The sequence below is a fragment of the Elgaria multicarinata genome, chromosome 13, assembly GCF_023053635.1.
Source record: "Elgaria multicarinata webbii isolate HBS135686 ecotype San Diego chromosome 13, rElgMul1.1.pri, whole genome shotgun sequence".
Taxonomy (NCBI): domain Eukaryota; kingdom Metazoa; phylum Chordata; class Lepidosauria; order Squamata; family Anguidae; genus Elgaria; species Elgaria multicarinata.
This window is the reverse complement of record NC_086183.1, coordinates 7,597,280-7,669,368: the sequence shown is the minus strand read 5'-3', so window position 1 is coordinate 7,669,368 and position 72,089 is coordinate 7,597,280. Positions and strand designations below refer to the sequence as shown.

Below are 72,089 nucleotides of genomic sequence, written 5' to 3'. Positions count from 1 at the left end.
GGGGGGGCCTTAATTTTTTTAAAAAAGGCGCTTACCTTGTCCGGCGGCTCCAGGGCGCACATGGCCCCTTTAAAATAAAAAGAAAAATGGCCAATGCTACAGGGCTTCCGGAGTCCCTGCGTGTCGGCTGTCTAGGAGGCGGGGCGGCGCGCGCTAAAGTTAGCGCGCCGTCGCCCCACCTCCCTGCCGGCTTATTCGGCATGGTCTAGCAGGGCCCTAGGTCTGTCTACTCTCCATACAACTACATTTGGATCCAGCCTAGTATAGAGAAGGTTCTTCAATACGCATAGAGAATGCCCCAGTGAAATGCCCTGAAGATCTTCATAAGGAGGTCAGAGATAGTGCTCCGACCTCAGAAGGGAGAGTCAGAATTCCGGGGGGGGGGGTAAATCCCTGCTCCCTCATAGCCAGTGCAGAAAGAACGGCGCCAGCTGCCCTCCAAGGTCGGGAAAGCGACATCGGGTGAGGAGGGACTGGGTTGTTCCTGTGGGCAGGAGAGGAGGAGACCAAAGAGGCCTCATTCAGCCTCCTTTCCTCCCCCTCCGAAGCGCCCTCGCTAGGCAGGCTAAAAAGTCCATGTAGTGAAATGTGCAGGGTAGAAGAGGGGATTTCACCAGGTGCTGCATTCATACAATTGACACCTGCTGAAATTCCCTTTTCTATACAATTGTTAAAAATACAGGAGCCCTGTCCTCTTTTCCATAGGGTCACCCTAACCTAACTCTTTCAACTATTCCTGATAGGACTTGGTTTGCAGATTCCCTCCCTCACCATCCTGGCCAACCTCTTCTGGACACGCTTCAGTTCGTTCGTGTCCTTCTTAAAATAGTGGAGCCCAGAACTGGCCACAGTCCTCGAGTGGCGGTGGGCTTATTATCGCTTTGTATGCCTGGAAACAGTGTTATTCACTCTGATCTTAAAATGTAGATTTAATTGTCGCTTTGCTGGATGCAGCACTCTTCTGGCCTTCATTTATTTGTACTGGCACAAGAGAAGTGTAAGATTTAACGCTTTGTGGATCTTTCTATTGGCAGATATATATATATATTTGGTTAATTGTGTTTTCCAGCAGAATTTGATGCTCTCTATGTTCACCAGATTTTGCTTCCTCTGCCTCCTCTTGTTCAGAAGGTACTTAAGAACATCAGAAGAGCCCTGCTGGATCAGACCAAGGGTCCATCTAGTCCAGCCTTCTGTTCACACAGTGGCCAACCAGCTGCCCACAGGAAACCCACAAGCAGGGCATGAGTGCAACAGCACCACCCACCCACCCATGCTCCCCAGCAACTGGTGTACATAGGCATACTGCCTCTTATAGTACAGGTAGTGTCATGTAAATTTGGTTAATTTCCAATTATCCCTTTCGCCCATTTCCCCCCTCCCCTTCTTTTCCCCCTGTCATCCTCCACTTCCCTATCCCCAACCACCAGCTTTTGGTTTTAGATGAGTAGAGTAGACCCTCTACTCCTAGGTAGGGAAGAAAAGCCCCATTTACCTATTTGGGTAAGGTCGCTTACTCAAGTGTGAGGGACGAGCCCTAGCCGCTGGTTAAATTGCCAGGCACTTGCTTGCGCAGACACACACCTTTTTCCTTTCCCCACGGCTTGGCGGGAAACCAGGGAGGGAATGGTGGACTGGGATTAGTTAAGAACAATGGGAGCGGGAAACCTTCTCCAGACGATGGAATACATGGCAGGAATGTTCCAGGATGCATTGCTAAGGGAATCATGTGATAATGGCGTATTTGCAAGGTCAACTGGAGCAGGATCTACACTACAGTTTATAACGGTTTATAATGGTTATGACAACTGTTCAGGCCCAGGACACATTACATATACAGTTTTCATACCGTTTTAAAAGTGTTATATCCTGCTTGGTGTAGATCTGCCCGGGGACTCTCCCCATCTGGGCATGTCAGGAAATTGGGGAGAAGGATCAGCTGTGACGGTTTGGGCTATTAGCCAATTGTGTGTGTGTAATGTTTCCTCCCTGTATAAGACTGGAAGCTAATTTCCGCTCAGGGCCCTTTTCCTCTAGATTGGCAAGGGGGAGGGGACCTTTGCGCAAAGAGATTTCTTGGTACCTGAAGGGTGGAAATAAATCTTTTTCAAAACTACATCTGGATGTCTTTTTATTGGATTTAATTGGTTCATATTCCACAGTTTTATAACAGTAGCAAATAGCAATCAAAACCAGTAGCCACTGATAGCCTTCTCCTCCAGGAATTGGTCTAACCCCCTTTTAAAGCCATCCAAGTTGGTGGCCATCAGTGTGGCTTGTAGTAGTAGAGAATTCCATAGATTAATGATGCACTGTGTGAAGACGTCCTTCCATAGATAGATAGATAGATAGATAGATAGATAGATAAATAGAATGAAAAACAAGCCTAGCAGCAGTGCAAAGATTTAAAATACAATAACAGATTTAAAACAACAGAAACCGAAAGACTAATGCCTTGGAAAGGCATATATAATATTTCTTTCCTTTTAATTATATGTTTGCAGCATCAGAATTGGGAGAGTGAGGTGAGTAGAACAAAGAGAGAGACATTCCCAAAGCAAATCTATGTTTGTAGCTAAACTGTTTTTTTATATTATGCATAATATTGCATTTTTAATCTTTGTAAGATGCTCAAAGAGCTTTGCTATTGGGCGATGCAGAAATATAATAAACGAAATGGGGGGAAATCTCCCGCAGTTCCCAGCCTTATCTATTTATTTATTATTTTATTTACAATATTTATATACCGCTCCCCATTCAAGAATCTCGAAGCGGCAAACAAATACAATAAAAGAATAAAAACAGAATAAAAACACATTAAAATGTGTTTTTAAAGAAACAAAGTGCAAAGAAAACTGCAGTGGGTCATTAAGGGAAGGCACAAGTGGGGCATGTTGGTAGCTGTGGGCCTTTTGCAAAGGAGTCCGCCCTACAAAACTGTGCCTTTCAAGGAAGTTGTCCCACTAATGCTCTTCTAACTGAGGAACCTGTGATAAGATTGTGAGGTACCTCTCAAGGCTCCCCAGAAAAACACAGCTTGGGGGGATCTACACTACTGCTTTAAAGTGCTTTAAAGCACTTTGAAAACGTTTTGAAAACTTTATATGCAGTGTGTCCTGGGCCCCAACAGTTGTCAAAACTGTTATAAAGCGCTTTAAAGCAGTTGGAGACCACAGGATGAAGGGCCAAACTACGTGTGATGCAGGAGTTCCAAGCTCAGATCTCCTGATGTTTTTTATAATTTGAAAACAGCTCCGGGGGGCTGAATTTGGTCAGAGAAACAGCAGCACCAGAGGAGGAAGGAGGGGAAATTGGCTGTTTAACCCTTTCTCCCCCATACCATTTGCTGGATCTAATTCCCCTTCCTCGAGGGATATTTGAGGAATTTGTTCTTTGCAAATTCTGGGGCAAACTGACCTGATCCATATCTCTGAAGCTAATGTGGAAATTGGAATGCAGTAATCCTTTGGAAGTCACACTTCTCCGAATTTTGTAATCCGAATTCGCACCAACAAAAAAACTTCCAAAATTAAGGATACATGGATCTGTCAATTTTGCTTTCTTCTATATTCTTTTTTTAAAAAAAAACTCAAGTTCTTTCCATCCTGTTTATGAAAAGAATTGTGAGTTTTGCTAAGTTCTTATATATATATAATAAACAAAGGAAGTTTGGTTAGGACCCATCATCCACTAACCAAAATATTTATTTTAGAATAAAATACATTTAGAAATGTGTGTCTTGTGAAAGTAGGGGGAAACCCCTTTGATAATACATTTGTATTTCAATATGGATGCTTGTATCTGTTTATTTTTTAAATTGCAGATTAAAGCAGAAATAGAAACTGGCTTAAGAAAGAAAGTATGCGAAATACAGATGGGCAATAGATTTAAACACCTTTCATCGGTACCTGTGTTCCCCAACCCTGACTTCACAGCTTCGGGGGGATAATCTAGATTAGGGGAACCCTGGGGGGGGGACAAATTTGGTGCAGGGCTTTTTAAAAGTAAATAAAGCCCATCAGGAGATTCCCGTCAGAGAACGTCTGGATCACTTGTGGGTTTCGCCCTAAGAGACTGTGGGTTGTCTGGAAAGACTCTTTACCATTTTAAAGATGTCGCGCTTTCTCTCATCTTCCCTCAAGCCTTTCACAGGCCCTGTCATGGAGGCTGTTCTATTGGCTTGAGCTACATAAAGAAACACATCTTTTTGCACTGAACTTGGTGGAGCTAAGCTGTTTGCATCCTTGTCCGTGTTCATTCCCCGCCCCCCAACCGGTTGGCAGCTGGTTGAGTGGGACATAATCACTTCTTCTGTTCAGACGGAGGTCCTTCTGGAATGGAGGGAAATGGCCCTCGAGTATCAAGGCAACAATCGCTGCTTTTTCTATGCCGTCCATTGAATCTCCGAAATCGTTCTTTGGTGATTACAATGTAAATATAGCTTTTCATGGACTTAAAGACCTTTTTTTCTGCTGTGGCACTGCACACACACAAACACACACACACACACTTAACCACTTAACCCCGGCAACAAAAAGAGCAGTGAATTAGGTGTTTTCAGGCCCGCTCGTGCAAGAAAGCCATCCTCAATAGGATTTGGGGAACTGGGTGTATATAAATTTCCACGCCCCACAGCTTGTCAATGGGGGATTCGGAGTTGAAGCATGTGCGACAGAAAGGTTGTATAGATACTAAAGGGGGTGTTCCACATCTTAAAAAGCAGCTGCTTCCCTTTAAGAGAACAATGATTTATTCATACCAATTCAGAGAGGGTGGAATATATTGAAAAGCATCCTTTTAGGGGGGGCGAGGATTTAAGACCATTGGAGTCCCTTTCTCTACACACACTTTTGTCCTTTGGATCCTGAGTGACAATATGATCCAGTCATTGTTTCCCCAACAAGGGACTCTAATAGAGACCTACGGAGATGGTCTGAGAGTGAAATGAAGGAGCTGGGTTTACACAACTTGTTGGGCCTCCAAAAGCGATGTTTTAGGAGAAAGTTGACTTCCCCAAGCCACTCTGACAGGGAGGCACATGAAGCTTGGAGCCCATCTGAGGTCTTCACAAGCGGGTGGTCTTTACTGCGAAATGTGCAAACACCCCATAGGCCAAAGCAGCCGCCATGCGAAGTGCACACACATGTAGATGCTACGGGTCAGAGAAACTGTCAGTTTAGGTTTCTCTTGGTTTTTCTCCTTTTTTCAAAGTTTAAGTTCAGTTTGAACTTGAGATGAACATTTGCATCAAAACGTGTACGCTGTTCTCTCAATACATGCATTTTCTACACAATTTTGTGTGATATACACATCTTTGAACACTGTTTTCAGTAATATAGCCATGTTTGTGCGCACGTTTCCCTAATTCACAATGTTGGAAGCATTTTTTTAATGGGAGAACTCCACTGCAAAATGTGGCGAAGTGCAAATTTTGTAGGATAACTAAGTACTGGTTTGCTTGTTGGTTTAGAAATGTGAAATTAGGTAATATAAGGTCATATTAGAGTATGAGCCAACGAACAATCGACTGAAAATGCTAACTTGGGCTCTAGTTTTCCAACAGTCTTCTGGGGTTTCCTCTGGTGCTTATCGATTTTGGTGGGGCTGCAAATCTATTCTAGGTTTCAGTCAGAAGCCCAAAGGGTTCAGCACCTTGGATACCTCCTTTTGAGTTCTGGCTGGTTTTTGACTAGGGGAGATGCAGTGGACTTTGTTTACTTGGCCTTCCAAAAGGATTTCGATAAAATCCCTCACCAAAGCCTCCTGAGCAAACTTAGCAGTCATAGAATAAGAGGAGAGGTCCTCTTACGGATCAGCAACTGCTTAAAGACCAGAAAGCAGAGAGTAGGAATAAATGGTCAATTCTCCCAATGGAGGGAAGTAAATAGTGGGGTCCCACAGGGATCGGTATTGGGACCAATTCTTTTCAACTTGTTCATAAATGTCTGGAATTAGGAGTGAGCAGTGAATTTATTTATTTATTTATTTATTTAATTTATTTATTACATTTCTATACCGCCCAATAGCCGGAGCTCTCTGGGCGGTTCACAAAAATTAAAACCATTCAAAGTATAAAACAACAGTATAAAACCATAATATAGAATACAATATGAAAGCTCAACCAGATAAAAACAGCAGCAATGCAAAATTACAAATTTAAAACACCAAGTTAAAATTTCTTTATAGACTGTTAAAATGCTGGGAGAATAAAAAGGTCTTCACCTGGCATCTAAAAGCATATAATGTAGGTGCCAAGTGAACCTCCGTAGGGAGCTCATTCCACAGCCGGGGTGAATTGGCCATGTTTGCCAATAACACCAAATTACAAGGTCATGTTATTATCTTTAAAAAGCCCTAAACAACTTGGAACCAGGATACCTAGCCGACTGCCTTCCCTTATATACACCAGGACAACATTTATGATCTTCCGAGGAGGCCGAACATGAACAGAATGCTATGATGAAGAACCTTGATGGTGCGCCTTCTCTGTAGTAGCACCCCACCCTCTGGAAAAGCCTCCCTCATGTGGTTCAGGAGGTGGAAGATATAATATTCTTCAAACACCTAACAAGCTTTCCCTGGACTGTAATTTATTCTGGTTCTATATGACATTTTTAAAGTTTTAAATTGGATTGTTATATTATGGTTTTAGTGGTAAACCACCCAGAGAGCCTAGGCTGTTAGGCAGTATATGAAATAAATAAATAAATATTTTTTAAGCTGGTTAAAACAAAAAGGGATTGCCAATTTTACGCAAATCAATAAACTTTGGCCTCTTTTTTGGTGATTCTTAAGTGGCCACTCTAGCTATGCAGGGTATGACAGCTCTGCCCAGGCTCCTGAGATTTAATCATCCGTCGCCCACCTCCTTCAAAGCCTCTCTTTGCAACTTTACATGGAAACAAACTGAAATGATTTTTTTCAGTACCAAATTTGTGTCCCGTACCAAATTCTGCACTTGAGCAGAATCACAGAACCCCCAAGAACTACTCATAGTATTGTATCTTTATTCAGCACATATATGATTCCTCTAAGGAGTAAGTAACTTTGGGGCCTTTCTTCACATTCTACTTATAGCTGTACTCCTAAAAATACAATGTGTGAATGAAACAAGCCCATATTCTTTTTTTCCTTTGGAAACAAGTGTATTATACAAGTATGCTCATGTTTTAACAATGTATATTATCTTTTAATTCAGTTTTATGTATTTTATATTTACTGTTGTTCCCCGCCTCGATCAAAATGGAGAGGCGGGTAAGAAATATTGTTGTTGTTGTTGTTGTTATTGGGTCAGAACTGCCCACATCTCCTTGGCAGCTACCGTATTTAGGGCTGCCCTTGAAGATTGTTCCAGAAACTACACCTGCAGTATTTTTGAACTGGAATGGGGCACTGGGAACATATTTCACCAATATTAAAAGCATTTCACTGGCTTTCAATTTGTTTCCATGTCCAATTCAAGGTGCTGGTGATGCCATTTAAGACTTTAAGAGCACAATCGTATGCATGTTTAGACAGAAACTCCTACAAGTCCCAGCATGCTGGGAGTTGCAGGACTTTTTTCTGTCTAAACATGCATAGGATTCCGCTTTAAGCCAGAATGGGGGTACTTCTGGCCCTCGTCATGTTGTGGGAATAAACTCCCATCCAGGGCCGGTGCTGCCATAGAAGCAGCTAAGGCAGCGGCCTAGAGCACCAACCAAAGGAGGGCGCCGAATGGCGCGCCCAGAAGCCGCTCTCCTAGAGCGCCTTACGGGCGCGCTGTTCTGAAGCCGCTGCCCCACCCCCCAACCCCAGCGTCCTGGCTTCGAAGCCAGAGGCCGCTCCTGGCTTCAAAGCCAGGACGCTGGGGTTGGGGGGCGGGGCGGCAGCTTCAGAACGGCGCGCCCAGAAGCCACTTCCGGGTGCGCTGCTTCGAAGCTGCCACCCCACCCCCCAACCCTAGCATCCTGGCTTCAAAGCCAGCGCCCACTCCTGGCTTCAAAGCCAGGACGCTGGGGATGGGGGGCAGGGGGGGGCAGCTTCAGAATGGTGCACCTGCCTAGGGCGCAAAATAGTCTGGCACCGGCCCTGCTCCCATCAGCCCTGGACATTGGCCAGACTGGTTGGGCTGGTGCGCGTTGGAGTCCAACGACATCTGTAGGGTTGAAGTTTCCCCATATGTGCTCGAAAGCACTTTGGGGGGGGTGTCTTCCAGATAGAGGGCTTCTAGCGCCATCAATGAAAAGGTGTTGTGCAGCCATTCTATCTTTTCCTCAACAGATTTTTCAGTTGCAAATTGAAGATAATGACGTCTGCAATGTGCTCTATGTGGGGCTATCCTTATAGCTGCTCCGGAAGCTGGAGCGTGTACAGAACGCATCAGCTCAGCTGATGTCAGGAGCTGCCTCTTTTCAGCCTGCAACTCCTTTGCTGAGGAAACTGCACTGGCTGCCTATTCGTTACCAGGCCAGGTTTAAAGTGTTGGTACTTAGTGAATAAAGCCCTAAACAACTTGGGACCAGGAGATCTGAGAAAGCACCTTCTCCCCTATCAACCTGCCCAGTTACTGAGGTCATCAAAGGGCAGGCTTCTGGAGGTTTCACATGAACCTGTGGCCCAGCTGGAGTCCGCCCAGAGAAGAGCCTTCAGTGTGGTGGCTCCCTTCCGATGGAATTCCCTGCCTTTGGAGGTTAGGCAACATTTGTTCCAGGGAGCCTTCCTCAACTGACCAGCCATGCTTTTTATTGCTTCCTGTTTTGTAAAATAACAGGGTTTAATATAGAGTTTTATTTCCTTTATCTTTGTATCATTTTATGTTTTATTGTTCACTACTCTGGAATCTGTTCAGATGTAGAGCAGTATATAAAAACTGTAAATAAATATTCATCCCCCCACCCATAAAATTCCATGAATAAGGCTGGGTGATTGCACAATAAAAGCCTAGCATAGAAGGAACCCACGTTCCAGGTATCTATATTTATTTATTATATTTATATTCCAATTTACCTCCAAGAAGCTCAAGGCAGCATTCATGGAGTCTCTCCCCACAACTCCATGAGGTAGATTAAGCTGAGCCAAGGTAACTGTTCTAAGATCACCCAGTGAGCTTCATCACTGAGTGGGATTTGAACCTCGGTCTCCCTGTCCAGCATGCTCTAGCCACTACATCACACTGCCCGTGTTCCTTCCTAAAAGCACACCTATCTCCATTTCAACCTGTCCAGATATTAAGGTCATCTGCTGATGTTCTCCTTCTGCTGTGGGCAGCTAAGGCAGCTAAGGAGAGGACATTTCTAGCTGTGGTGCCCTACATCTCAAACTCTCTCCCCAAAGAGACCCGACAGACACCTACTGCGTTATCCTTCCAGTATCAAATCAGGCAAAACGATTTCTATATTCTCACGATCTTTTAGGGATTGTAGATCACCACCTGCATCTTTAATCCATGTTTTGTTTTGTGCTGATTATAGTTTACGTCCTTACTGACATTTTGATGTAAAACCGCCCTGCGATCTTTTCGGATGAAGAGCAGTATATAAATCTCCCAAACCAACCAACCAACTGTTCAATCAGTGATACATTTGTGTGGAATGGACCTTAATCTCCATCTGTCTCTCACTACTCTAGACCAGCTGCATGATGCCCAGGGGTTACTGACGCTGAGCAGGTATGCGGCAGGTTCTAAAATAAAACTTGGCTAACTCTTGTACACCTTTCAGGGTCAGGGATTTAAAGAAAAGCAGTTGTTGGCTCTTGCTGATCCATGTTGCAGCTAATTCCTTGGGGAATCTTAATTCCTCCTAACTCTGGGGCATTTGGAAACTATAAGAGATTGTGGCTCTTGTGGCTAAAACAGCTGAACGCTTTCAAGGCAACATGGAAGCAACACTGGCTTATGCTGCTTATTTCTTTCCAAATGAGCTATAACTATTTTAAAATACATGTAAGCCATTGCATAGAGTGCAAAAGTGAGGCAGTCCAAGTTCACCATCTGAGGTAAATAGGACAAGAGTTACAAGAGTTGGTATCGTTTGATAAACGGGTAAGCTAGTACAGGGAGGGAAAGAGGAAACTTCACAGTTAGCACAAAGTCCAGAATGCAGATGAGGGGACACCAGATGCTTGAGTGTTCTCCCAGCCGACAACAAATTCTGCAAAGCTAGCTCATCAGGGTGCAGGCTGCCCCAATGAGCTAGCTTTTTCAATGCACTCAAATACCGTCCATCAATGGATCAACCATGACCACTGGCCAGTTGCCTATCGCCAAACGAGAAAATGAATGAGCAAAAAAGATGTTATAGGCTGCTTTCAGCATGTCGTAACAGGTGGAGCATATTCTGCTGCAGTTATTTCGTTGCAAAATGGTGGGGTGTCTTCAGTCCCATCCAGGCCAGCTCGGGTGTTCCGCTGCCTCAGCCAAGCGCATCAGCCTATCCAACACATTGCATAAGGAAGACACATGTCGATTTGATGAGGTGGCGGCGGCACTCGCTTTTTCTCTGTGTGGAGTTTCGCCATCATCACCCCCCGCCGAAGGCCGGAAAAGGAAGCCCTTCTTCGCAGATGTATTATCATACTTCTTGGCTCGTGTAATACACTTCCCCAGACATGTGCAAAGGGAGCGAGTGAGATGAGAGAACTGAGGCTATCATAACAAGGCCAGATAAAACTTTGATATCCTTTCCCCAGGAGAACAACTCTCAGGGAGGGCTATTCCAAGACCCCCCTGGCCCTCAATGCAAGCACAATCAAGAACACATGTCAGGCTGAGTCTCCTCTTGCTTTAATTAACTTTGGCCCAATTGTTATTTTCAAATGATTGCCTTTGTTCATGCATTGTTGCTAATTTGGTCTCCGTTACTCTTGGTCCATAAAGTGCTTTTCTTCATCCAACATAGGCCTTGGCTACCATGACTATTTCAGCCCTCCAGATGTGTTGAACTACAACTCCCATCATTCCCAGCCAGCACAGCACAGCCATTGGTGCTTGTAGTATTTACACACACACACCCCAACTGCCAAATTAATTGGCCAGTCTTGGGTCCTTTGTCTTGAGAGGTTGTGGTGGTAATACCAGCATTAGAACCCTCACTGCTATACAGTGAGCCATAATACTGGTGACCCTAGAAAGGGCCCTGCAGTCCATAGGAAAGGAATGTGCTCCTTTTTCAAACTGAAACATTATTTATATCATTTTAATAATTACCAACTATAGGAGCCCACTAGATCCAAAACACATCTAACCATTGGGTCTCCTGAGATACATCAGTTAAGAGAGGGACACTCATTTATTTATTTATTTATTTATTTTATATACCGCCCCATAGCCGAAGCTCTCTGGACAGTTTACAAAAGTTAAAAACATTATTTATATGTTTGTTTACTTACATACTTACTTATTCACTGTATTTATATAGCTGTCCCAGAAGTTCTCACAAAACAAATGAAACATTAAATTATGTCATAAAACAATTTTAAAAACCTGTTTAAAACACAGTTAGAACTTAGATTTTAAGCTTAAGAGCCTTTCTACATGAGGCTTTTATTGTCAGCTTGTGATTGCCCACTCATGGTAGTTTGTGGGCTCTTTACATGACATCATCATCTTCCAGGGCTTCTCCCATGCTTTGCAACCGTTATCACACATTTTTTCCCTAATGAGGAAAGCCTGGCATTCTTTAGCAATGGCAGAATGAGCGTTGTAATTGCCCAGTTCTGCTATACCACAGCACCATCTAGTGGTTGTATAATGAAACATATAGAAAGGACGAGAAATAAACCCTTCTGGGGGAAAAGCACATGTAAAGGAGCCAAGCTTAACCCCACAAAGAATCTGAAAGCAGAAGCTTTGGTAAAGGTGCAGGATAAAATCCTCAGGTAGAAATGCCTTAAAAGCCCAAGCTATGAGAGTGGTACTTCCAGACAGAGGACTCCTAGTGACAGCAATCAGAAGGCACTGTGAAGCTGTTTCATCTATTTTCTCCTTAACAGATTTTCTGCATTACGGAAAGAGACAGGAGAAGCAGTAAAAAAGCACAGGAGAGCTACAAGTAGAAGACAATGCTGTCTGGACCCCCAGCACACTGTGCATGAAGAAGGACAGTGGCACCATAAAAGTCACATCTGGAAGAACCCACATACTTCAATTAAAAGGTCTGGCTGAATAAGATGCCAAAAAGGCCCTTGAAAGGTGCCAGGTGAAGCTTTCTGGGCAGGATGCTCCAGAAGCAGGATGCCACCACCCAAAAGCCCCTGTCTTGAGTCTAGAGGTGACCTGCCTCACTTGATTTGGCGGGGGGACCCTGAGCAGGGCCTCTGAAGAAGATCTTAAGGTTTTGGTTGTACATGTGGGGGAAGGTGGCCTTTCCGGTAACCTCCCTGGCAACAGGGAGGTAAGAGAGACCAGGATCAGGCTGATGAAGGACACAGGTGTCTAAGATCAGCTTTTACATTCCATCTGAAGGCAATGTAGAATCATAGAATTGTGGAGTTGGAAGGGACCACAAGGATCATCTAGTCCAACCCTCTGCAATGTGCAGGAAAAACAATTAAACCCTCCATGAGAGACGGCTGTCCAGCCTCTCCTTAAAGACCTCCAGAGATGGAGAACCCACAACCTCCTTAGGTAGACTGTTCTACTGCTGTACAGATCTTACCGTCAGGAAGTTTTTCCTTATATTTAATCGAAATATAAGTAGCTGTAACTTATACCCATTATTTTGGGTCCTAATGTGGTGCCCAGAATCATAGACAATACTCCAGATGTGGTCTTACTAGTGCTGAGAAGAGAGGAATAAGGACTTCATGCACCTTTGATACAATGCTTCTTGTAATGCAGCCCAGAACTGCATTAGTTCTTCTAGTGGCTATCTCACACCGTTGATTCATGCTCTCCTTAATTTTACCATATTTTCCCTACAATCATATACAACGAAGCAGTACTACCACTGGTCCCAGAAAACAAACACAGCATCTGCAAATTACAGATCACGTAAGAGGTCTATTCATGTAGGAAGCAGAACTTAGGAGCATACAGTGCACACCAAAGCAGCCATTCCATTGCAACCAACAGTAATCAGAAGACCAGTGGAAATTAATGCTGCATATCCCATGGTTATGCGTTAATTTTTCTATGTGAGACACACACTTATAAGAACAAATAAACACAGAAGAATTACAGATGGTTTATATTGAAAACGAAGGACATGATCCAGCTAAAAGGAAGCACATAGAATCATAGAGTAGTAGAGTTGGAAGGGGTCTTTAAGGCCATCAAGTCCAACCCCCTGCTCAATGCAGGAATCCACCTTAAAGCATCCCTGATAGATGGCTGCCCAGCTGTATCTTGAATGCCTTTAGTATAGGAGAGCCCATGACCTCCCTTGGTGATTGGTTACACTGTCATACTACTCTAACAGTCGGGAAGTTTTTCCTGTTGTCCAGCCAGAATAAATGGTAAATTCTCCCAATGGAGGGATGTAAACAGTCCCGTCCCCCCAATGGTTTGTATTAGGACTGATGCTTTTTACCTTGCTCATAAATGATCTGGAGTTAGAGGTGAGCAGTGTGGTGGCCAAGTTTGCTGATGACATGAAATTATTTAGGATGCTTAAAGCAAAAAGAAATTGAGAAGCGCTCCCAAAGGATTCTTTTCCCCCTACAGTGTTTAACCCTGGCCAAATTGTGGCCGAATTTCCAAATACAAAGGAGACACTGTTTTGTTTTCAAAGTTTAGCACTTAAAACCCAAGAGGCAACACTCCATTTTGCATGGACTATAGTAGCATGGTGTAGTGGCAACTATGTCGCTGGATTAAACCCTAGGCGACCCAGGTTCAGGTCGCTGGAAGATTTGGGGCTACTCACTATCTTCCACGCTGGCCTATCTCACAGGGTTGTTGTGAGGATAAAACTGGAAGGTGGGAGGTCAGAACATAGGCATGCGCAGGGGGCATGCTGGATGTGCCCAGGCACACCCTAATGTCTCACTGTGTATGCTCCCCAGCCGGGCGAGTGGCTCATAGACGTTCCCTGCTTGGCCCTGGCTCCTTCCTGCTGCAGTACGAAGGGACAGAGACAAGCAGTGGCGCTGGGAGTCACACCATGTTCAGATTGCTTCATAATGTCCTTTATGATTGAGTAAGCTATAAATGTTCGCCTTTAAAAAAAAAATCCCTGGCTGCATACCCTAATGAAACGTGCTGCGCACGCCTTTGGGTCAGAACCATTTTCTGCACCCTGAGCTCCTTGGAGAAAGGGCAGGATAATAAATCAAGAGATACTGTTTTGGCCATGTGCCACTTTGGGGCCCTTTATTTTTGACCCCAAAGCATCCTGTAACCCATACAATAAATGAATAAGTGTGTGTCTTGGGGACCATTTTTCTTGGCATGTCTGAGACAATGGGCAACTCTTTTTATCTCCGTCACTTTTCGCCGCAAAGTGGTGACCTGCTGTGGGCCAACAGAAGCCAGATCAAGGCTCTGCTCTTTGGGAAGGGAGCAGAGGAAGGCAGGCAAGCAGGCAGCCAACAGACGCTCAGGAGAGAACCGGGACGTGCCCTCAGAGACGACATCTCAGACTGGACGTAAAACTGCAACAACAGCAGTTCAGGCAGGAGCTAAGGAGGGAGGCACCCACATGCCTTTGGGGGTGGGGTGGGGATGCAAATACTCGCTACCTCCTCAGCGGCTCAGTGCAGGGCCCCAAATATCCCAAGGCGACAGGAAAATCAGCAGTACTGTGCACAAGCTTAGCAGCCAGCTCTGGAAGTGACCTGGAATCTGTAACTTAGGCAAGGTGCACATTCTAGGAAAGGTCTGGGACGGCCGTTGTCTTGGCTGGGATGATTGGCAGGCCTGTTGAGCTCAGGGACAGGGGTTGATTGATGGCTGCATTAGCTGCCGCCCTGGGCCTCTTCACAGCTCGCTGAGGTGAAATGTTCGGCCACAGGAGGGGAGCTTCTCCCTAGGGGTGTCTTCAGGACCTTTGACCTTTTCCCTCTCCTCGCCCACTGCTCAAAAGCTGAGAGGGCTCAGACATTCCTCCACCCCACCTCCTCACCAACGCCACTCTAGATATTAAATATTGCCTAAAGAAGGCTGAGAAATACTTAAAACCTTACTGGATTTGCACAGAGACAAGTATACACGTTATCGTGGAGGGCCAATTTAAACCAACTCCCAGACACGTAGACATGTATTTATTTATTTATCTACTTAATATACTGCCCCATAGCTGAAGCTCTCTGGGCGGTTTACAAAAGTTAAAAACAGTAAACATTAAAAAAGTATACAAAATTTAAAACCAACAAAAACATAAAAACAACAGTATAAAAACAAAAGTATCCATTTAAAAACAAAAGTTCTGGGGTCCATTAATATCATTAATTCGTTGGTCACCTTTTATTTTATTTTTTAAAATGCATAGTCAAAGATGACCACAGGGAGAAAATGAACATGAAATACATATCAGTACACAGCAAAATGAGGAAGATGGAGAAGCAATTATGTTATTGTCATACAAAGCCCTAAATAACTTGGGGCCAGGATATCTACCTTCCCTTATAATATACCCATCTGACCTTTAGAATTGTCAGAGGCTATGGTGACCGCATGAAAAGGAGGAGAGTTGTATAGAAAAGGGAATTTCAGCAGGTATCATGCAGCACTTGGTGAAATTCCCTCTTCATCCCAACATTTAAAGCTGCAGGAGCCCTGCCTAGCATGACCAGATACAAAAGAGGCCGGGGCTCCTGCAGCTTTAACCCTTGTGATGAAGAGGGAACTTCAAAAGGTGCTGCATGCATAACAACGACACCTGCTGAAATTCCCTTTTCTATACAACTGTTAAAGATACAGGCGCCCGGTCCTCCTTTCCATATGGTCACCCTACGAGAAACAGCAAGGCTAGTGTCTAGGAAGGGGAGACACAGCGAGCTAAAGAGGAGGGAATAGCGAGGCCAGGAGGGAGGGGGGAACAGCAAGGCAAAGGCGTAGAAGGAAAGGAAGAGAGGCCCTACAGGCTACAAAGACACAGAAAGAAGGCTGCATTCACATTTCCCAAGTTTTTTTCTTATTTTTTTTTTTAAGAAGAGGGCAGGGAGCAGAGAGCTTTGTAAGACCCGTTGGAGGTCCCCATAGGTGCCACATTGGGGACCCCTGCCCTAGATAGCCATCACGTCCCCATTGACAGTTTGTCCAATCCCCTTTATAGGGGACGTACGGTCAGGGAGTCAAAACAGTCAGAGATGTCTATTTTTTATTCTACTTTCCTCACCTGCCCCTGAATACTTCTGCCTTGGGGTTGAGCAGGGATGGTGGGCGTACAGCCGCCAGCTGTGGCTGGACTGCAACTCCCATCAGCCCAGCCTAGCCAATGGTGAGGGATGATGGGAATTGCAGGCCCGTCACATCAGGAGGACCACACGGTCCCCATGCCTGGTATTGACTTTGTACAAGCCCAGCATGGTGGGGAATCAAGAACGGGCAGTTCTGCCCCTCTCTTGCTGGGTTGATTCCTTCCAAATCCCCAGCCACATGGACTGCGACCACCCTTCTGTTGCCAAGAGACCAGGTAGATCTTAGCGCCCCCTTCAGGACTCCTGTAGAATAGCAGGACCCCATCCCCACCACACCTTCTCCCCCAAACACGGCTACACAGAAAATGATACCAGGTTCATTTTGGGGGAAAGGGGTATGTTCCCCCACTGCTCTCCCCCTGGAGATGTTGCACCAGATGCTCTCGATAAGGGTTTGTGATTCCTTTTAATTAATCACAGCTGTTCTCAGCTGCGCTTGGCATTATGACTGCTGCATCGGTGGGGAGAACAACATGGAAACACTCCTTTGATACAGGGGAAGGGCTCCGCCTCGGACAGCCCGGTGCTTCCTCCCATTTGACAAAATGGTTTTTTTTTTTAAAGTTAGCACTTCATTTCAGGCACAAACACCAGCTAAGGTTGCCATCTCTGAAGACGCCTCGGGCTCTTATCCCTCAAAGATTTCCAAGGCTGGGGAAAATTAATCATATTTCCCCCCTCCTTTCATCCTCCTGGGTTGCATAGGCTACCTCAGAGCCAGTTTTCACAACCAAGGAGGCGCACCAGGAGCAGAGGTTGAATGAATCCTTGTGGACTGAGGCCCCCAGCAAAGACGTGTTTCTCTCTTGTCTCTCCCACACTGGAGTATGAATATATTCCTCCCTGGCTGGCCTAAGATGTTCTGTCACCAGAGGCAGAGGAGCATATGGCATTCCCCCACCTCCAGTCATAGAATCATAGAGTTGGAAGGGGCCTACAAGGCCATCGAGTCCAACCCCCTGCTCAATGCAGGAATCCAATGCAGTCAAGAACCTAAGAAGAGCCATGCTGGATGAGAATCATAGAATCATAGAATAGTAGAGTTGGCAGGAGCCCACAAGACCATCGAGTCTCAATGCAGGAATCCACCCTAAAGCATACCTGACAGACGGTTGTCTGCCTGCCTCTTGAATGCCTCTAGCGTGGGAGAGCCCACAACCTCCCTAGGTAACTGGTTCCATTATTGTACTGCTCTAACAGTCAGGGAATTTTTCCTGATGTCCAGCCGGAATCTGGCTTCCCGTAACTTGAGCCCATTAGTCCGTGTTCTGTGCTCTGGGAGGATCGAGAAGAGATCCCGGCCCTCCTCTGTGTGACCACCTTTCAAGTATTTGAAGAGTGCTCTCATGTCTCCCCTCAGTCTTCTCTTTTCAAGGATAAACATACCCAGTTCTTTCAGTCTCTCCTCAGAGGGCCTTGTTTCCAGTCCCCTGATCATCCTCGTTGCCATTGTGGTCCATCTAGTCCAGCATTCTGTTCACACAGTGGCCAACCAACTGCCCACGGAGAACGCACAAGCAGGACAGGAGTGCAAGAGCATCTGCCCACCCATGTTCCCCAGCAACTGGGGAACATGGGCTTACTGCCTCTGATACTGGAGGTAGCACATAACCCTCAGGACTAGTAGCCATTAATAGCCTTCTCCTCCAGGAATTTATCCAAGCCCCTTTCAAAGCCGTCCAAATTAGTGGCCATCACCACATCTTGTGGTAGTGAATTCCATAGTTTAACTCTGCGCTGTGTAAAGAAGTCCTTCCTTTTATTTGCCCAGTGCACTTCAATACCACTATAAAGCAGGAGTGTAGATCTAGCCTCTGTCTCAGCCTGACTTACCTCACATGGGGATTGTTGGGAGGACTAAAGAAGGGGAAGAAAATAATGGACGGTACCATCAGTGCCTTAACGGAAAGAAAGAATATAAATTCAAACACACCATTACTTCATTTTAATAAACTGAAGACGTCATTACAAAATTCACTGCCCCAGATGCGGTGACAAACAGCATTCCCCAACCTGGTGCTTGCCAGATGTGATTGACTACAACTCCCATCAGCCCTAGCCAGCACTGCTGGACATGCTGGCTGAGGATTATGAGTTATAGTCAAGACACCTCTGGAGCACAGCAGGTTGGGCAGGACTGGCCTGGAAGCAGCAATAGGTATTAGCCGTGAAGGTAGCCAAATAGAGCTTCCCAGTTCAAGGCAGTCTATCTTTGAAGACCAGTCCCTGAGAACAAACAATGGAGGAGGCCTGTTGACAGCAAGATGGGTTTGTGGACTTCCCAGAAGCATCTGGGTGGCCACTGCAGTAAGCACGATGCCGCTCAGCTAGATGAGCCTTTGATCTGTTCCAACAGGAATCTTCTTATATTTTTATAGATTTCCTTGGGATTAATCTTCTATTCCAGCCACACAGGGGAAAGAATTTAAATTAGGAGGAAGGAGAAGAAACTGAAGAGGACTCCCCGTGCGCGCGCACACGCACGCACACACACTTTAAACAAAGGTAAATAGGAGGGGTGTATACATTTTGTCAAATCAATTCTGTCTGTGTTTTGTGGATTGTCAGGCATTTTCCATTCCGTCATCTGCCCATTGACAGAACTGAAACTTGTTTACCAGGATGTTGTTCTTCTTGCTCTCAATCACATTAGTGCTAATGCGTACTTGCGCACTGATTAATGTGGATTAGTGCATTTGCACAAGTGTAAATGTGAATTAGTGCAAATATCTCCCCCAAGTGAAAAACTGGCAAGTCCGCAAAATCTGCAGGACTCAAAAAAACCAAAAAAAACCCACCCCCCTCCCCATGTCTGCTGCAGAATCCATGGTTTGGATTCACAGAAATCCAAACTCAGTCAAATCCATTGCAGATTGCTCCAACATCCCTAGTAGGGACCCACTATTTTTTAACAGACATACGGGCACATTAGCATTATACGGGCCCATTCCAATCCTCCCCCCCTTCCCGATTGCCTGCAGAAGGTAAAAAATACACCCACTTAACTTGAAGAAGCGGAATCCTGCATCACTCTTGGTGAACATGGCCTTCCCTGCAGGCCCGTAGTCACCCTTAAAGGCCTGGTTTGCAGGCCTTGTAAAGACAAAATTGTAGGGTTTTTTTATTATTATTATTTGTTTGTAAAATAATTTAGGGGGCAGATAAAATTTGGGGGGGTAGCAGCTGCCCCTCTCCAGCTACAGGCCAGCTTCCTTGTTAACTAAAATGAACATAAAGGACATGGGGGCACAAAATTTGTCACTTTCCTCATTTTTACCCCGACAGAAAACACTTACCTTTGGTTCATATAAAAACACCCTTTCCGGTCTATTTGAGGGGGGTGGGGGTGGGGGATCCCAAAGCCTTAAGAACAACAGTCAGAGAAACAGCCATGGAGCCCCAATTATTCCTTTTTAAAAACCTTGTAAATAAAGCATGTGAACAATGCTGCAGATAAAGGAAAGGAAAGGAAAGGAACCTCTTGTGCAAGCACTGAGTCATTACTGACTCTTGGAGGGACGCCAGCTTTCGCTGACGTTTTCTTGGCAGGCCTTATAGCGGGGTGGTTTGCCGTTGCCTTCCCTGGCCGTTATTACCTTTCCCCCAGCTAGCTGGGTACTCATTTTACCGACCTCGGGAGGATGGAAGGCTGAGTCGACCCGAGCCGGCTGCCTGAAGCCAGCTTCCGCTGGGATCGAACTCAGGCCGTGGGGAGAGTTTCAGCTGCAGAAACTGCTGCTTTACCACTCTGCAAATTATGTGTGTGCACAGCGCTGGCCAGGCTGCATTTTATTTATTTATTTATTGCATTTCTATACCGCCCAATAGCCGAAGCTCTATTTGTAGGCAAGGAGTTAGGAGCACCAGGACTGAGACTGGTTTAAGGGTGCAGACTTGCTGTCATTTACAAAACAGAGGATCACAATGCTGCAAAGGCTGCGTCAGCTCTCTTTTTAAGGCACGTTGCTTCTCCCGCAAGTGGAAAGGCTGGTACATGCGACTAACGCCATTGCCTGGCCTGCTGCAAATTATTCCAGAACGGTGAACAACAAGAGATAAAATGAACAAAGATAAAAAGAGTAAAACATGATATTAAAATTATTCTTTAAAAAAACCCAGAGTGGTTTGTTTGTTTGTTTTTAAAAAAAACACCAGAGGCTGGTCAAAGAAGGAAGGCTTCTTGGAAAAGAGCTGTTTTCAGGAAGCACCAAACACAACACAGTGTTGGTGCCTGCCTGACCTCTGGAGGCAAGGAGTTCCATAGAATGGGGGCCACCACACTGAAGGCTCTCCTCCTGGTGGACTCCAGTTGGTCCACCTGTCCATGTGGAACCACCAGTAGCCTGCCTTCTGATGACCTCGGTGACCGGGCAGTTTGGTAAGGGAGAAGGCTCTTTCATTCAGGTATCCTGGTCCCAAGTTGTTTAGGGCTTTTGTACACTAGTATTAAAACCTTAAACTGTTTTGCGGCAGTGGTACTCCACCTAGCGCTGTTCGGAGCACTGGAACGGGGGGATTGAAGGGGGACCCAAACCAGGCATTAGCAATGAACCCTGCTGGAGCCCTATCAGCTGCTCAAGGATGCTGCCTAGTGGTGCCTAACCTGCTGCTGTTGCCTCCTACTCTTCCTCTTGGGGCAGGAACTGACCAGCAGTCAATAACATAGACTTAAGGAGGTTCCGACAGGCAGTCAGCGATAGGGTGCTTTTCTTTTCCAGCTGCAGCTATAGTATTATAGTGGCAAGCCATTGCACAGAGGAATGAAGGAGCTTGCAGCCACGTTCTTTCTCTAGTGGTTTGCTCACTCACCTGGCTGTGTGTTCGCTGTGCTCCTTGCTCCTGCTGCTACCTCAACCACCACCACTTCCTCCTCCCTCAGGCAGCTGACTCTCAGGTGCTCCAGCAACGAAAAGCAGGTGGCAACAGAAGAACTAGCCAGGACCCGTAGGATATTTATTTGACATGATAGCACTCTTCTTCAAGTACTTGGAAGGTTGTCCCACAGAGGAGGGCCAGGATCTCTTCTCGATCATCCCAGAGCGCAGGACATGGACTAATGGGCTCAAGTAACAGGAACCCAGATTCCAGCTGGACATCAGGAAGAACTTCCTGACTGTTAGAGCAGTAAGATCTTCAAGAGGCAGCTGGGCAGCCATCGGTTAGGGATGCTTTAAGGTGGATTCCTGCATTGAGCGGGGGTTGGACTTGATGGCCTTGTAGGCCCCTTCCTACTGTACTGTTCTATGAGTCTATTTGGTACTCTACTGCTATAGTCGAACTTGTACCCTGCTTTCTCCCTCCAAATGTCCAAAGTGACATATACCAGCATCCAGTTTGCTGGCACACTTAGGGCATTTCCGGATAGAGGGGTCCTAGCACTAACAATCCAAAGGCATTTTTCAATCATTCTGCATTTTTTCCTTAACAGATTTTCTGCAGTAAGAAAAGAGATGGAAGAAGTGGTGGGAAAACATGGATGGGGGATTACAAGTTCAAGACGATGATGTCTGGACGGACACCATAAAATTCTGTGAATGAGGCAGGGCAATGGCATGATAAAAGCCTCATCTGAACACTCCTTTACATTAAAGAGAGGGAGAGAGAGATGGAGAACTCAGAGGAAGGCACTCACAGCCGGTGAGCCTCTTTTCAGTGGAAGTGTTGCCTTCTTCTTAAAACCTGCATTTTGTATCTGGCACGGATATAAACTGCAGAGGTTGGTGGTGATATGATGCTGCCATCTAGTGGCCAAAGATAGCATCTTTTTAACACTGCAAGGCAATTAGGACCATCGCTCCCAATTCTCAATGCGTGGAATTTGTGGGGAAGCCTTTACAGCGGGTGTTTTCAAGCACATCGGCGTGTCTGCCAAGGGACTTCAGTACACCCTCGCTGCACCACAATGCACTGCAGAAGAGTTTGCCACATCTTTTATGGCACTCATTCAGTTCAGGTGAAAGACTGTCCAGTTCTATCAGGCCTCAGTATTGTCCTGCAAGAACCGAGTATGCACCTAACACACACACACACACACCCCTACCTGGTTGTGCATTACAGGGCAAGAGAGGCCGTAATGGGCAAGCTGTCTTTCTCAGAAGCGTATCCACCATTATTGATCCTCTCTAGGAGAAGTCTCAGAGAAGTTTCCAGGGAACCCTGGGGCTGCCCAGCCAGAACTGAATTGAAAACCACCAATTTACAGTTTTCTTTAGGGGAGGAGTCAGAGTCAGTTTTCTTTAGGGGAGGAGCAGAGGAGCACTGGAAGTGTAGGGGCCTCAATCCATCAAGGAAGGTCTTGAACCACTTGGGAAAGTTTTGTATTCATGGTCACCCAGTTTCCAACAACTTAAGAGGATGTTCTGATCCCACCCCCCATCCAAGATCACCACTTGTTGAGTACAACTGTGTGTGAATACAGCTTATTTGATTTAGGTTCCTGGGATGCACAGCGGAGGATTGAGCTCTCTCCTTGTACCCTAACTACTTTGCAGAAAATAACAAAATACAGACACACGATAAGGAAACCAGGAAAAGTAGATGGTGGGGGAGAGAAACGAAGAGTGTGAGTGGTTGTGCTTGACTCAAGATCCTTGGACAACCCCACCAGGGTGCCAAGCCTCCGCACTAGCTCACCAAATGAATGAGCTCAGAATCAGCTCTTGTACAGAGGGCTCAGTTCCTTGATAGGCACAGAACCCCTTTACGGGGTTGCATCACACCTACTTCCCCCCCCCCTCTGGTTTACCTCCAAGTTTTTTACCTCCAGTTCATAAGCCCATCAAGGGCTCCATCACATGGGGTCCCTTTCACGTGGTTTTTCGCTTGTTTGCTCTTCCACTCCACTCCACCCCACCCCTTCTCCTTCCTCTTCCAGTTCATTGGTTGTGGTACTCTGATGGGCGTGGGCTCTTTCCCCACCCCCGCCCCTTGCTCTGGCTTTGTTATCTAGAGATTACTGATTTAAGGCTTCATCTGGGCTCCGTTTCTGCAGGAAATGGGGGGGGAGCACTAAAAAGTCCATTCAACCCACTTTCATGTCCCTACGACAATGTGCTGGAGGAGAACCACCCCGCCCTCCCCTTTCGTTAACAAGACTCCATTAGCACACGCCCCCAACAAAGGAAAAAGTGAGTGGGGAAAATATAATCCAGACTTTCCCCGCACCAAAATAAAACGCAACAGGGCTGGGAAGGGGCAAGATGAGTGCAGGGCAGGGATGATGTCATGTGAGTCCCATGCTGCAAATCCACTTACCAGGCATGGCGAGTGTGCGATAAATCGCTGGTGTGATGGAGCTCATGAGCTCACAGTGCTGTGTATAGAAACCATATGGAGAGCTTCAATGAGTGCTTCACAAGGGGCTGATGATCTATCTGGGTAGCAATTGTGGCTCAAGCAGAGGGTTGAGGGAGAAAACGTTTGGCCCTGGAAACCTGGGTTAGGTACCAGAGGAGGGAACAGAGAGCGCTGGGAAGCATCACCAGGAACAGGCTAAAGGGTCGGCAAAGCTGGGCGACGTTTAAGGCTGTGCGACAAACAGCCTGTTCACACTGAGTGCCATGATGGCAGAAAGAACACGCTAGTTGCCTTGACTCCAGGGCAGTTACAGACTTCAAAGCAAAAAGGGCTCAAATGGGTCAATAGCTCCAGGGCTGGATCCAGGACAGGGGAGAACAAAGGGATCCATAGCTTGACTCAGGGGGATGAGAGAGAACCTCAGGGAGGTTTCCAGGTACTTCATGGACTTAAAACTAGGTGGCTCAGCATTCCAAAAGGAATGTCTCCAGGACACACTTAGGTAGAGACAGACAGCATCACAAAAAGATGATGCTTTCTCCAGTCAATGCGCTAACATTCGCAGAACAACATGGATTCTTTAGCCAAGGTGCCCGGGTGGTGCCAACCAAAAATATAAAATGCACATGTAACCCAAGCTGAACATCGCTGTAACAAGTTGCCATCTGATCCTTTTAGCTGGAAATGCCCAGGAATTGAATCCAGAGCCTTCTGCATAAGCACAGATGCTCTCTTGGGCTACAGCATCTCCCTAGCTGTAACTGCAACAGAGAGATGTGAAAGCACGCTCTGGCTCTGTGATTTTGAAAGCTGCTTCTGCAAGTTTGAGAACAAGAAACTTTTTTTTTTTTAACGGTTTCGTTTTGGGCCCCTTTGTATGCAGAACACATCATGTGACGTGCTGGGCTTGACGAATCCAAGGCTGGAGTTAAAATCGCAGGAAGAAACATTAACAACCTCAGATATGCAGATGACACCACTTTGATGGCTGAAAGCGAGGAGGAGCTGAGGAGCCTTATGACAAAGGTGAAAGAAGAAAGTGCAAAAGCCGGGTTGCAGTTAAACCTCAAAAAAAACAAGATTATGGCAACCAGCTTGATTGGTAACTGGCAAATAGAGGGAGAAAACGTGGAGGCAGCGACAGACTTTGTATTTCTGGGCGCAAAGATTACTGCAGACGCTGACTGCAGCCAGGAAATCAGAAGACGTTTACTTCTTGGGAGGAGAGCAATGACAAATCTTGATAAAATAGTTAAGAGCAGAGACACCACACTGACAACAAAGGTCCGCATAGTTAAAGCAATGGTATTCCCCGTAGTAACCTATGGCTGCGAGAGCTGGACCATAAGGAAAGCTGAGCGAAGGAAGATAGATGCTTTTGAACTGTGGTGTTGGAGGAAAATTCCGAGAGTGCCTTGGACTGCAAGAAGATCAAACCAGTCCATACTCCAGGAAATAAAGCCAGACTGCTCACTTGAGGGAATGGTATTAAAGGCAAAACTGAAGTACTTTGGCCACATAATGAGAAGACAGGATACCCTGGAGAAGAGGCTGATGCTAGGGAAAGTGGAAGGCAGAAGGAAGAGGGGCCGACCAAGGGCAAGATGGATGGATGATATTCTGGAGGTGACAGACTTGACCTTGGGGGAGCTGGGGGTGGCAACAGCCGACAGAAAGCTCTGGCGTGGGCTGGTCCATGAAGTCACGAAGAGTCGGAAGCGACTGAACGAATAAACAACAACAACATTGCAGGCATAACTCCTGCTGCTCCTTGCTACCTCTCGGGTTACGGAAGCAGCATATGCCGTCTCCTTTTTCATGACTTCTAGGTCCCTTAAGAAACCATCTTTTCCATCATTTCCAGAGGGGTAGCTATGTCCGTCTGTTGCCACAGAAAAACAACAAAGAGTCTTGTAACACCTACAAAACGAAGAAATTTATTATGGCCACAAGCTTTCACCAACTAGAACTCACCTCAGTGGCAATTCTTTATTAAACAAAGTTGAAAAGGGAGTCCAGAACAAGAAACCACTGAGTTAATAGTCATCAAAAGGCACAATTCTATCTCCAGCAGCTTGAGTCAGGGTAAAGAGGGCATTTTTTTAAAAAAAAAATACAGTACATGTGATTCACTATGCATTTTTCTGAGCTTCGTGGATGCAGGGATGTTTGTGTTATCACCAGCAACTGCTTGGTGAATGACCATTGTTAAATATGGAATCATCACTAGCCCCACTTCCTGCATTTCATTTCCCTCTGACCTGTTCGCTCCTAGCCATCCCTGCTTTGCCAAACCCCATGGGTGTGTATGTACCTGCTGCTCAGGATAACATCTCACGCAGCTGATGAAGTGGGTGCGAGTCCATGAAAACCTGTGCCGTAATACATTTGTTAGTCTTTAAAAGGTGCCACAAGACTGCTGTTTTCCAGCCTCGACTCAAATGATAACCTAATGCCAGCTCCCTTCAGGCGAGGGCAGGCAGAGACACCAGTCCGTTAAATTTCAATTTCCCCTTTCAACTCCAGGCCATTTGTTAAAAGATGTCCACATACCAAGAGTCCAAGGATTCACTATCTCTCCCCCACACACACACACACCTTTCAACGCAGCGTTAACTTTATCAAGGCTCCAGTACAGGGCAGTGATAAATTGAGCATCCCTCTGGTCTGTCAGAGGCAGATTAATACGATGGGCTAAAAGGCCCTTACATGGTTAGGAGGCCAAACATTTTGTAGTCATTGGAAGAAGAGATTGGGGCAGGTTTTCCCCGCAGAAACTGGAGTGCAATGTTCTCCTTCAGCAAAAAATAAAATGAAATGAAATGGTATCATCCATGCTGCTCTCTGCAACTTTGAAAGGCAAAGATTGGGTCCCCCACACACACACTTTATTTTTTGGCAACTATTTTGTTTTCTTGTTTAAAGGGTAATTACAAACCTGTACATTAATCTGTACAGCACCATGTACATTGATGGTGCTATATAAATAAATAATAATAATAATAATGTACATAACCAAGAATTTCTTGCACAATCTTGCACAATCTGCAGCCCACCAAACCAAACCTGGCCCAGGCAGGGTTCAGCCAGGCACCTTTATTGCTGCCTTTTGGGGCTGCCAAATGGGGGTGCAAAAGCCCCAGCGCACAGCTGTGTTTGGCTTGCCAGCTCAAAAGTCACATGGGCCCCTGGACATGTCCTCTGGCAGCTTGATGAGGTCTAAGATTGCCAGGTCTCAGGATTTAGCCCAGAGACTCAAATTCGGGGGCCCATTGAAGCGCATACACTTTAAATCACAGCTGCGGAACCCATGGTGGCTTTTCATCCGGCCCACAGAACCTCCTTGTGTTCTTCCAGTGGGTGGGGCTTCACCCCCAAGCCCCTCCCCCTGAAGGAATCCCTGCTGTTATCTCCGATCCAGCATCTGAGATAATAGTGGGGATGTGGGCAGTGCAGGCTCAGGCTCTTTCTCCATGCTGGGAAAGGCAAAATGGGCAGGCCTGTAACCAGGCGTGGACTTGGGGAGTCTGCAACCCCCTAAAACTTTTTCTGCCCCCCTGCAAATAATTTAAAAAGCAATTTACAATTTTCTCATTAAAAGGCTCCCCACCACCTGCCCAGAACTTTTTAAACTGGCTACAGGCCTGGAGCAGGGCAATGCTCTCAGTAGTAGCTGCAGCCCCAGCCGATCGAAAGGCTAGCAATCTACCCCTGACCCAAATAAAGTTCTGCACCCCTGGCTTTAAATAAAGAGACACTCAGAGAGGGGACACGCCTCTTTGCCCACTGGGATGGCTTCTCTGCAAGCTATTTCTGGTAGGGAAGTGAAAACTTGAGTAGTAAGTTGCAGGGCCTTAACAGTTACAGTCCCCTCTACCCCAAAATGGGGAGACATGTCACCAACTAAATGGTTTTTGTTGTTATGTGTTGTTTTAAACTGTACTGTTAGTTACTGCAGCGTTTTTTGTCCTTTGCTAGTCAGGCGAGATAAGGAGAGGCCCAGTAGATTTTGCGGTAGCTCCTGCTGACCATTCACTTCCCTGGTGGGGCAAGTGTTTGAACGGACAGGGACAGTAGCAAGTAAACATCGTGGGCAAGTGAGCTGCTGGCAGCACGGGGGGGGGGGGGAGCAACTGTTGGTGCCAAAATAGGGATGTGGAGCGGGGGTGGGGGGAGAGCAGAAAGGGTGGGTGGGCAAAGGAGCCCACAGCAGCGAGGAACAGCCACTGACCAGTCCCAAGATGACAAATGCAACACGGATTGTTTTCCTGCTAGTCACTCATTTATCATCCACCTCTATTTTATATAAAGCAAATAAAACACCCCACCCAGCAACAAAAAGGAGAGACTAGTTTGTCAATTAAGACATCAGATAGCTGTAAGCTAAAACAAAACAAAAATTAAAAATGTTCTACGTTACGCAATCATTGTTGTGGTTTGTGATTTTATTTTTGATATATATAAAAAAATGAAGCCCAAAGGAGAAGCGAAGGCTGTTGATTTCTACACCTGCATGCTGCCGCAGAAGAACCTATTTAAATACATATTTCATGGCTCCAAGGAAATACACCAGTCATCCCTCACTGATGATATTTAAAGTAATGAGATAGTTTCTAACAAATGAAACAAAAATTGTGATGGGCCCGTTATTTCTCTCTCTCTCTACCCCCCCTCCCCAAAGCGACATTCACTGGCCTCCCTCACCCTGGGGCGCAATTATTGTGCTTTGACCCCTTGGCCAGGATTTGAGGGTGGGGGGAGATGAAAGGGCCAGGACAGAAGAGAGCAAAGGAGCTCCCCCAAAACACAACACAGCGCTTCTTCTTGGCTTGTCCACTCAAAAGCCATTTTTCACACTTTGAAAAATACAGATCATTTTTAGCCTGGGTCCATCTGGCTTCTCAAATAGCCTGTCTCTTTGATAAATAACATAAATTAAATTAGACAAGACAAACAAATAGGTTTTTTGCTTCCCCGACCCCCGCTTTCTCCGCTTCTACCCCTCTCAGTCTCTCAGGAAAGAAAACGAAAGCAAATATAATTCAGCAAGTGCCTGCAGCCCCCGAAGACCCGTCGCAGCAGCAGGGAGAGGGGCGGAAAGGGGGTTAGAAGAGTGATGATTAGGAACGTGTCTGCAATGTTAACCTTTAACACAGACGATCGGCAGCTCCTGGCCTCCCGTGCCTTTTAAACGCCTTTTAATTTCCTGTCCCGTGAACTAGCGCTGCTAACAAGGCCAGCAGGTTAACAGCTCTCTGGCTTTCTACGGTTCCTATTAAGCCTCAGGATTGCAAGAGGATTCAGAGCAATACTCAACAACTCCGGCAGCATCTCACCTGCTTTCGATGCAGACAGATAAACCGGAGCACATCGGGGAAAACTGGAAGTGTGGTGTAGTGGTAAGAGCATCGGATCCTGCAGCTGTGGTACCCAAACTGTGGAATTCTCACTCAAGGCTCATTCACCAGGCCCTTTCATTGCTATCTTTTAGGCCGCAGCAGGCAAACAGAGCCAGTGTGCTGTAGAGTTGGACTGGGACTCAGGAGACCTGGGTTCGAATCCCTACTCAGCCATGAAACTCACTGGATGACTTTGGGCCAGTCACTGACGCTCAGCCTTTCCTAAAATGATTCCTGCATTGAGCAGGGGGTTGGACTCAATGGCCTTGTAGGTCCCTTCCAACTCTGCTATTCTATGATTCTATGAAAATGGAAATATGAGGTAAGGTCTTTGGAGGAAGACAGGATTTAAATGTTGCAATAAATAATGAGTGTGCACGGACTGCGGGCCAGTGTTCCCTAGCAGAACCCATAAAGAGTTGTGGCCCTGCCCTGCCATTACCACAAAAGGTGGCAGATACTGCCATGCCGTGTTTAGACAGAAAAAGGTCCTACAACTCCCAGGATTCCCCAGCCAGCCATGGGCAGGGGAGGGAACAGACAAATCAATGGCGGAAGAGAAGCCTATCAAAGGAATTGGCCATGGTGGCTAAACGGAGCCTCCATATACAAGGGGAGTGTATCGGTGAATACTAGGCAAGGGGAGAGGACCATAGACTTTCGTACCCTGCTTCCTCGCTTTCAAGGCATTAAGCTAGTTGCTGTTGGAAACAGGATATTGGTCTGGATGGTTCTCTTGGGTGATCTAGCAAACAGCCAAACAATATAAGCCTCAAAAATGCAAGAACATCAGGCCAAAGGCCTATCATGTCCACCAGTCTGTTTCCCCCAGTGACCGAGCAGAAGTCCCAATGGGAATCATAGAATAGTAGAGTTGGAAGGGGCCTATAAGGCCATCAAGTCCTGCTCAATGCAGGAATCCACCTTTACGCATTCCTGACAGATGGTTGCCCAGCTGCCTCTTGAAGGCCTCTAGTGTGGGAGAGCCCACCACCTCCCTAAGTCATTGGTTCCATTGTTGTACTGCTCTAACAGGAAGTTTCTCCTGATGTCCAGCTGGAATCTGGCTCCCTGTAACTTGAGCCCATTATTCAGTGTCCTGCACTCTGGGAGGATCGAGAAGGGATCCCGGTTCTCCTCTGTGAGACCTTTCGAGTATTTGAAGAGTGCTCTCATGCCTCCCCTCAATCTTCTCTTCTCCAGGCTAAACATGCCCAGTTCTTTCAGTCTCTCTTCATAGGGCTTTGCTTCCAGACTCCTGATCATCCTTATTGGAAGCCCATAAGCAGGACAGAAGGGCCATTGCTTTCCCCTGCTATTGTTCCCTACCAACTGGAGTTCAAGGACAAATGCCCCTGAACCTGGAGGTAGTCTTATGAGCTAAGCCTGAATCCCTACATGATGGAGGTCCTGTAGCTGGTGGTTCTCAGACCCAGGAATTGGGTAAACAGCCTGTTCTGGATGGAGGTTGCACAACTCCTGTAAGCGCATGTGCCTCGTCAGAGGTATTCCTTGATCCAGCCTTGTCGGTGGAAGTGCAAGTGGCTTCGGTGGCATGGAGTGCCATTGCTTAATTTCAGCAGGCCCTGGGCAGCGATAGCAGCGGCAGTGACTCACACTCTGGTTAAACTCTCATTTGGATTATTGTAATGGGTTTTATGTGGGGCTGCCCTTGAAAATGATCCCCAAATCACAACTAGTGCAAAATTCAGGTGCCAGGGAGCATGTAACATCAGTCCTGAAAGAACTGCATTTGTTGTCTGTCTCTGGGATGAATTCAAGGTTCTTGTGTTGACCTACGAAGCCCTAAGGTGTCTGAAATGACTCTCCTTGTACCAGCCTGCCCGTGCTCTTAGGCCTGTGAGAGTGCAGTGGGGGAGGGAAGTCCATTTTGTTGTCCCCACCTTCAAGGGTAGTGACACAAGGTGGGGCCTTCCCCATGGCAGCGCCCCAGTTTTGGAATGCCCTCCACAAAGAGGAACACATGATGCCAGCTGTACTGACATTTCAGCACCAAGCTAAGCCCCATCTGCTTTCCCAGTCTTTTATGAGTCTTACATTGCTGCTGCAATCTAGTCTTTTCTTATGTTGTTTTAATATCACCCAGCCTAAGAACTTTATAATTAGAATGAAACAAATAAACAGTACATAGCCAGTATGACTAGTAGCCATCAACAGCCTTGTCCTCCATGAATGAGTCTAATCCCCTCCTAAAAGGGTTTTGACAGCTTTGGGTCCAAATATTTGAAAGAACACATCTCCCCACACAAGGTTGCCCGTGCCCTTAAGATCTTCTGGGGTGGCTCTTCTCAGAGCATCTTCCACACGAAGGGGGGGGGGGTTCGCATGGTCACAGAGGGGAAATAAGCGACGGTGGCTTCTTTTTCCTTCCTGCACGTGCTGGTCGTGAGCCGCCTAATTAGCGTAAGTACCCGCACAGGCACAGGCTGTCACGATGTCCAAACCGGGCGAGTGGCTGGTGGTGGTGGAGCTAAGCTACCATGTTCAAGCTAACCAGTAGCCCTTGCATGCTGGGCCTTTCTTCAGTGTAGCATTACTGTATAGAAGCAGCTGACATCTGGCTGCAGTCTTAGTATTGATAGGAGAAAATAATGCCTTACCTGTGAATTCCTTCTCCTATGCGTGGTAGGAGGTGATGCTGGGATCTGGAAGGCCCCTTGCAAAGGGGAGGGCCCATCGATCATCCTGCCCGTGGGGGGAATGGGCTTCATTTTTAAAAAAGGAGACGTGCCATAGCTCAAGCCTACGTGGAGGTCTCTACCACCTGCTCTGGAAGGAAGCCCTGAGGTTTAATTCTCAAGGCGTGTGGATAGGCTGCAGTTATAGGGATCAGAAGGCATTTGCGGTGTGCCGAGAGCCACTCTGTTAAATAAAATGTCGTGGCACGTTCCTTTCTTCTCTGTGGCTAAAGGAGGAGTTGGGGTGGCGGACAAGTCCAAGACCAGCAACAGCAGCAAGAGATTGCCTCTGCAAAAGTAGGATACACAATGAGCTTTGTTCAAACTTTTTTTTTTCTTGGTGCAAGAGAAAGCACAGCACAGAATATTGAAGACAGCGGGGTTGGGCAGCTGCAGCTTGGAAGAGTTCAGCAGCCAGAGTTTTCAGTTAAGACCAGTCACTTCATAAAAGGGAATCTATTAACTACTTCAATTCTAATCCCTTGGACCTAACCAGACAGCTTTTGTTTTTGAACTGCTCCCTCCTGTGGCTGGAAATATAACGGAGTGGGGAGAAATAGAAATGATCTCCTCTGAGCGTGGGCAATTGCACACTCCTGTGTTGGTCTTTTGTTCTGAAGACGCCGTTATGCATTTGTTTTTTCATGGACTATCATCAGCCACCTCAGGGGATGGTTGTCACCAAAAAGCATTGCAAGAAATTCTCCTAGTTAGCAATAAGTAAAAAATAAATAAAAATAAAAGCAAACCTTGTGAGGTGTATGAGCAAAGTGCCTCCACTATTAATTCAGAGGGGGGAAACCAATCATACCTCAGTCACTGGAAGTATTAGGATGACATCTCCAAACCGAGAGGCATCTCACTAGAATTAAACGAGATTCGAAACAGGCTAAATGAGCAGGTGGACCACTACCAGAGGCACAAGGCAGTGAACCTTCCTCCGGTTGTGATCCTTACACCTGAACTCCACCTGCCCCTCGAACACCTGCATGGTGACGCCTCCCACTCTTCAAACACCTCCTTGAAACCCACCTGTGCCATGAAGATTCTGGCTTAACCCCTTAGTCCTTGCTCTGAACTAAAACTGCGCCTGAGCCTGTGTGCATGGAATTGCACATATCCATCCCGTTACCTTTGTTGCCCCCCACCATTGTCTCTCAACTGTTAAGTCTTTAATTTGTAAGCCCCGTGGGATAAGAAACTGGGGGTGTTGTTTTTTGCTCACATTCATTAGCCTCGTGTGGCGCAGAGTGGTAAGCGGCAGTTACTGCAGCCGAAACTCTCCCCACGGCCTGAGTTCGATCCCAGCGGAAGCTGGTTCTCAGGCAGCCGGCTCAGGTCGACTCAGCCTTCCATCCTCCCGAGGTCGGTAAAATGAGCACCCAGCTAGCTGGGGGAAAGGTAACTGCGACTGGGGAAGGCAATGGCAAACCACCCCGCTACAAAGTCTGCCAAGAAAACGTCAGCGAAAGCAGGCGTCCCTCTAAGAGTCAGCAATGACTCAAGTGCTTGCAGGAGAGGTTCCTTTCCTTTCCTTCAGGATTGCAATATAGAAATAGATCACAGGCACCAGCAAAGGACAATAACTACTTTGCTCTTAATCAAAAATACTGCAAAAATCAGCATCAGGGCATGGCCAGAAGGAGCCTAATGCTGATGCAGCAACCTCACTGAAGCTAAGCAGGTCTTCGACTGATCAGTTTCTGGATAGAAGAATGCCTGAGAATGAATTCCATGCATGCTTTGGAATAAAGGTGGAATATAAATTATAATGAAATCAAATAAATAAAATCATAAGCTCTTAACAGAAACTCAGGTTGAAAAGAGAAATGACTTTCAAAATCTTGACACCCCATCCACAAACTCAATCCAAAGAATTTCCTATGAAAATTTTACTTTGGGCATAATCCATTCCAGTTTCTAAAGATTAAGAACTACCCATTTATTATGAAAGCCTGCTTATAGAGCATCACATCCTTTATTTACTTATTTACACATTTCACACACACACACACACACTCAGAGAATAAATTTACAATCCAGGATTACTGTCTTGAGACCTTGGAGGAATGAATTTAGAGCATGTTAAGAACCAGGCAGGATGTTTGCCGTAAAATGTCTTCGGTGTAACTCATTCAAAACGTAGCCAGAAGCGTGTTGCATAATTCCATTCATCTTCCAGATTCCAAATCCTGCCTCAAAACTGAATGTAGCTGTAAATAAGATCCTTTTTCTCCAAACCTCTATTTTTCATTTGAAAAGCTTTCAAGTGTTCAAATAAACTTATGGAGGACTGAAAAGCACAGACACAACGGGCAGAAGAGAATTTCCTCCTTCCTCCATTGTCTTCCTTGACACAAATTCGTTGGTTTGCTTTTTAAACTAAAAAAATAGAATAACTGAGCCCAAGAATGACGTGTGGGGAAGAGTAGACGGCAAAGCACATATCCTGCTCTACAATATAAAACTGTCATTGGAAAAGTTAAAACAAACCCCTTGATTAAAAAAAATAAGCTGGAACTTCCAATACACATAGAGTCAAGGAAACTTCAACAACTGACATAAGGATACGTCCAGCCTCCACAGTGGAGAAGAAAAAGCATGGAAACACAGGCCTCTAACGCCTGGCCTTCTCAGAGTACTCCTTGGGAGTGCAACGCAGATTGACAAAGGAGACCACTGCAGAGAAATGCTGGCTCAAGTAATGCTCGAGCTGGAGCTGCATCCAATAGGTAAAACACATTCATTCCCCTGCTATTTGTACTCAAGTTTTCAGGTGGAATGATGAGCTGGGCCTGACCTATGAGGTTGCAAATGGCCATTATCCATGCAGCACTGGATTGTTTCGGACAAGAGACACACGCGTCAGTTCCTTGCCTTCGGACGCTGGAACAGGAACAGGCATGGGAGCAGTTGATGCAGCCCATCTGTAACTTATCTCTCCAAGTACTGGAATATACTCCGGTTTTCTTGAGCTGAAGTGCCATCGAGCCGCAGTCGTTTGGGAGAAGGGGTGACAATGGAAACAGGAGCTCTTTTCTTGACCTAGAAGATGGCGGGAGCCATAAGACCAGCATCACAAGTCAGTCCATGCTTTTCTAGCCCATAATCTGCCCAGACATACCTACTGATCATTTGATGCTGCGAAAAGAACCAGCATGCTCTCAGTTCACAGAAACATCCCTGCCTATGTAACCCAGAGACCATTTTTATTTGCCATGGGCAACCGGCTCTTTCCGAGTTTACATTAGATAAACCAAACCTGTCCGCATGTAAAGACTGCCGACCACAGGATAGCCACAGGCTGAAAGGAAGTGATGTGCCAATCCGGCCCAGGCAACATGGCTGGCTGGGCCAGGACCCCAAGCAGACAAACACACCAGCACACTGGAAGCATCTTTGTCGCATATAAGAATGGCAGGGGGATTGTTGGTAGATGGGGAACAAGAACTACCTTACTGGATCAAACAAAAAGATCCAGTTGATCTGGCATAACAGCCACCAGCCAGACGCACCAGGAAATTCACAAGTAAGGCAACAGGCATCACCTGCTTGCCCCCCACGACTGGTAATTATAATCAGCCTCTGTCACCACACACCTTAGTCATTTTCAGTTGTAAAGATTTAGATGCCTTAAACTTTTTCTCATAATAATGATGCTGTACCCCCTGGTCATTTCAGCTGCCTATTTTTGTGTCTTCTCCAGCTCACCTCTACTCTTCATACTCCTGACAATAATAACTAGCTTCTGCCCATACTTCCATGTTCCCAAACAGCCCCCAGTAAAGTTAAGCCACCCCTAAGCATTTGATGTGAGGACCATCTCCAAAGAAGAAGCCTGCCACAGCCATGGTACAGGACACATGAAGGTATGAAGGAGGCAGATGAGCTTTAGGTCTGGATCTGCTTGCCAGGCGAGAGTTCAAGTCTTCCCCAAGCCATTCTTACCAAAGCATACCCAGTTCAAAGAATGAAACATTTAAATACAGCCTAAATAACAGACTCCACTCAAATAAACCAGGCCTCTACCTGGGGTTTGGACTTCTCCTTCTTCTCCTCACTTTTAACCGGGGAGAGCGTCTGGAAGACAAAATTCCGCGAGTTCCTGGGGGCATTTGGGTTGAGGTCCGACATGGCTGCTAGTTTCTGCAGGATGGCTTTGGGCCGGTTCAGCAGCGATCCGTTCTTCAGCTGTAAAGTGGGAGAGAAGGGTAGCCAGAGGCACAACGCTCAAGCAACATGACTGAGTAAACTGAACACTATTTAGGGGTTCAGAAGAACAGCCAGTCAAGGCAGGGAAAATACATTCACTTAACATCTCAGTTTCTTAATCTTCAGTAGATACATATGTGAGCTATAATGGAAACCTGTTAGGAACACATAAGGCTGCCTGAATCAGAGCCAGACCATTGATCCATTTGGCTGAACATTGTAAATTCCGGCTGCCAGCAATCCGTTGCAGGGTTCTTCCCGGCCTTGGGATTCTGTAACTGGTGAAGGCAGCGTTCAGCCTGAGATCTTCTCCATGCAAGGCACATGGCTCTGCAACAGGCTCTCAGTTTGACATCCATGACTCAAAAAACTGGGCCCAAATCAATTTTCAAAAAAGCCCCCCAGCCCCCCTCAGATGTATGCCATTAAGCTACTAACCTGTGGGTTGCTAGTAGTCCGGAAAGTTTCAAATGGATTTCTGGCTAGCGATTTAGTTGCCTGTGCAGCTATTGTGGGGATTGCTAGGAGGAAAGATTGGTGAAATATTTATCTGTGGAATGGTGAAATATTTATCTGTGATTTGTTTAATAGATGTACCTTCCACTGTCCATATTTAAAATATCACTAAACTGTTACATTGTTGCATCTCTTCTAATTCCCCACCAGCTACCACTTGTAAAATGCAGAGGCAACAAGATTTTAAGATGACTAAGCAAACCGCTCTTAAGTGCAGCCAGTAGCAGGACTAGCAGAAGGGGAAGTTGAAAAATGTCTCTAAGAGCAAGCACCACCCTGAAGTTGTTTTGCAGGCAAGAACTTGGCAAAAGAAGCAACAGGAAAGCAACCGAGTACACAGAGTATACATATATTTTTCATACACACGTGTATGCTAACCTGTTCACTTTAAACTGGGGCTTCTCATTCTGCAGGTTTTTTATTTATAAGTTTTATGACAGTGAGGCACTTCATAGCCTACCAATGTTTAAAACAAAATTAATAAAATAAAAACATCACTAGGGTGCAAAACAGTTTCAGTCCATCAGAGCTTTGATTTAAAAAAAACTGGATAGTTCAGTGCAGAACTTTTACTCCCTCATCACTCCACCCCAATCAAACATTTTACTAGCACCCATACCTCTTCGGAAAGAAACAGACATACCTTTCTTTTGTAGGGACTTAACAGTGGCTTTCTTTGCCAGTTTCATGAACTGGCTATTTTCATCAATATCCTCCTCTTCCCCTTTCTCTGACTACAAATAAACAGAACTTCCATTAGATTAGGTGTTATCATAGAATAGTAGAGTTGGAAAGGGCCTATAAGGCCATCAACTCCAACCCCCTGCTCAATGCAGGAATCCACATTAAAGCATACCTGACAAATGGCTGTCCAGTTGCTTCTTGAATGCCTCTAATGTGGGAGAGCCCATGACTTCCCTAGGCAATTGGTTCCATTGCTATACTGCTCTAACAGTCAGGAAGTTTTTTCTGATGTCCAGCCGGAATCTGGCTTCCTATAACTTGAGCCCATTATTCCATGTCCTACACTCTGGGATGATCGAGAAGAGATCCTGGCCCTCCTCTGTGTGACAACCTTTCAAGTATTTGAAGGGTGCTTTCATGCCTCCCCTCAATCTTCTCTTCTTGAGGCTAAACATGCTCAGTTCTTTCAGTCTCTCGTTTCCAGACCCCTGATCAACCTCATTGCCCTCCTCTGAACATGCTCCAGCTTGTCTGCATCCTTCTTGAGTTGTGGAGCCCAGAACTGGACACAATACTCAAGATGAGGCCTAACCAGGGCCAAATAGAGGGCAACCAGTACCTTGAGCGATTTGGAAGCTATGCTTCTATTAATACAGCCAAAAATAGAATTTTCTTTTTTTGCAGCCACATCACACTGTTGGCTCATATTTAGCTTGTGATCTACAACAATTCCAAGATCCTTCTCGCTTGTAGTATTGTTCAGCCAGGTATCCCCCATCTTGTAACCGTGCATTTGGTTTCTTTTTTCTTGGTGCATTTATCCCTATTAAATTTCATTCTGTTATGTTCAAGCCCAGCGTTTCAACCTGTCAAGATCACTTTGAACTTTGTTTCTGTCTTCCAGGGTATTAGCTATCCCACCCAATTTGCAAATTATGTCATTTGCAAATTTGATAAGCATTCCCTGCACCTCCTCATCCAAGTCATTAATAAAAATGTTGAAGAGCACTGGGCCCAGGACTGCGCCCTGCTATACCCTGCTCATTACCTTCCCCCAGTTTGAGAAGGTACCATTGATTAGCACTCTTTCAGTCCAATTCTGTAGCCAACTGTGGATCCATCTAGTAGTTGTTCCATCTAGCCCACTTTTAGCTAGTTTGTGAATCAGAACGTCATGGGGCACTTTGTCAAAAGCTTTGCTGACGTCAAGATATATTATGTCCGCAGCATTACCCCAGTCCACAAGGGAGGTTACCCAATCAAAGAATGAGATCAGATTAGTCTGGCAGGATTTGTTCTTGACCAACCATGATGGCTTCTAGTAATCACTGCATTGTTTTCAAGGTGCTTACAGATTGACTTCTTTATAATCTGTTCCAAAATTTTCCCAGGGATGGATGTCAGACTAACTGGTCTATAGTTCCCAAGATCCTCCTTTTTAAAGAAAGGGACAACATTAGCCCTCCTCCAGTCGTCCAGCACCTCACCCATCTTCCATAATTTTGCAAAGATAATAGACAGTGGTTCTGAGAGTTCTTCTGCCAGCTCCTTTATTACTCTAAGATGCAGTTCATTGGGTCCTGGAGATTTGAACTCATTCAAAGAAATTAGGGTGTTCCTTGACCATTTGTTTATCAATCTCAAACTGCAATCCTGCCCCTTCAGCTTGTACTTCACTTTTTTCCAGGGGGGTCATAGACCCGCTTTTGGGAGAAGACTGAGTCAAAGTAGGAATTGAGCACTTCAGCCTTTTCTTTGTCATCTGTTCTCAATTTGCCATCCTCATTTAGCAGTTGAGCCACCATTTCTTTCCGCTGTCTTTTATTATGCACATACCTGAAGAAAGCTGTTTTGTTGCTTTTAGCATTCCTTGCTAGCCTCAGCTCATTCTCAGCTTTAGCCTTCCTGGTGCCATTCCTGCACTTCTGTGCTAGTTCTAAGCTAGCTAAGGTAGTTCTAAGTTAGCAGCAAAAAGTAAATAAAAATGCAGAAGGGATGTAGCTTGAATAGTCATCTTTACTAGTCAGCGTTATGCTTTTTAAAAAGAATACATTCAGTTAAGGCCATTCTATTTGTTATGTAGAAGCAAAACTAAATTTGCCACAGAATGTACAATTCTCTGCAGAGAATTGCAGCCAACCCTGCCTCTCTGACAAATGATACACATTTGTATCTTGTTCACATACTACGTGTGTTGGACTGCTACTCTCATAATCCCCATCGAGCATGATCATTGGTCATGCTGGCTGGGAAGGATGGGAGTTGCAGTCCAACACAACCTGGAAGGCATCAGGTTGGGGAAGATTAAGCCAGGATAAATGGGTCACCTGTTCCCGAAGCCACTGCTCCCGCTCAAAGCGCTCCTTCCTCCACTTGGCCTCTGTCTCGTCAAGTTGGTCTTCATTCTCATCATCGTTGTCAGCATCTTTGTGAAACAGATCCATCTGGGAAGTATCGTCTAAGAAGAAAAACAGAAAGAGAAACAGTTCTCACCACTGCAGACTGAAATGCTCCACTTAGAAGCAAAAGTGTAACTATAGAACAGCAACATGACCCAATGCAGAAGCTATGAGGATCTGGACCTGGGCTCAAAGCCCATCTCTGCAGTGGAGTTGCGGTGGGAACAGGCGAAGGTAGAGGCCGAGGGTTTGCTCCAGGAAGCTTGGTGAACTCACTCTTGCCTCTAGATATAGAACTTGCAAGCAACAGAGCTGTACATTTGTTAAAATCAAGATGTTTCCTTTAAAGCCACGCAAAAAGGAGATTCCACACAAGGCCCACTGCATTTTCTCTGGCTTAGCAACTGAAACCAAATACACCTGCTTCACAGAATTACATCAGTATAACACGGGGAAAAGGGGAGCAGCTATACTATTTCATTCTCTGATGCTCTGTCCCAATGGGATTGCTGGGGTAGAGCAGGCAGAGCATCAAGAAGCACATCCTTAGCATCCTCTCTAAAGTGGACGACGTGCTCCTCTTCCACATGTTCCTTAAAGCCCACTTTTATCATTGGCCATTGCTGCCTCTGGCTCTGACCAATGATTAAATCATTTTGATTCCTTCCCCAGTTATTTATTTATTTCATTTACTTATTTATTACGGTTATATCCTGCCTTTTTTCCTCCTTAAGAAACCCAACGTGGTGTACATAACCCCTCTTCTTTCCATTTTATCCTCACAACAACAGCCCTGTGAGGTAGGCTGGGCTGATAGTCTGTGACTGGCCAAAAGTCACCCAGTGAGCTTCGTGGACGAGTGGGGACTAGAACCCGGACCTCCTGTCTCCCAGTCTAACACTCTAACCACTACGTCACACTGGCTCTCAGTTAAAACATAGCTGGCAACCCAATCCCAAAACTTGCTTAAGAAACATCCTCCAGATAGATATTTAGTCACAAATGTTTAGAATTAAGGTGTTAAGAAAGAAAAGGCCTTGCTCTCTCACTCACTCTCAGACAGGATTGCCCAAAAGGTGACCCTCTTGCCCAAACAGACAAGCCATGCTTAACGGTCCTCTAGCCCAGGGGTGGGGGGCCATGTGGCACTCCAGATTGGACTCCATTTCCTATCAGCCCTATTCAGCACAGCCAATGGTCAAGGATGATGAGAGTTGGAGTCCAACATCACCCCTGCTCTAAACCCTTAGCAAACTTCCTTGAGTTTTCCGCCTGCCTGGGATTGCAAAACAAGGGGGGTTAGCAATCTATATCACAGTTATACATGGCTGAAGAACAGCATTCAGCTCGGTGAGTCACCAGTTGTCCAGGTCTGCTCTACTATGATTTTAGTAGAATGTAAGCCTATGCGACAGGGTCTTGCTATTTACTGTTTTACGCTGTACAGCACCATGTACACTGATGGTGCTATATAAATAAATAAATAAATAAATAAATAAATAAATGATAATAATAATAATAATAATAGGATGCTGTACCTATGTTCTTCCACCTGAACTTCCTCATCCGCCCAGGGCCATCACTGTGAAGGTCTCCATCAGCAAGGTATCTCTCCTGATACAGGCGCAGCTGCCGTTTGTCATCATCCAGCATCACTTTCCTAAAGGGAACCCGTGTAAGGAAAGGAAACTTAGATCAGCCTTCCAAGAAAGCACAACCACAAACTTAAGTGCATGCTTCGATGTGTCTGCAGCTACTGACATGTGTATTTTGTTGACTTGATCCTGGAGTTCAACATCGGTAGGCAGGTCCTCATCAAGAACCTCTTCCTCATATTCATCGAGTTCCTCGCCATCGTATTCATCCTCGCTTCCCACTTCGCTTCCTGAGAGCTCAGCCTCCTCTTCCATGAAGTCCTGCAATTTGCTAAAAGGTTCATGGGGATGGGGTGAGGAAACAAGTTGAGTTCTAAAGGATTTAAGGAGCTACTGTGCAGCCTAATGATTCATCTTGCCCAGAAGTGCCAACATCTGGCTGGCAGGGAGTCTCAAATACAGGCTCTCTTCCTGCCCTGCTACTAGAGAACATTTCTACCTGGCAACGCTGGGGCCAAGCCTGAGCCCCCATACATATGCAGCCTGTACTTGAATCACTGAGTCATTGTGCAGGAGTGCAAGACTTCAAGGTACATTCGAAAATATTGCGCATCCTACTAGGTTAGGAGGAATCCTAGTTTGAAATGGAAGTTTCCAGCATTCTGTCCAACTTGCAAATGAGTCCACAAACATCGTAAGCCTGCTGAAACATTGACTAGCCTCCAGACGCCATTTAAAATCAAGTCATGGTCTAAGCAGCGCTATGGCTGGGTTGGCCATTGTGACGCTTTAACTGAAACGCCAACCACCCTGCTCTCACAGCATAACATTTATTAGACTACTCAGGCAAGCCCCTAGAAATACATCCTTCAAGCCTATCCTTTTGTTTTATTTAGCTTTAGCTGCTGCATTAACCCAGTTTAAAGCAAAACTACAATAGCATTCTCTTTGCCAGTAAGGCCAGAATGGTTTACATACAGTTTCTTCTTCTGTCCTTCTCTTCGTCTCAAGACTTCTTCTTCATCATCAACTTCTAATTCGTCTTCACTCTGTTCTTCCTCCTGATCATTCTCTTCCTCCTCTTCTTCGTCATTATCCTATCAATCCGTAAAACAGAGTTCAGAAATGTCTGCAGTATCTTATTGCGCCCTATATTAAACTCTACCATTTCAACATGTTATTTTATTTAAATAACTGCTATTAAAGAGCTGAATTCCATATTGGGCACAATTAGAAAACACATTGAAATATCATGATTCTCTTATACTAGGGATGGAGAACCTCTGGCTGGATGAGGGCCAATAAACTGAAGCTGAATCCTGATAAGGCGGAAGTTCTGTGGATTGGCGGTTCCCAAGTCCAGAAATTGGGTAAGTGACCTGTTCTGGATGGGGCTGCACTTCCTCTGAAGGAGCAGGTGTGTCGCTTAGGAGTACTCCTAGATACATCTTTGCCACTAGAGGCCCAGCTGGACTCCGTGGCTCAGATTACTTGGGGCCAGCTTCAGCTGATCTGCCAGCTACGACCTTTCCTGGATGGGGATAACCTAGCCACAGTACTGCACGCACTGTTAACTTCCCTATTAGACTACTGCAATGCACTCTACATGGAGCTGCCCGTGAAGACGACTTGGAAGTTGCAGCTAGTGCAAAATACAGCAGCTAGACTGATGACCAGTACATCCCACAAAGACCATACAACACCGGTCTTAAAAGCATCGCACTAGCTGCCTATACACTTCTGGTCGGAATTCAAGGTAATGGTAATGACGTTTAAAGCCCTAAACGGCTTGGGACCTTGGTACTTGAGAGAGTGCCTCCCTCTATATATGCCTACCCGAGACTTGAGATCTGTTGGAGAAGCCCTCCTCTGCATCCCACCAATGCAAGACATACATATGGAATGCCTTCCCCTTGGAGGCCCGACTGGCACCAATGCTGACTTTATTCCGGTGCCAAGTAAAGACATGGCTTTTTAACAAAACCTTTGATGGCTAAATTCACCAAGCTTGCACACTGTTTGAATTGTTTTAATTGGTTTTACTGCTTTTAAATTCTATCCTGGTTTTAGCTTGGTTTAATTTGTTTTTAGCGGTGTATATTTATTGTTTTATATTGCTGTATAATTTTATCTGTATGTCACCCTGAGATCCTAGTAATACAGGGTGGGATACAAATGTTTTAATAAATAAATAAAGAAGCTTCAAGGGGATTAGGCAAGTTCATAGAGGATAATAAGGCTACTAGTCCTGATGGCTATATATTACTTCCAGTATCAGAGTCAGAGTATACCTCTCTATTCCTGCTGTTAGGATACACAAACAGAAGGGCGCTATTTGCAGTCAGGTTCTGCCGTAAGCTTCCTATAGGCCAATTTAGGTTCTGGCCTCTGTGGGAACAGAACGCTGGTCTAAACAGGCCTTTGGTCTGATTCTGCTTGGCTCTTCTTAATGTCATTAAGCAGGACTGTGCCTACACCAAGATTGCTCAGGAACCTAGAAAGCCCACCGAATGAGCTACCGGATGCAGAATATAGATTCATGAAAGGTTTCATTTTAGGGGAAAAAGAGCAGGTTTCTAGGCCTTATGGTAGTGAAAAGAGACCTGAAAGAACATGGGCAACATCTGCTAAAAGAAGCTGGGGGGATGGGTGGGCTGAACAAGACTGTGAGTGTTTAAGGGCAAGGTTTCGGTGCCTCGCATAACTCCTCCAAGTTGATGGCCATCACTCCATGACTAGCAAAGCTATAGTAAATTATGCAAAGTAAGAGAAAATATGCAGTTGCTTAATACACGCCTAACTTCTTCAGGTTGCAGAATAGTTTTTCTCAATGCAGAATTTCCGTGCTTTCTCCTTGGGCTGCACACAACCCTACCAATGAGCTTCTGGCTTTCCCCAAAACTGATCAATACAAAATAACTTGAACTGATCAGTTGAGCAAAGCCTTGATGCACTTTTTGCAGAGTTAGAGAGCAGTGGTATTTAAGGTTTTGGCAGGTGGGCATGTTTTATGTTCCGTTCTGAATAGGGATGACCACATGAAAAAGAGGACAGGCCTCCTGTATCTTTAACAGATGCATAGAAAAGGGAATTTCAGCAGGTGTCGTTTGTATATATGGAGAACCTGGTGAAATACCTTCTTCATCACAACAGTTAAAGCTGCAGGAGCTATACTAGAGTGACCAGATTTAAAAGAGGGCAGGGCACCTGCAGCTTTAACTGCTGTGATGAAGAGGGGATTTCACCAGGTTCCCCATACATACAAATGGCAGCTGCTGAAATTTCCTTTTCAATACAACTGTTAAAGATACAGGAGCCCTGTCCTCCTTTTCATATGGTCACCCTCGTTCTGAAGGAACTATAATAGGGCATGGTACTCACTTCTTCTTCACTATCAAAAGCATGGTCATCCGTTAAAAGCTGGAAGTCTCCAAACTCTTCCTGCTCTTCATCTTCCACTTCTCTACAAGAAAAGGATGTGTGTGTGTTTAAAAGAAGACAACAGTATTCTTACTTAGCAGTTGGAATGTAACGGGCTGAGCAACCTGCCTCACCTAATTAGCCAAGACAGAAGAGGACAAACAAGAGAAGTAGTGTCGGAGCACCTTAGAGGTGGACTTGTTTATCATGACAATCTCTAAGATGCCAGAACACATGTTTAGCCATGGCTAATCTTTTTACACTAAGGTCAATTCCATTATTATTCATAATAAGGAAAGGTAACGCCACCTGGTGGGGATCAGATAGACAAAGACTTCCTTTTAACCTAAAAGCTTTGATATTCAGATGTAATGACATCAAGCCTAATAAAAGGTATTCAGTCCAATTTAGAATCTGGAGCATGCAACATGGGACACATGGACATACCTGCTGTATAAGCAGACACCCCCCTATTACCCCAATCCAAAGGACAGCTCTGTACACACAAACACACCCTTATATGCTCCCCTCCACTGAAGTGAATAGGAAAACCTTTGAAGAATTGGAAATTGTGCGCATTTCCCATGTCCAAGTCTCACCTGTCAGATGGAAAGGAGCCAGAACAAAGAGCGAGTGCTTCATCCATTGGATCCTCAGGGCTGCTCTCTTTTTCCAGTTTAGAGGTGGCTGAAGAGGCTCGAATGGGAGAATCTGAGAAAGGAACCAGAATGGAGAGGCCATTTCAATAGGCTCCAGCTGGTAACCTATGGCCAGAATCCAATGTGCCCCAGATAGAGTGTTCTTGCCTCCCTTGACACTGGAAGTGGCATGACAGCAACAGTGCCGTGGCTCCAGCCCCTTGGTCCTTTTGGTTACCCTTTTCTGCACCTTCTCCAATTCTACCATATTGTTTTTGAGGTGCAGTGACCAGAACCGAACAGTGTTTTCACACCATACATTTGAATAAAGGCAGTATGATACAAGCAATTTTATTTTTTCTATGCTTCAGTCAAACAAGCATGAAAACTTCTCTCCTCTATTAAACATTAAATTTGCTGGTTGTTTTTATTTTTTATCCTAGTGGTTTTAACCAAGTTGCATTTTTATCTATTTTTATCTATTGTTTTATTGTTGTTTTAAATATGCTGTAAGCTGCAATGGGCATTGTGTAAACAGAAAGGAGGGTAAAAATTATTAAAAATAGCCATTAAAAAACCAGACAAAGTTAAATTTACCGGGTTTACTAGGTATCCATTAGTCTCTTTTCCTTGTTCTGCCTGCAAGCACTTTGATTCCAGCAATATAATCTGGGCATAGAATTTAGTACAAAGCCTACTGAAGATGCAGGGCACAACTCCTACTCACACACACAAACCAGGGTCTCTCCTCAGGACTCACCCTGAGATGAAAACTTTCCAGAGCAAAGGTTGAGCAGTTCCTCCATGTTTGGCTTCGGGCCGCTGTAAGTGTTAGGAGGGTGTTTGTCCTGGGAAGCAAACTGGCCAGAGCACAGATCTAATAGTTCATCCATATTGGCATCCATTGCGTTCTCATCCATGCTGGCCAACGGTAAGCGGTTCTTGGATACCTGATATTTGCTCCGGTGATGGCCAACATTCAAAAACCTGAAAGCAAAATTCATTACTAGCTTTCATTTAAAAACAAAAACAAAAAAAAGAAGTCTGCTGCCAGAACTGGCTCAGATGGCTTGACAAGCGGAATGGGATACAGATCTCCAGGAAGGACTGAGGGATGGGCTTCTTGCATGGCACAGACACGGGACAAATGCCACAATCGTTCTGTTTCAGCAAAGGGATCAAGAAATACACAGTTCCACAATAGACCTGTATGAACTGAAGAACTCTGAAAACTGGCTAACACATCAAAAATTTGTCACTTGATTTCATATGCAAGCTGCTAAGTGTTTTAGGACATTGGGGATGGGACCCTGAGAATTCCACGTGGAAGGTAGCTATCGTCACCACATTCAACTTCCACCTGCAGTGATTTCCATCCATCCCATTTTTTCTCATATATACACACACACACCTCTCTATTGAAAGTGAGCTCATCCCCTTTCCAGACCACCTCAAGAAGACCTCATTGGTGTAATTTGAAAGCTTGGAATCTTTCTGCAACCAGTAGAAGCTGATGGCAGCACCATGCCTAAGCACTCTTGGCCTAACCTTTGCAACAGTAAATTAGCCATTTCTGATAGCAAGAAACCAATCACAGAAGCATGGATATATTTTATCACTCAGTTCTGTAGACTCAAAAATTCATGCAACACAATTCCTTGTGTGCTCAAAGAGTGTATAACACAGCTTGCTCCCTAAAAAGTGGATTTAGGGTTGCAGCATTAAAATGGGTTTTTGGAAGTGCTGCCTGCACAAGAGAGCCAGTTTTCTGGTTACATACCCGTCTGAATCAAGCAATTGACTTTGGGTGTCATCTTCGATGGAGAATTGAAACTGGAACCTCCCAGCCGCTGGAACTGGGCTTTTCTCTTCAGGTGTAGCGTTATAGAGATCTTGGGAATCCTCTATGGGTAAGGAAGGCTCAGATGCCTTTCCTGAACTCTAAGCAGATTCCAAACATAACACAGATTGATGAAACACTGATTAAAAGGCAAATCATAACTGAACGCAAACCAGAATTCAGACTGGGAGGGGAAAAGGAGAAGACAGAGGCAGAGGAAGACTAGAATTCTGTAGCTTATAAACTGAAATACTACAAAATTTAAATCAATGATTAACAATTGCACACACACATATCCATTTGCAAAAAGAAATAAATCTAGATATAGCTAATAAAGAAAGTCCAGGTGCCAAATGTGTTGCCGAAGGGAATGGATTAGCACAGCAGTTCATGGGGGCTAATTACTGCTATCGAGAAGTTTATCAATGGAGGGATAGCAATGTGACTTACTAAAACACACACATAGTTTTTATGCTATTAGACGGATGAAATTAAAATACTGGAACAGTTTACAAAGATACAGCTCTTAATATCAAGCAGGAGAGGGTTAACTGGCTGGATCCAGGAAGTTATAAATGCCTAATTGCAAAAGAGAGTGGTTCTGGCTAGCTCAAAAGAGGCAGTCATAATGCCATTCCTTGAGCAGCCCTCTACGGACCCTCAAGATAATTCCAACTATCAGCTGGCTACAAATATGTCCTTTTAGGCAAGGTGCTTGAAAGGATGGTTAATGCAGAACAACTCCAGACCATCTTGCGTCTAGAAAATTGCTGCCATCCATTTCAATCTGGTTTCTGGCCCAACTTTGAGACTGAAATGCACTGGACACCCGATTGGCTGACTAGGCCATGAGAATGACAAGGGGAGTGCAACTCTGTTAATTCTCCTAGATTTCTTGGCAGCTTTTTGATATCCGCCACGGTAACCCTCTGGACAGTCAGGAAGGTTGTACTGGTGTGTGCAATTTTCTTTTTCAGGTATGGTAAACACTCCATACAAGATGCAAACTTCATGAAAACTTACTATTCACCATATCTAAAAGCACTTTCTAGGTATTGCACAGAGATTAAAAGAGGAGATATTCCCTGCTTGCAGGTTCATCATCTAACAGACACAATATAAAAAGGAATGGGGAGGGAAGAAGAAAACCAGCAAACACAAGTACCAATTTCTTTAAGTTACAAACTGCTACATAATCATTCCTCTAGTGACTGGCTGGAATCAGCTAATATTCCAAAACAGCAAAAGTATCGAAGCAAAGCTTACCTTGGATGCGGAGCTGATAAAGCTTGTTTTGAAAAAGCCGGGAGAAGGAGAGCGGACAGCTCCAATGGCAGGCAGGAAGTTGCCGCCTCGTGCCACTTGCTTATTGCAAGGCTGATAGGAGGGAATCATGGAACTGATGAGCTCAAAGCTGCTGTTGTGGCTATTTTCCTTTGCCAAGTTTGGCATTAAAAATGAATCTTCATCTTCTAAGGGAGGAAGAGAAAAAGAGAAAATTCCAACCAGCTTTAAAGGAATCAAAGCAAGTAAAGATCAAACCTGATGTTTTTTGGAGGGAACTGCCCCTACTTTGGGATGGTGGGTTTTTTTGTCTTTTACATTTTGTACTTCGTCATACTTTGGGGTTTCACCCAAGCGTGCTGACGCTTCCCTCTTTTTTCGTAGAAGCCCCATTTTGGCTCCAATCCTGAGTGCATTATTAGAGGCAGTGAGATTTTACTACATAAACCACACTCACTCACTCCACGCTGTCTTTCAAATGCAAACAAAAACATTTTGACACGCTGATGGTTATGGGGAGAATCTTTTCAGACCCTAACTATGGGAATGACAGAGTTTGATATGAAGTGTGAAGCAAAATTCATTCACAGGGCCTCCCTGAAATAAGATTGCCTTGGAGCAGAAGTACAAATTAATCCTACAAAACATCCTATTTGCAATAATGACTCGCAAGAAGTACTGTTTTCAGAAGTCACCAGTCAAGTCAAACGTTTCCAGTATTGCCTGGGAACTACTGAAGCATCTGAAAAGTACAAGCACACTATAAGGCACAGATCCTCGAGTTAGATACAACAGATCTGCCCTCTTCAAAGCCAAGCATTTCTGCTCTCCTTGCCCCTGGAATTCTCTATTCCGCCTAACCACCATATCCTGTATATCTCACTCCAAGGTCTACGCACACAGCTCTTCTCCACACACTGCTTCACATACAGCAAGTGTAGATTTGATATTCTAGCAGTCAGGGACTTCCAACCTCACTTTTCCCCTTAACAAATCCAAAGGATCATGTGACATGACTGTTTAAAACAGGGCCGCTTGCGGGCAAAATCTGTTCCAGAGGTGGTTTCCCTAGAGGCCTTATCAAAATTTAACCAAACTAGGATAAAATGTTTGTCCATGGTTTCACTCCAAAAGAAAAGAGTAATAAGACAAACATAGTCCACAAAAGTTACTATTACATATCTTTTCGGTTTCTGTAATACATGCAAGGGAGTTAAAGAGAAGCTTCTTAATACAGAGGTGCATTGTTCAAAACAGAAAGAAACAGGATGGAGACAAGCGAGATGGTGGATGGCAACTACAGAAGTCAGATGTTTTACCTGGCTTGTCTGGTCTTTTGCCCATGGCTTCCTCCATCTCAGATTTTTCACCTGGAAGAGAACACCTGCAACAAACAATTTTAGGCTAAATGCAGGATAATCACATTAAAAAGGTAATAGGAATCAATCTATAACTGGCAGTATACAGAGGAATGTAGAGAAATATATGCGAATGAAACTATTGTTTGTCATGCTGTTGGTAATACCAAAAATATTACAACAGATATATTGTAGTGGGTCACAGTATTTGTATTAGAGGTGATAAGATTTGAGGTTGGGTATTCTTCAATATTGCCCAGGGTTTATATTGTTTTGATCTCATACCGGCTGAAGTTACAGCACAAGCCATAAATAAAGTTGCCCCCAAAATGCTATTTAGAGCACCTTTCTAATACAACTATTCATATTTGGGCAAATAAAATTGGAACTATTTAATTAAGTAAGGATTGATTCCTGGTGCCCTTAAAATCCAAGAACTGAAAAGTGGACACTTTTGTTAACTAGATGTCTTCACCACTTACAGTTTATCATTTTACTATTTTGATTAAAAAATCTGATTTTGGCTTATCAAATTACTTGTCTGAGCTACCTGTTGGTGTGCTGTGGAATGTATTTACTGCTTTCAGCTCCTAAATTATGCCACAGCATATTTAGAGGGTTTATGGATTTGTTAATGGATTTCTGGTGAGAAAGAGGTGACAGACATTGCCCGTTATGTTATATAGTATTGCTATCTGTATAATTCCTCTAAGGAATTTTTTTTGAAATTGATCCTTGAGTTCATTTTTTGAAAAGTACGGAGAAGCTTAGTTACCTATTGGGCAATATGGTCAAATATATTACAAATATATTAACGTTTGCCCTTACAGCCCAATGGGTTAGATAAAAACTTATTATTCAAAATGGGATTCAATATGCTGGAGGTCATCTACCTTAAAACGTATCTTTCAGTTTGATTATGCTGTATGTTATGCTTCTGGAAGATGTAAAACTTACCCTGTTTTTGAAGAGTTATCCTTGAACAGCAGCAATGTCGACTCTGTAGATGAAGGCTTTGGAACAGCGCTACAGTGCACAGACTTGGCCCCTCGACCCTCATCAACTGATTCTTTGTCAGTTTCTTTGTCACCATCTTCAAGGCCCTGCTCTTCTAGCTCCTCCTCATCTTCCTCTGCCTCACCAAGAAGATACTCTGCACTCTAACGGAACACATCCACACACACAAAATTCCACAGTGAGTGAAACCAAACAATTTGCTTGAAGTACATCATCTTACAGGGCAAGTGCAGCCTTGTAAAAAAGCCATATTGTAGCCTTTTAAATAAGCCCACGGAAGTTACTAGCCTGCAAAATGTCCTACTAGCCTGCTTATAGATAGGAAAGAATTGCAGACAGGAGCATAATAGTTTACATATCCAGAAGATGGGCCCTAGCTACCAACACACACACACACACACACACACACCATAGGTAGATATGTACTTATCTTACAGTGTAAACCTATTCATGTCTGCTCAGGAATAAGTCCCATTGAGTGCAGCAAGGCTTATTCTGAGAAAAATGAGTAAACTATTGCAGCCTCTCTCTCTCTCTCTCTCTCTCTCTCTGGAGTTCAGGATGTGGTATTGCTCTTGGCACATACAAACATGTTTAAAACATTCTTGAATGAATATAATCCAATCCAGAAGTCCTTCCTAGTATATGAGGATCCTTTGCAGTAATTCAGCTCAAGGTCACTTCATTCCGTTCTGCCTTCCTGTATTCCAGGGTTAATCTCTAGCATTTATTATTAATAATAATAATAATAATTTATAAAGCGCCATCAATTTTCATGGTGCTGTACAGAATAAAACAAAACAGGACACTCTGCCATATGGCTTACAATCTAAAATCACGTCCTAGCAGAAACACAGTCCTGTGGTACATCCCATTTCGCACTTGGGGCCTGAACTAGTGCGGTAAGCATGAACCGTGCAGTCTAGTCCAGGAGGCTTGCCCTTTTTAAAGATGACAGCAAAATACCATTTCATTTTAGGAAGGCTGTTTATGGTTTGCATTTGCTTTATGACTAGCATCTGCTCTTACTGGATTGTGATTTACCCTACTGTTTTATTGCTATATTTTACTGATTTATTGTATTAACTTTGTACCTCAACTTGCTTTTACTTCAAAGAGTGTCTGTTTAAATAAGCCAGAGCTTTGTAGAGATCCAGAGCTGACATCAAATCTTCATTGTCTTGTGTTTAATTTATTCTGCTTGTGGTACACTTGCAGAATACGTCATTCTAGGATGCAGACATATATATTTAAAGCAAACTAAGGCACCTTTTCATCAGAATTCTGGCTTTGCAATGTACTGAAAAGCAGGAGAGATATCTGAACAAACAGTTGCTTCTGAACCAAAGACACAGTTCTGAAGCTACAAGCCACACGTGCACTCATCTCTGCACACCAAAGGACATCCAATAGCTGTGCCACAACACGGAGCTGGGAGGGGACAGCCAAAGGTCAGGTACCCAGCTGCAGAATCCTGAAGCATTTCCCCTGGCTTGCCTCCCACTGCACCTTACAATGGCTAGGGGAGCATCTGAAAAAGGGAAATGCTGCAGGAAAGATGATAGGGGGAAAGGAGAACTACGCACCCTGTGCTTCTCACAGCCAAATTGTTCATTCCTCCAGCTCCTTGGGTCAGAACTGCTAAGCTGGGCTGCTGGCTGGGTAGGGCACAGCAGTGTTGCCCTTGGCCTCGTTTCTTACAGTTTAACGTTCGGTTTCCACTGTGTCGCTGTTGTGAGGCACAGTAGGAGGTGGCACTTCAGGATTCCACGTCTGGGCTCCTGAATTTCTGAACTTTGCCCCTTCTTCTCGGGCGCAAATTGCTTGAGGGTTCACTGGGACTGCTCTGGGCATGGGGAAGTGGGTGGCAAATGAGGCTTCTGACTGCAAAATTGCAATCCTTAGCCAACAGTTTGGGTATACAAAACAAAAGGCCTGCATTTCAATGCCTAGCTGTGGGCAGCTGAAGCCTTTAGGGTGCTTAAGTACTTAATTATGATGTGTGCTTTTGTTTCAAAGAACTTTATCTCTTTGGCAAGAGGCCAATATTAAATATGGCACAAATTCACAAGTCTCTTAGTTCCTGGATGATTTATGAAGAGTCAGCAGCTCACTAAAACTTGCCGAACTAGGCAAAAGAGAAAGAGAGCTTAAGAAGAAAAAAAAGGGAAAGACCTCCTGATTGCCTTCCTCCTCCTCTTCATCAGACTCATCCGTCATCTCCTCCTCCTCTTCCTCCTCTTCCTCCATCATCTCCTCATTATCCAGTTTAAACAATGCTTGCCGCCTCTGGCGTTCCTCTGCCCTGCGGAGTTTCATGGCTTCCTGCAGTTTAGCCTTCAGCATGCGTAACTTTTCACCTGGGCAGCCAAGACAGCATGAATATTAGATGCACATTTTAAACACACACACACACACACACACACACTTCATTGCCTCAGGCAAACATTTTAATGGAGCCATACACAATTAACTTAAAAAGCAATGGCAGTTTATTTGAAAGTTTCATGAACTGATATATGCTGACTGAAAGAGCCAGGCCTTCTGGCTAGGATATGCTGAGTTTACAGCGGCTGATCACTCAAGGTGACTCCGTGCTTGTTACCAGAGATGCCCAGTTTCTGTATTCTCAGGGCTGCTCCATTCTCCAGACTTGGGCAAAATATGCTTTTGGCCCTGCATTAAACAAACAGACCTCCTTGTGGTAAGGCCCCCATGATAGCTGGTACTATCTGGCAATTAAGAACTTGACTGTGACAGAGCACAAGCACTCAGGCATAGCTGGGGTATTACATCTCCCTGTTGTATTCTGAATGTAAGATGAAGGATGTAGCCTCTCTCTTACCTCTTCATGAGTAGGAAATATACCACCCCTTCCTTATAAATGGAACTGCAGGTAAACACTTTATTACCTTTAGATTACAATTTGTCAGTACCACCAGGGGCCAGAAAAAAAATTTTATTTCAAGCAGGGCTGAAATATTATTCATGTAGCACCCTCAATATGAATCAGGACCTGGCCAAGGCTGATCCATGACACTGGATGACTCAACATGCCAGAACAGGGTCTTTCTTCCTCCTCTCATGCCTTGTGAAGGCATGACAGCAAGTTCCTTGCTCTAGGGCCCTGGTAACAAGGCAGAGAAATGATGCCCATCCACTACTGACAAGTCTAGACAAATAAATGCTCCAAGTGAATCAGAACCTGTTTAGTTTTGATACTCACTTCTTCATTTGAAACACACACAAATAACATTCTATTTTTATTCAGAGGCCTGAAGAGTACAGGCAGATTAGGAAATCTCCATAACCACAATAAAAAAACAACACAGAACTCAACAGCTTCCCCAGAAACCTGGAGAAAAAAGCTCAGCTTGTTTTAAATGTCTAGATCTCATTTCATAAGTATAAATCAGGGATAGTAAATCAGGCAAGAACAGGCACTATGAGGCAATTGTATCTGCCCCCCCAATGATGTGAAATTCTAATGAAGCCATGGGAAGACATTTGCCAACAGCTTCACTCAGAAGTGAGTGACCAAGCACCTATTCCCATATCATCCTGCCTGCCCTTGAAGGCCTCTCCTGTGGGCCTTCTTTCATTTGAGGTGAACAGAATGTTGGACTAGATGGACCCTTGGTCTGATCCAGCATGGCTCTTCTTCTGTTCTTAACATTGTTGACTTTCAGGTGCCAGGTTAAACTGTGGTTCACTCTGGCATTTTAAACACTCCCTTCATTGCTTTTGTAACAAATAAGGCAGTGTGGTGTAGTGGCTAAAGTGTTGGACTGGGAATCAGGAGATCCGGGTTCTAGTCCCCACTTAGCCATGGAAACCCACTGGGTGACTTTGGGCCAGTCACAGACTCTCAGCCCAGCCTACCCTACAGGGTTGCTGTTGTGAGGATAAAATGGAGAGGAGGAGGATTATGTACACCGCCTTGGGTTCCTTGGAGGAAAAAAGGCAGGATATAAATGCAATAATAAAATAAATATATAAATGTTAAGAGTAAAATAGTAATAAATAAGTACTATTACTTTATTTTTATGTGCTGCTTGTCTATTCATGTTTTACTTATTCTTATTTTAATGCTGTATTTTGAAAGATAGTATATATTTCTTTTAAAATACTGATATAAGCTTTCGATTTCTAAGAAAGATTCTTCTGACAAGCTATACATTTATAAAGTTTATCCAAACAACAGAGTAACTGATTGGGAGCCTACACACAATACCATCTCATAAGGCCCACCCCTCCCTTTATAAGCCCACTGTCACTCAGCAGTAGGGAGCACATCTTCTGCTACCCAATTTGGATTAATCTCCAATTCTCTAGTTAGGGATGGAAGAGGACCTGCCTGAAACCTTGGAGAGCCACAAGCGGGATATAAATGCAATAATAAAATAAAATACTGAACTGGGTGGACCAATAGGTGTCCCCTCCGCTCCACCTTTTAAGATGGTGCTTGCCATCAGTAGTGTGAATATTTGAATTGAAGGCTTTTTAAAAAAATAAATAAATTGAAAAGTTGCTATCCAGATCAGGGGGCCCTTTTTGGTGTATCAAAAAGGTTTTAGTTGGTCCAATGTTACAGCTTTATTTGCGACAAGCGTCACAGTACTTCGAGGGCCAACACCGTCCCAGTAAATGTCCCACCTGCGCTCCCCTACGCATACCTGGCTTCATGTGGGTGGCCTCTTCTTCAGCCTCTGCAGCCAGGGTTACCGGCACCACATCTGCTTTCAGCTCCTCCTTGCCCTCTTTAGTCATCTCCTTACGAATAATATTCAAGTTCACCATTCGTTCCGTCTTCGGTTTGGCTGCATGAATTGCATGCTTCACAAAGCGTTCTTTCAAAGCTTCCAGCTCTGTTTTGGGTTGTTGTTGTTTTCAAAAAAGGAAAAAATAATAATAATACTATCATCACTCTTCTGTGGAGTATTTTCGAGATTTCCATTTTTAAAAAGGTAATTTTAATAGTTGCCTAAATTGCCTAAAATCAGTGAAATTGGAAATCAGCACCCTTCCTGCTAAGTACTTAACCCTGTGCCAGCATCTGCTAGCGTTCCTTAAATTGCTGTTGGAAGGTGGAGAGAGTCAGTTTCCTCTTGAAAGGAATAAAGCACAAGAACCCACAAATCTGGGATAAGACCCCAAATTAAATGAAACAATGACTGTGCTTACTCAAAGACACTTCTCATTTCAGAAGTGCCGCTCTGGTATAAGCCTGAACATCCCTCAAAGGGTACCTCAGCTGTCAAGAACAGTGGGGCAGGCTTATACGTGCCTCTGCAGATGAGGAACTGTCTCCAGGCAGCCATCCCAGGAAGCATTTGTAGGAGGAATGCTGGTTTCTTTCCCCCACCCCACCCATCAGACCTGCCATAATGACTAACAGAGGGACATGTGGGCACGTAGGCTTATGAAAAAGTATCCCGGCTCTAAACGTAAACTACATTAAAATTAACGTGGGTCAGATTGATATAAATCACACTAGGGGAATATGCTATGTGAGACAAGCAACCTGATGTAACTTCACCATGGCATCATTCTAGACACATTACAAAGAAATAAGTACTGCTTATTTCAATATAGAAGGGATCTCCAACCTTTTTGGGCCCATGGGCACAACTCAATTTTTGATAATGTGCCTTGGACACTGAAGACTGGGGGGCATGAGTCATATAATGTCTGCTACGGAGTGCAGACAATAACAAATGTACTACTACAGCAAAACAACCATTTCAGAGAAGCTGGTGATGCTAGAAGACAAACACACTCCTTGCAACCCAGGTGTCTGCCACAAAACGCTTATTTCACAAAAAGGCAAGCCAAAATCCCGAAATCTCCACTAAATAAATTCTTATAAGATTTCCCCAAATGCATCCCCCCCCCGCAAACAGGAAGATCTATCCCAAATCATTCCCCCCAAACACACACAAAATCACACTCAGAATTACCCCCACCCTGCAAATATACACACAGCCATCCACAAACCACCATGTACCCCACTCATCCATCTCACAAACACCCCCTTCTCCCCAAATTGCTCCCTACTGGCCTCTCTCCCTATTTCCTTTCCTATTCCTCTATCCCACCCAATATTGCCTTTCTTACCACTATCTCCATCCCACCCAAGTTTGGGTAGACAGGTTGAATGAAAAGCGAAAGAGTTCCAGCCTGCAGCTGCCTCAATCTCTTTCTTTTCCTCTGAAGAATGTTCCGGGCCCCCATGGGAACCAGAGGCATTCTGGGAAATGGAAAAGAGGAGGCTCAAGCAGCTGGAGCTTTTCTGCTTTTCAGCTGCCTAAGGTAATTGGGAGGGGCAAGGGGCCTTGCCAGGTGCCAGGGTGGGTATCCAGGGGTGCTGTAATGCCTGCAAGCACCACTTTGTCAATCACAGCAATACCAAAATCAGAGCAATGAAACAGAACCATTTTAAGAGAAGATGTTTTGTAAAGAGGACACGGCACACCTTGCCAACCCTTTGCTGGCCCACTTGAAGCGATCTAAATAGCAACAAGCTAATAAGGAACAGGACCTAGCAAGATGCTAGAAGCTGGCACTGCACCTCTGTTAGATTCAGGCTCGTCAAGATCAATAAACGAATCATCCCCAGAACACAGCCTAGGCTTGATCGTCAGGTCCACTCCCAGCTCCCGAAGCCGATCCAGCTTGGACTTCCTTGTTCTTTCACCAGGAGCTAGCGATGCCGCTGCCGCCTCAGGCTGAACAGGTTCTTTGGGTCCTGGGCATGATTCTGATGATTGCTCGTCACTTTGTTCAAGTACATTTTCTTCCACTTTATTCTCCAGTGATTCCATGGATTCAGCAGCAATTGGATTAGGCATTCCTTGCTTTCCAGAAGCCAGCTCCTCTGTAAGGCACTCAGTTTTGGAATCACTCTTCTGTCCATTTTGGTCCACACAAGCTTCTGTCAATTGTTCCATTTCCCCAGCAGAAGATCTGTCTATGTTAGCAAACGCAGGGTTCACAAGGGCTGAAGTTTGCAGATCAAGTCCTGTTCCCGATTCCCTCATTGCCGACTGGTCAAGTTGTTCTTTCCCACTCTCAATGCAGCCGACCCCCGGGTTCTTTGAAGCAGCAGTTCCTTCGTCAAGACTGGGCTGATATTTAGTCGATCTGTCAAGAAAAACAGAGCCAATTCACCACCATCCTCCTCTGCCCATAACGTGATGACTTGAAAATGACAGAAAATCACACTAAAGCAGCTTCCCCCAACCTGGTGCCTTCCAGATGTTGACCGAGGGCCAAATGGCTGGGGAGGATAGGAATTGCAGTCCACCACCACATCTAGCGGCATCAGGTTGGGGAAAGTGGAGCTAAAGAAACACAGAACTTGGCTAATTAAACTATTATCCTTGAAAAGATAGCAAGAAAATGGAACATTTTCACAATTATCACAGATTCCTGCCAATTGCTAGACACAGTTATGTGCACAGTGCCTCCTTATTTGGGGCAGGAGGGAGAATTCATACATTATTATTATATCCCGCCTTTTTTAGAAATGTCCTCTTTCTTTCTCTAAAATGAAAAGTAGATTTCCAGAGAAGCAGAATTCTGTACCCAATGTCACACCCTGTGCTATTTCAGCACTATCATGCAGTTGTAGCACACACAGAGATATGTGTACCATGAAAAGTAGCAAGAAATGAGAAGAAGGGTGTAAGTTAAAGCAGGCTTGACTTACTTTAGCAAAGTCATAGCACTCCCCTGGAAAGCAGGACGTGGTTTGTGCTTGAAGAACTCATGGATGCTTTTGGCTTCTGGTAAGTGGTATGGGAGAGGTATGGTGCTTTCTATCAGAGAAGAAACAAGATGGTTAGAGCAGGAAGACATATATGGCACAATGAAGGAATGTTTTACTGTTACAGCCTTGGTTGAACTTTAATGATAATCCACCAGAATTTTTAAATGAACATATAAAGCTGCCTTATAAATGAGTCAGGTGCAGGAAGAGAAGGGAAACCCCGTGAGGAAGTGAAAAAACAAGCCGAAGGCAGGGGCGGAACCAAGCATAATCTTTGCAAAATATTATTTCCATAAAAAAGGTTTAATGAAGGTGCCTACGTGTTTCGGGTTCTATATATCTTACATCTCTCTGTACCAATCAAGCCTATGATTTCATTGAGCAAACGACTGTAAAAACCTTGTTGAATAAGCCCTGAGGAAGGACGTTTTTTGTTCGAAATGCGTAGGCACCTTCATTAAATCTTTTTCATACAAATGATATTTTGCAAAGATTATCCTTGGTTCCGCCCCTGCCTTCAGCTTGTTATAAATGAGTCGGCCCATCTAGATCTACCTAGCAGGCTGTCTACTCTGACTGGCAATTTACCTCCAAGGTTTCAAACGCTTCTGAAGTCAGAGTTCCTTAAAAAAAATCAACTAGGGATGCCAGTGGTTTGAGAACCTGGAACCTTCTACATGTAAAGCACATACTCTGCATTGATCCATAGTTCCTTCCCCAATAAAGTCATGGTTATCTCTATCACAAATATAACTTGCACGCAAAGTCTGAACTCTGACATTCCAGAACTTGTAACTGAAGGATTTTTGTGACAAGACGGTCCCTGCTGTCTCAAAACTATATTTGCAGCCTCTCCAGAAAATCAAAACTCTTCAAAGAAGGAATATAAGTTGCCTAAGCTTAGTACAAGAGCCACATTCACACCAAAGGACATTACAGTTTCAAGCTCTGCCCAAAAGTCGTTTTGAAGTTAGAAATTATTAAAAGAAAACCCACCATGCCTTAATTCACACAAAACCCTCTTAATGTTATCTGCAGTAGGTAGGGCTTCCTATAGCTGCTGCATCCATTTACACAGCACTCCTCCAACCTTCTCTCAGAACCACTGCCTACTCTCTCTGTCTCCTTCTGGCAACAGTTGGTTTCTTCTTGGACCTGGAGCCAGATACTACCAGAGTAAGGGTAAGAGGGCGACTGGCACCCAGAGAAGGTTTGGGAGGATGCTCTCTGCAAGTGACTGCAGTAACTACCAGAACCAACACTTGCTATAGTCATCCAGATGACTCCCAACCCATGGAGGCTTAATAACAGGGACCCATGCAATGGGGGGCCTGTGGGCAAGGGGAGGGGAGGCGCAAGGTAGCTAGGATGTGATGAATGCTGCCTACTTTTCAGGTGCATTTTTACATCTGCTTATTTAATAGACAAATAATAACATTATTATCAATCACATCCAATTTGCTGAAATTGAATGTCATAGTCCCTGCTGTCACTATCATAGGTACACTTGAATAAAAATAGAGAAATCTAAGAAATAATCAATGATCAAAACGCGTAACGTTGGCCAGCCTTTTTTGCCTGGTTATTTCAGGGGAGCCCCCCCCCCCTCCACCTCTGTTTCTGGGATCCGTGCTCATTAACAGGCTCCTGGACAAACCATGACCAGGATGTATCTTATTATATTACAGAATTTCACAAAGCCGAAAAGTCTTACCTCGAACAAGTCGTTGGCTCTCACTATGCAGCTGCTTCATAGCTTCTTTACTTAGCTTGGCTGCCTTCCGCTCCTAAAAAGGAAAGAAAAAAGAAAGAAACCTTGCAATTGTAAGCCATTTAAAGAAGTAGTAAGCTAGCATGTTGCTTAAATACAATTAAAATCAGGCATGCTGAGGATGGGAGATGTAGCTCTCCTAAGTATCATGCAAATGCCTAGGAGTTTACAAAAAATGTAATAGAATGAAAGTTAAAAACAAATAAGTTATGAGAAAATATTCACCTTTCTAGGTTCCTTTAAGAGCAGTTCCTCATTTACATCCATCACATGCTTGTAATCTTCACTCTTGGAAAACAGCTGTTTGTACCAACATGGAGGTAAGAGAGTAAAATTTCATCTCAGATAAGAGATTGCTGTCCAGACAATTGTTTATAGAATTACCATACACAATCTTAGTTTCCTTGAGCCAGAAAGTTTCTAAAGTTTGTGCCATTTGCTGCAAATCACTGCTGATTGCAATTCAGCACATTGGACTGCCATACTTTGGCGGTATCCCACTGCAGTCCATCTGGAAGCTTCCTACAACCCTCCCTTCAACATACTGGTCTCTTCACATCTCCTTGACGACTGCCTTAAAGCTTACGTAGGCACAGAGTGCAGTGGGCCCACCTCTGTGCGACCCACTCCTGCAAAGAGCGCATCCACACCGGCCTATAAAGCCATAGCAGCTGGGACTCTCCATACTTTAGAAACGTTCTTTCCCGCTTTGAACGAGCAAAACATTTAATATCAGCCAAGAGCATGTTCGCAACCATTCCACTTGCATTTCATATTTGGAATGTCTGGGTTGAGCAGATGTGGAAAAACTGTAATATCTCAAAGTTAAAGACTACGGTACAATCCAAATTTGTAATCAATGGAAATCATGCTGGCTGGGAAATGTTGGGAGTTGTAGGACTTTTTTCTGTCTAAACATGCATAAGATAAGCGCCTCTACATTCATATGTCACAGCCAATTCCTGAGTTGAATAACCCAGGAATTGGTAGGGGGGTGCGGAAGCAAGCAAGCACACTGCCTTTCACTCGCTCACCACTTCTGCTTTCATGATGTCCGAACTCAGAAACTCTGGGTTGTTAATTGGTTAAATAACACAGTTAACCCAACAGCAAAGCATGGGGGATTGTTGGGTTAACTCTTGGTTGTTTAACCTCAAGACAACTCAAAAAGTTTCAATTTAGGACATGATGAAAACAACTCAAGAACAGGGCATTCCTGGGTTGTTAATTGAAATTGGGAGCGGGCAGGACCCAGCATGGTCACTCGCAGCCCATGGTTTGCTAACCATGGGTTGATTATTCGAACTGGGTCAAAAAGTGATTCAGTCAGCTAGACTATGTCCCATTCATTTATTTGATGCTTCTCCCAAAATGTACACATGCTACCTGCTATTAAACTAAGAACACTGACCAAGGGATAGAATATTTTTGTGGAAGAAAAGGCTGGATTTTGCAACACTAACAATGTTGTAGTCTCAACTATGCAGTTTCAAAAATACACACTATGTTCTGGAAAGCAATTTTACGCTACTTTTGTACATCCTGCTTTCATATATCCAACATTTGTCTATCTAATACATACACAAAGACTGCAGTTGCTTATATGGGCACAACCTTTTAAGCAGCAGAGGAAATATTAACTCTATTGATCTACAGTTTCCAGTTAAGAATATAGTGACTTTTATTTAAAAGATGTTTATGTGCCCTTCAGAAAAACTTCCAATGCTGTTTACAGCAATGTTTACAGCTATCCCATACTAGAGGCCTTCAAGAGGCAGCTGGACAGTCATCTGTCAGGGCTGCTTTAAGGTGGATTCCTGCATTGAGCAGGGGGGGTTGGATTTGATGGCCTTTTAGGCCCCTTCCAACTCTACTATTCTATGATTCTAAGAGACATTTAAAAACTTGGAAGAATGAAAACACATTTTCCTGGCTCTGAAATATTAATAATGCTGGCATCAGGCAAGGCCTCTATGGGGAGAGAATAACATAACAGAGAAGGCTCTGTCTCTGGTCACCCAATACTTGGCAGTAAGTTCAGGATAAGCAGAAAAAAATACTTTGCATAGTTTCCTTGGAAGGTTTAGCATGATGTACCTTCTGTTTTCTCATTTTTTCTTTTGCTGCAGCTTTTATTAACTCGAGCGACTCTTCATCTTGAAAAGGGGGATCTTCCTCCTCCAAGCCATTCTCGAAAAGGTCTTTATCAGCCAGCAGACAGCCGCTGTCATTGAAAGAAATAGCCTCACCATCCTCCTGACCCAAGAAAAATAGAAAACAAGAATCTGAGTTCATCAAACATAAGTACACCACCTAGCATTAGACCAAACTTCCTTAATATTGTGTGTACATTGTAAAGATTTACATCACACACACACACACTGCATGAAAGCCGACTCCTTTAAATGTGTTCTCTTCCCATCATACCTTTTGCTCTTGTATCTTTTCTTTCTTCATCATCTGTCTAATGGCCTTCATTTTCTTCTCTTTCTTCGTCCTCCTTTTCCTTGGGCTTCCCTTTTCTTTTCCATCGATTTGCTTTACACAATAGATTTTGTGGCTTTTGTGTTTTTTCCCAGGTTTTCCAGAGTTTTCCAACTCAAGCTCAGGAGACAGATTCTCTGCATCACTGTCATCGCGGTCCAGCAGAGCCTGGAAGGTGAGGTTGGATTTCTTCTCTTCATTTTCCTTCACACTTTCCCCAGATGCAGCTTCCAACTTCCCAGGGACAAGGTCTTCTCCTTCACTGTCACTGTCTAGGAGTACCTTTTTACATTTGATTCTCTTACTCACATAAATCTCTTCATCTGAAGATGCTAAAATATATATAATAGACATTCTTATGGTATCCATCCTTTTTTTTAAAAAAAATACTACATATTCTAAAAGCAATTAATAAATCCATTACTTATCCTTTTCCTTACTTTACGCAATGTAAATTCAATTACATACATCTTTTAGGATAACTAGTACTAAGCTCAGTATCATTTAACTGAACTTTATTAGACAATTTAGCTCCTTTAGGCACACTGGGTATTATTATTATTATTATTATTATTATTATTATTATATTTATTTGTATCCTGCCTTTTGCCCAACGCTGAGCCTCAAGGCGTTGCGACAAAATTAAAACATATACAGTTAAAACCTATAAATACAAATATACAAAAGTTTCAAATATATTAAATACATTCCAATATTAAAAGATTTAAACATTTAAAATACATGACAATTTAAAAAATCCTAGGCATAAATGGAGGTCCAGATTATTCGCCAAATAATAATCTGCCAGAACAAGAAAGCTTTTGCATGCCTCTGAGAGCACATCAAGGAGAGAGCCAGTCTAGCTTCCCAGGAAAGCTATTGCAGCTCAGAGGAATGCAAACTATTGCAGATCAGAGGAATGCAAGGCCCAAATCTATACATGCAATTCTTTTATTGTTAAATTAGCTTTAGCCTAGTAGTCCTCAAACCAATATAGGCTTTCAAACTCTGGGTAGGTGCTGCAGGTACGACGCCAGAGGTACTTTCAGGGGCAGCTAAGGAAAAACAGATTAACCAGCAAAACTGTGTACACGATGCTGGGTAAACAAACTGGATTGCAGCCATTGTCTACCAAACGATTCTCAAACCAAATATCTGCAAGATTTATGTTAAAATGAAAGCTGCATTTACTGATGTATGCAAGATTTCTTTGAAGTAATGCATGAGTTCTGAGATGTCTATTTGTTTATGAATCTAGGAAATTTAATAGTAAGTTACTGACCATCATCAACAGATGCAATTCCTTTGCTTATCGGTGCTGGGGAGTTTATTTCACAGCTGCCCTTTCCACTATCTGAATCACTGTCAAAGGTTTCTGGAGGTTTCAAATCCTGGACATCCAAGGGAAGCTATAATCCAAGAACAATTTATTTATAAGTATGACCAGAGAGATGAACACCTGTAGCTATTTTAGTATCGGAGCTTTAACATGGAGGACAAACCTGGCACTATTCATTTCCCAACTGCAAAAACAGTAACATTACACCCTTCAGAATAGAATCCTGCAGGGTTCCACTCAATACCCACTATGGTTTCATGTCCACATGAAGCTGTATAGTGAGATTATCCAGAGACTTAATTGCAGTTATGTACCAGTGCTTAGAAGCTGTGGTTGTGTAGATGAGCACAAACAGAAAGACTTGATTCAAAGACAGAAATGTAGTGTCCCTCAGGCATAGGGACCATACGGGTGAGCTTACCTGCTCAGCCTGCCACTTGCCCCTAGACTACCAGGCAATAACTTCAGAGTCTTTTCCTTGCTGGATTCCTTTATTACTGAAACCTCCTAGAACAGTGACACACCAAACTCCCTCAGCAAGGCCTACAACTGCCATCTTGGCCCTGTGGGGAAGAAGAAGGACCGAGGGGACAGGAGCAGGCAGAAGTAACATCGGGGCCTGCTCCTGCTGGACTCTTCCCCCCCCCCCCCCCGCCACAGGGCAAACTGCCATCTTGGCCCTGTGGGGAAGAAGAAGGACCGAGGGGACAGGAGCAGGCAGAAGTAACATCGGGGCCTGCTCCTGCTGGACTCTTCCCCCCCCCCCTGCCACAGGGCAAACTGCCATCTTGGCCCTGTGGGGAAGAAGAAGGACCGAGGGGACAGGAGCAGGCAGAAGTAACATCGGGGCCTGCTCCTGCTGGACTCTTCCCCCCCCCCCATAGGGCAAACTGCCATCTTGGCCCTGTGGGGAAGAAGAAGGACCGAGGGGACAGGAGCAGGCAGAAGTAACATCGGGGCCTGCTCCTGCTGGACTCTTCCCCCCCCCCCGCCACAGGGCAAACTGCCATCTTGGCCCTGTGGGGAAGAAGAAGGACCGAGGGGACAGGAGCAGGCAGAAGTAACATCGGGGCCTGCTCCTGCTGGACTCTCTCTCTCTCTCTCTCTCTCTCTCTCTCTCCTCCCTCCCTCCCTCCTTGACTCCTTTTCCTTGTGTGTCATGTCTTTATTAGATTGTAAGCCTGAGGGCAGGGACTGTCTTTTTTCCTAAGTGTAAGCCGCTCCGAGAGCCTTTTTTGGCTGAGGAGCGGGGTATAAGTATGATAAATAAAAAAATAAATTATGCTGGTTGGTAGCCCCAGCTTTCCAGAAGTTAATGACTACATGGCAGCTGATGGTTTACTAGCAAAAGAAGAAACATTTAGCTTTTCTTCACTGCATGTTTATATCCATGTGAGAGTCTGGAGGGTCTTCAAATATCTCCCACTCTGTGGAGTATTATCTTCCTTATCGTCATACTTTAAAGCAGGGATTGGCAACCTAACAGAAAGCAGATGTTGGCAACATAGAACATCTAGTCCAGTTCCCACAACACTGCCCTCCGTGTACCTCCGCTGTGCCTTCATCTCCTTATCGGCATGCTTTGCCCTATATCTATTAAACTCAATGGAGGTGCGGGGAAAGGGTGCCCTACCAAAAATAGCTTGGGGTGGGGGGTGGGAGAAAGCCACTCCCCAACAAGGACACTTGGGGCAGTAAGGGTCCTGGTAAGACATGGGCTTCCTCCTTCCTCCAACTGTTTTCCCAACCTTTATTAAAGTCAATGGAGCAATAGAGGTGGGGACAAAAGTCTTCTTCCAAAAAAAAGAGAAGGCAAGAAAAGTGAGAATCCAGAGAAGAGGGGAGGCAGGAAAGGTAAAAATCCTTAGAAGTAGGGGTGGGTTAAGAAAGGTATGCATCTAGAGAGGGGAGAGACAAGAAAGGTGAGAATCAAAAGAAAGAGGCGCAAGAAAAATGGGCCCTGAAAAGCTGCCTAGCTCTGCCTTAAAATATAGCCATTTCATACATACATATATACAATCACATATCAACAATTCCAAATGAATTTTGAGACTTTGAAAATACATAAGTGAATCCTGACAACCTTATTTAGGTGACTGTTAACCAATTTCTTTCAAACATTCCGAAAATTTGTCTGTGTGCTGAGAGAGCACCCGCCTGCCCCTCATTGTGTCTTCCATCTCTGGCAACCCTACGTTACTGAATTGCAACAATCCTCACAACACCCCTGTAATGTAGGTCCATGTTATTTTCTCCATCTTTCAGAGGGGAGGAGGTGCTGCAGCTGAAAGAGTGCAGCTTGCCTAAGGCCAACTAGTGATTTCATGGCAGAGGCAAGGTTCAACCCAAGTACTTAAGAACATCAGAAGAGCCCTGCTGGATCAGACCAAGGGTCCATCTAGGCCAGCACTCTGTTCACACAGCGGCCAACAGTTGTCAACCAGGGACCCACAAACAGGACATGGTGCAACAGCACTCTCCCATCCATGTTCCCCAGCAGTTGATGTAAACAGGCTTACTGCCTCTGATAATGGAGGTTGCATTATTCATCGAGACTAGTAGCCATTGATACTATATGTGTGTCCGATCAGAAATTAAGCCCCACAGAATTCAGTAGGGCATAATCCCAGGTGAAGTGTGCACAGGCTTAAAACTTCAGCCTCTTAGTTACAAGGAAGGATATAAAAAGGACACTTATTGCATTTTAGCAAATGGTACTATCCCAAAAGTACCATTTGTGGGAGTTGCACTCCCCCTAAAGGATCGGGTTCATAACTTGGGGGTGTTCTTAGATCCAGAACTGTCACTTGAGGCACAGGTGGACTCAGTGGCAAGGAGCACCTTTTATCAGCTTAGGCTGATATACCAACTGCGTCCTTATCTGGAGAGAGATAGCCTAGCTACAATTATCCATGCTCCAATCACCTCTCGTCTGGATTACTGCAATGTATTATACGTGAGGCTGTCTTTGAAAACGGTCCAGAAACTTCAGCTGGTCCAAAACAGAGCAGCAAGATTGTTAACAGGGACTGGCCAACGAGACCAGGTCCAAGTCTGATTCAAAGTGCTGGTATTAACATTTAAAGACCTAAACAGCTTGAGGCCAGGTTATCTGAAGGAACGCCTCCTCCCATATGTACCTGCCCAGACCCTAAGTTCATCTTCAGGGGTCATTCTCCATGAGCCTCTGCCAAAGGAAGTGAGGCTGGTGGCTACCAGGAGGAGGGCCTTTTTTGCTATGGCACCCTGGCTGTGGAATGAGCTCCCTAGAAAGGTTTGCCTGGCACCTACATTCTTCTCTTTCTGACACCAGATGAAAAACTTTTTATTTTTCCAGTATTTTAACGTGTTACCATCCTAGTCTTTTAACTTTGCTGTTTAAAATCTGTATTTTAATCTCTGCATTGCTGCTTGGCTTTATTCTGGTTGTACTTTTCTACTGTGGTTTTATATTGTGGCTTAAATTTTATATTTAAGTTGTGCTTTATGGTTTTAATTTTTGTAAACAGCCCAGAGAGGTATTGGGCAGTATAGAAATGCAGTAAATAAATAAAAATATACAGCATTCCCCAAATGGCATAAAATATTGTAACGATGTGGAAGAATCCTACAGGATGAAAAAGTCATTTATTTTTAAAAATGTATTTAAGTTTTAATTATAACCCATATACCAAATTTCCAGTAAGATCAAAAAGTTAAATCAAATTAGGACTGGGGAGAGACAGGTCCAAATCCCCCACTTAGCCACAAAGCTCACAGCATATCCATAAAACAAGATTCAAGGAATTTCCGACCAGTGAGGGTGCAGTCCTGGCACTGCACCCTTAGCGTGCTTTAATTTTGCCCCTCAGATATTTTAGTTCAAATATTTGTGATGTATTGGGTCAAAAAAAATTAACACGGGGTACTTTCTTTTTTAACTTTTTTGTATTTAACAAACATGCTAAATTAGATCACTCTGTAATGATTTTTCCAGTGCAAACTGAGATTTTACCAATGCAAATTAGTCCAATTCAACATTTTCCAGAAAATCCACGTTTGCTGAAGACTATTTATTTATTTATTTAGAATATTTATATACCGCTCCCCATTGAAAAATTTCGGAGCGGTGTACAAGGTAAAATAAAAATAAAACAGTTAAAACAAAATTTAAAAAGAAGCAAAAACAGAAATCCAAGGCTGCATGTTAAAGAAAGGCTTCTTGGAATAAAGATGTCACAATCACTGTCAGGCCCTAGCCCAGCCTTCCCCAACCTGACGCCCTCCAGATATGTGGGACTGCAACCCCCATCATTCCCAGCCAGTTGCAGTCCCACACATCTGGAGGGCCCCAGGCTGGGGAAGGCTCCCGAAAGCTATCTCATATGGCCGTTGTGAGGATACAATGGAGCCGGCAGGGGCGGAAGAGAACCACGAACACCACTTTGAGCTCTTTGGAGGAAACTTAGGATATAAGTGCAACAAAAAAACAAATGCGGTTCCTAAAATGAGGCCCCCATCCGACAGCCTGAAATAACAGTCGGTTTTACCATCGCATCCCTCGAGTGTTTACACTAAGCCTGAGACAGCCTTCCCCAACCTGGGGCCCTCCGTCATCCCCAGTTGGGGAGTTGCAAAGGGCCTAAGAGACGCCAAAGGAACTCAAAGCGAGGTTCTTCTCCCAAGCAGCAGCAGGTACAAAGGCCCTGAGCATGCCGGGATAGCTGAGTCGCAATGTACCCCGGGAGTCGTAGTTCCGGTCCTCTGAGGAGAGTACCGCGCCAACCACATCAACCGAAGCAGCGTCGCCATCGAGGCCTGCTGATACCAGCCACACACCGGGCTCACCTCTGCCGTTGTCGTCCCTCCTGCCGCCATGGCGCCAGACACCAACGACCGAGAAAGCAACCGATACGCACCGCTCAAGCGCCGAAGCCGCCCTTGAGAGGCTAAATTCGAGTCTTCGCGCTCTTGCTCAGAGTTTGATCCCGCCCCTCAGACTCTAGCCAATCGCCGCTTGAGCACGCCAATCGGGCACGCCCCACTCTTCGTTCCTATTGGTCGCTTTACTTGCTCGAATGTTTTCCAGACCAATTGGGAAATGGGGTTTCCTCTGCGGCACCGCCTCCATGAATCAAGCCTCACCCTTCCTTGGCTTCGTAGAAGGACCATGGAGATAAAAGAAAAGAATGACAAGCGCATCCTGTAGGGAAGAGACTTCCTGGTTTCTCTTGACGTTATTTTTCTCTCTCTCTCTCTCTCCAGGGGCGGAAGTGAGAGGTCCACATGAAAATTACTACATCTCTCTCTTTCCCTCCAGGATTAACTCCATGCTGGAGGTGGGGCTCTGTTTTTGCGACTGAAAGGGAATAGTTTATAACAGCCCTGCAATTTAGTTCACTGTTAATATTTTAAGCTGGGGGTCAATCTGAGGCTGAGAAAATAGGATACAACAGCCCTGCAGTATAGGCCAGTATTAATATTGCGAGCTAGCCTGAGCCTGCTTCTGTATGCAACATTCCTCAGTCAAATATCACAGCTCTCAATTCCACCGAGAGACCTATTGTGCTCCTTTGATTTGCAAGCAATCAGGTGGCTTTTTATTATTATTATTATTATTATTATTATTATTATTATTATTACATTTCTGTACTGCTCCATAGCTGAAACTCTCTGGATGTTTATAAAAATTAGAAAGTGTTAAAATACATTATGCAAAGTGTATATATCTAAACATATAACTAAAACAATGTTAAACAATCATCCATAAGACTAATTGAGGACCTGTGGATTCTTTACAGGATAGAAAATCTACCACATTTTTCTCACAAAATAAGGCAACTTTAAAAGAAAAAGAATTATTTATTTATTCATTGCATTTCTATACTGCCCAATAGCCAAAGCTCTCTGGGAGGTTCACAAAAATTAAAATCAGACACGAATCAAAAAATAAAACAAAAAACTGTATAAAAACACAATATAAAATACTATATAAAAGCACAACCAGGGTTAGAATTCCTGCAGACTAATCATAAATATGCATAACATCCTGGATTTTTGCACTGATTTCTACAGGAAGCACTTACTTCCTCCCCTGTAGACAAAACATGGTGAAGTATGTGGGTGGGTTTGTTATTTACATTTCCCAAAATGCACCCAAGGTAGCATTGGGGAAAATATAAATGGCCACCTCTTTGTGGCCATTTTTAAAACAGTGGCGCAGGGCAGGTGTTAGTAATGGGCTCTACTGAGGTCTTAGCAGCTGCCCAAGGTTGCCTGGCACTTGTGCCAGTCCCAGGCTGGCTTCCTGATGCCAAAGAAGAAGTATGTGAAAGGCTGTGCATGATGGAAATTTGGCTGACCTCGCTACTCCACCTGAACGTAATGGCAGCATTCCCAAAGGAAGCGGGAGCTGGCTGCCACATGCTGTTGTTAATGAGCCCTATTATCAAAGGATAAACTATGAAACAGACCGAACACAAAAGGTTGGGTAGTGGTGGTGAGAGTTGAAGGCATGGAGTCCTGTGCGTGAAGTCGTCCAACACAGACAGGCAAGTTTTGTTTTGAGATACAAACAGAGCCTGGAACCATCTGTGGGGGGGAAACAACCAGCAGCAGCCTCTATGATGAGCTCTCTTTTGTTTAAGGTCAAGGTGGAAAAAATATTTAGCTTTCTCAAAGGACTGAGAGACACTAAACTTTCCCTGGGAGGCAGCATCTTTAATAGCTTATCACAGTGATATATTCAATTCATCCTCATCTGAAACGTGTTGCTCTGAAGAGTTTTAAAAGTTCATTCAGCCATACTGCCAGGTAAGTATGCTTTCTTGAACTTTATTGATTCATAAGTGGCCACTGTAGGGTAGGTCCCTATACCCTGCCTCTATGCACCACTTTTCCAGTAGAGTAGGCCCGGGCCTGCTCCTCACTTTTATCAATACTGCCCCTTCCCATTGGGAAATGAAAAGAGGCAACTAGTATTAATGCAAGAAACCAACATTTCTCTTCTTTTCCTCCCTTTGTGCTTCCTGATGTTATGTTTTGTTTTCTTTCACTGTCCTTCCTCAGTGTTTCAAGCAGGTTCAACCCCCCACCCCGCCACTTTGCAGGGCTGTCTGTCTGTCTGTCTCTCTATCTCTCCTTGAATTTTTGTTCACCTTAATTTCTTTTTCTACCCCACCCTTAAGGTGCTCTGGACCCAATTTTTGACACCAAGGTGGAGATGGTACTTTACAGTGTTGAGCTTTGTTTATCTGGATTCTTTTTTGCAATATTTGTTGGGGTAGTTTTAAAGAATTCAGAAATAATACTTGAGATATATATATCTCAAGTTTACAGTTTTGTCCAACACATCTCACTCACCCCATTTAAATCTTGTTTTATAAGCCTGGTTTGTACATAAAGCCATTTAACCCCTAATATCTGGCCCTGGATTGTTTTCATATAGCCATTCTGTTTCATTCTTCTGCAATAGCCTATGCATTGAAGGTTCAGCTGTTATCAAAATCCTGCAATAGCGCAACACATTTCCAAATTGCAAACTGTCAACAGTCTACTGGAATGATTGGCAAGCCACAGCCTGTTTGCTGCTGCAGATATCAGCCATCTCTGTGTGTGCTTTTTTATTGTTATTATTTATAGCCATTTGTGCCAAGTCAGGACATGGCTGTGAAATTGCTAAATTGGTGTCTGAATGCATGGAATGTGGGGATGAGCCTCAGTAGTGCGGCTTTATTTATCTGAGTATGATTTGCTGCTACCAGCCTGACTTCTCTCGGCATAGGGGACGGGGCTTCACTAAAGGGCACACGCTGAACCATTTACAGCCTTTTCTTAACCATCATCCTGCGTTCCATGTTGATTCCACATGTTGGCAGTGGGCATTTGTTTGTTTTTTATACATATGTTCCAGGCACCCAAGACCAGGCCCAGATCCAGGTCTGAGGGAGTTCTCAGCAAAGCGCCCTCCGGTATGTCAGTAGGCCCACCTGGCATTAACAGCACTTTGGCAAATGTGGTTCAATGTATAAAGGGGTGCATGACCTTG

General features: G+C 44.5%; 1 protein-coding gene across 1 annotated transcript; it reads right to left on the bottom strand.

Annotated features, from left to right (window-relative positions):
• Positions 1-33,714: 33,714 nt before the first annotated feature.
• Positions 33,715-68,962, bottom strand: CLSPN (claspin). Its single transcript, XM_063140843.1, has 25 exons — positions 68,891-68,962; positions 64,007-64,133; positions 62,668-63,056; positions 62,338-62,496; positions 60,466-60,540; positions 60,184-60,256; positions 58,410-58,518; positions 57,270-57,841; positions 55,375-55,566; positions 52,874-53,058; positions 50,639-50,841; positions 49,643-49,707; positions 48,306-48,511; positions 46,980-47,140; positions 45,960-46,186; positions 45,161-45,272; positions 44,523-44,604; positions 42,120-42,238; positions 41,308-41,472; positions 41,085-41,206; positions 39,475-39,605; positions 37,107-37,197; positions 36,386-36,468; positions 35,765-35,926; positions 33,715-34,780 (listed from the first exon to the last, which is right to left on the bottom strand). The coding sequence occupies exons 1-25, from the start codon at positions 68,918-68,920 to the stop codon at positions 34,670-34,672; spliced, it is 3,951 nt and encodes a 1,316-aa protein (XP_062996913.1). The 5' UTR covers positions 68,921-68,962; the 3' UTR covers positions 33,715-34,669.
• Positions 68,963-72,089: the final 3,127 nt, after the last annotated feature.

What these genes read in the sequence shown, in the direction of transcription:
- CLSPN (XM_063140843.1), bottom strand. Translation starts at nt 68,920, where the DNA reads ATGGCGGCAGGAGGGACGACAACGGCAGAG. An exon ending in GAGCCAACGACTTGTTCGAG is followed by an intron (nt 58,519 to 60,183) that starts GTAAGACTTTTC and finishes CTTCTCTGATAG; the next exon opens with AAAGCACCATACCTCTCCCA. An exon ending in GTTCAGGTGGAAGAACATAG is followed by an intron (nt 39,606 to 41,084) that starts GTACAGCATCCT and finishes TTTTCTTCTTAG; the next exon opens with ACGATACTTCCCAGATGGAT.